General features: G+C 43.1%; 3 protein-coding genes across 4 annotated transcripts in view; 2 read left to right on the forward strand and 1 right to left on the reverse strand.

The window, feature by feature from the left end:
* Positions 1 to 12,382: 12,382 nt before the first annotated feature.
* LOC116221576 (disintegrin and metalloproteinase domain-containing protein 9-like) lies at positions 12,383 to 32,333 on the reverse strand. Its single transcript, XM_031572772.1, has 19 exons — positions 32,249 to 32,333; positions 30,897 to 31,006; positions 30,691 to 30,767; positions 30,523 to 30,601; positions 27,765 to 27,841; positions 27,268 to 27,454; positions 26,550 to 26,612; positions 26,167 to 26,238; positions 25,803 to 25,975; positions 20,994 to 21,084; positions 20,196 to 20,329; positions 17,008 to 17,179; positions 16,638 to 16,727; positions 16,294 to 16,489; positions 15,989 to 16,085; positions 15,480 to 15,532; positions 13,395 to 13,549; positions 13,157 to 13,243; positions 12,383 to 12,508 (listed from the first exon to the last, which is right to left on the reverse strand). Exons 1-19 carry the CDS (start codon positions 32,331 to 32,333, stop codon positions 12,383 to 12,385), a joined length of 2,124 nt encoding a protein of 707 aa, XP_031428632.1.
* Positions 32,334 to 37,134: 4,801 nt separating this feature from the next.
* On the forward strand, positions 37,135 to 39,019 carry LOC116221387. Its single transcript, XM_031571262.2, has 2 exons — positions 37,135 to 37,327; positions 37,442 to 39,019. The coding sequence occupies exon 2, from the start codon at positions 37,448 to 37,450 to the stop codon at positions 38,552 to 38,554; it is 1,107 nt and encodes a 368-aa protein (XP_031427122.1). The 5' UTR covers positions 37,135 to 37,327; positions 37,442 to 37,447; the 3' UTR covers positions 38,555 to 39,019.
* Positions 39,020 to 69,726: 30,707 nt separating this feature from the next.
* ets2 (v-ets avian erythroblastosis virus E26 oncogene homolog 2) overlaps positions 69,727 to 72,089 on the forward strand; it is a 5,890-nt gene continuing 3,527 nt past the window's right edge. The window contains exons 1-6 of one of the 2 annotated variants that reach the window (XM_031572674.2): positions 69,727 to 69,965; positions 70,489 to 70,548; positions 71,176 to 71,296; positions 71,425 to 71,547; positions 71,753 to 71,953; positions 72,047 to 72,089. The exon at positions 72,047 to 72,089 is cut by the window's right edge and continues 38 nt beyond it. In XM_031572674.2, coding sequence (XP_031428534.1) covers positions 70,501 to 70,548; positions 71,176 to 71,296; positions 71,425 to 71,547; positions 71,753 to 71,953; positions 72,047 to 72,089 — 536 coding nt within the window. In that variant the 5' untranslated portion in view covers positions 69,727 to 69,965; positions 70,489 to 70,500. The remainder of the gene's footprint in view (positions 69,966 to 70,488; positions 70,549 to 71,175; positions 71,297 to 71,424; positions 71,548 to 71,752; positions 71,954 to 72,046) is intronic. The other variant, XM_012823593.3, reaches the window with a different exon arrangement.

Raw genomic sequence — 72,089 nt, forward strand, 5'->3', positions numbered from 1 at the left:
GCACATACACAATCAGCTGCATACTTCTAGGTTGTGTTCAATTACACTTAGGTCAAATAATAATTTAGACCTACCTTTATTCTGTCATTGAATAGGTGAAGCTAACTGAACATATTGAGATGTTCTATGTAGAGATGTAGTCATTTGATTGTATATGAATGTAAATAAAGTGCTGTCAACTGGGCAAACTTTGGAGTGGAGAAGAGGTGGGGTGGACAAACCTAGTGATACACTGCTTTTGAACCTTCGATGCCTGATTTACAGACGAGAACTTCAATATCAGGAATCGTGGATTCAGAGCAGCAGCAATTAGAATGCTAGGCGACTGACTGAGGTTTCAGGTATGAGATCAGTGACGCCCTCCAATCTTCTAAATCTGCACTGCCATGTACGTGATACAGCCACCGGTGCCACTCATATATACCTTGGCTTCTCAGGATCGTCTGCTCCCTGTCCCTCATCCCCACCCACATGTGAAGGAGCTAACCAGAGCCATGTCATTCCCCTACACTGCTTCTGTGGTTCAGGGTACGTACAGTGACCTCAGTACCATATGATCTTCACATGAATTCAGTGGCAGACGCCAGGGTTAGAAATGCTTTATATAATGTAAGGTCACTCACACACACACACACAACTTTTATCTTGAATGATTTAAACTCGTTCCATGGTTTTGATTTTGTTTTATATTTTCGACTGAGACTGAATAAAGCTGATAGTGAATAACTATTTCCAGCTAAGAAATAGTCCAGTTATAACTCTCTGGCTACACGGAGACCAGTTGTGGTCAGCTTAGTGAGTTAGCTAACACTTATGTACCTAGTGATGAGTTCCGTCATCTTTTTCATCTGACATTTCTGATTTCTATGATTAAGACATGATAATAAGACTACTGTTTTTGCGATTTCAACTCTTCAGGACCTAAGGGCTTCTCAATTTCTGAATGTCAAAGAATCTCACAATCGAGGCCATACTAGACCTGGTTTTCTCCTATGGCCTTGACTTACATTATTTCTATAAGGTTGACCCCCTTATCTCTCACCACCAGTGTGATACATTTCAGTAAACTCTACCACCAGAACTTGCAGCCCCCTCTCCAGGTAAATGATTCTTGGTTTCCTGCCTTTAATGATGACTTTCCCTCTTGGTTCTCCTCGCTCATGATGCACTCAGCACATTCTTTGACCGTTTATTGCAGCCCACTTTGTGGCACAATTCTAGATAACATTGTTTAACTACAAAGACTACAATAACATTGTTGAACTACAAAGACTACAATAACATTGTTGAACTACAAAGTCCAAGCTTCAGGTCGACTACCTCGAATTGAAAGCCCTAATGGCATCAGAACCAAAGGATTCAAGCTGCTAGGGCACATTATTTTTCTCAACTTATTCCAGCGAATGAACATAATGCATGGTCTTATTCCAGCCAATTAACATAATGCATGGTCTTATTTCAGCCAATTAACATAATGCATGGTCTTATTTCAGCCAATTAACATAATGCATGGTCTTATTCCAGCCAATTAACATAATGCATGGTCTTATTCCAGCCAATTAACATAATGCATGGTCTTATTTCAGCCAATGAACATAACGCATGGTCTTATTTCAGCCAATGAACATAATGTATGGATCCTGTTTAATTTAGCAAACCCTTTATTCAGTCCTCGTATTACCAGTGCCCCAGCATACTCTGTTGCTGACTGTGAAAGGTTCAAAAACAAATGTAACAGGGTCAATATTCAAGCTATCATTACCCCTGTTTCAATACAAACACTTCCCCCACTATCCTCCTGAAATTTTAAGACAACTGTCACCAAATGATCAAGAAAACCGAATTTCTCAGCATATTAAACCCTGTGGTAGCCCCATAGACATTCTCCCTAGTGGTCATCTTTAAACCAATTTCCACATTGAGGCGTGGATATTACATTTGAGCAGTTTTATAGGCTTAAACTTAAAGCAGACTATGGCTTTATCTTCATTTACAACTTCGATTTGTTTTGGGAGTGCAGCTCCTTTTATAAGAAAGATGATTTACATCCAAGATGTGTGGGTTCTCAGATGTTGTCATCTAACTTTGAAAGCTATATCCTTCCAAACTTGCACGGAAGTTGCAAACAGGAAGAAGGCCTAATCCAACAAAGACAGGATGTACTGCAGCATAGTAATTCTCTGCCTCGTGATGTACACTGTGTGTTAGCTCTCTCTGCAGGCCACCCAAGCAACTGAATCGCAAAGATGCACATCGACCTCTGACTGTTCCATTATGCGGATGGTGTTCATTCAATAAGAAATCATTTATTTAAAATTGTTTTATGTTTTTGACTGAGACTTGGGTAAATCAGGTCATTCGTGTTCGCTGGCTGAAGCAGAGGTGCATTAGGTGACTGCTGTTTCATACACTACCTTTGTACTCCTACTTCTAAAAGTTGGACTCAAAACCACGTCTCTTTACTTTCTTGAATAGACCTCCCAAAGCAATCATCTGGAGTTCCACAAGGATTGATACTAGGCCCCTTGACCAGCTATTCAAAAAGCATGGAATCTCCTATCAGTGCTATGTTGATGATGTGATGATGAACGCAAGTGATATAGTATACCATGAAAAGGCTATGTGATCATAACCCAGTGTGAGCATAATCTGCCATCAATTAAGGAAAGCTGAAAGTAAGTGGAGAAAAACTGAACTGAATGTAAGTGAAGAAAAAAACTAAACTTCAAATCCACTTTGACCTCTATAAACAAAGCCTTTGTAGTTTTAAACTATGAGCTACACAGGGCTAGACAGCTACATTTCTCCAAGATGATTAACAGGAAGATCAACAAAAAACCCACACTCTATGTCATGGTTGACAAGCTTACAAACCCCCAAACAGGTCAAGCCTCTGGGGAACCTTCTGATAGCTAGCCAAGTTCCCCAGAATGGTGACTCTTGGGGATTCAGGGGACCAGGATCAGGATCAGGCGGCAGTGGTAGAGAAGTCGTTTAGTAATCAGAAGGTTGAGCAAGACACTGAACCCCTAATTGCTCCTGATGTGCAGTGTGCCATCAGTGTAAATGTAAAATGTGTATACATTGTAAGTCGCACATATGTAAGTCGCTTTGGATAAAAGCGTCTGCTAAATGACTAAATGTAAATATAGAAACAGGAAATGGAGACCCAGTGGCGGGCACAGCCTCTGCGTTGGTTGGATCCAGCCCCATGGTCCCTGTTTTGGGTCCAGAGTTGGCATCCCTGGTTCAGGAGCTGCTGCAGGGCTAGATAGAGACGTAACCTGGACTGCCGAGTTGGTAGAATCAGATTGACCTGATTGACCTATCTCCAACCTGCCATTTTATATCACAATTCCTAGTGGCATCTCAGCTCCAGGATCACACAAAAAAAAAAAAAAAAAAAAAAAAATCTCTCGAAAAAAACATCCTAATCTGGATTTCACCCGAAACACAGAAAAACTGCCTTGAGATAAACGATGACCTTACGCATCTGATGTTGGACCACTTTCCATACTCATCCTCCATACTCATCCTCCATACTCATCCTCCTGGACCAGCTCCTTTGACCTTTGACCCCTTTGACCTTTGACCCCTTTTCTCCTCGGCCTCTCCTGGAAACATCTAGCCAACATTGGAGTGAGTCCATGACAGTGTAACTTCAGCGGTTCATGTTCTTCGCCATAATTGTGTTCACTTTCACTGTTATGCTGACAACACTCAGCTTTCCATGTCTATCTATGAAACCCTCTGTCTCTCCGCATGATTATTCCCTGTCCGACATCAACTTGTGGACGACTGAAAATGATTTCAAACTAAACAGCAACAAGAGTGAGCTACACATTGTTGGCTCTAAATCAGCTCTTGTGGAGATGACTACTTTCACCCTCTCCATAGACGGCCGCACGCACCATAACCTGAGGAGGGCGGGGTGAGCGCCTTGGTGTCAGTACCCTTTCTTTCACACAGTCATATATCAAATATCTCCTGGATTGCCTTTTTCTGACCGCAAAACATCTCCAGACTGTGCCCTGCTCGAACACAACACTCCACACTAAGTCTTAGTCAATCCTCTGGTCACATCAGTCCTTGACTACTGCACTGTGATCCTGGCAGACGTCCCCAACACACGTATTCACCGTCTTCTTCAACTCATCCAGAAACTCTGCAGCAGATTATCAAACGTTCAAAGTTCACTGAACATGTCACACCCCTGCTGATTCAATCTATGTGACACTACGGATCAACTTTTAAAATATTACTCTTTACATTTAAAGCTCTCCATAATCTTTCCTGTTTATCGCAGACCACTTTCAGGCAGACACTCCCTCTCGCTCCTTGCGGTCTTCGTGAGCAGGTCTGCTGGCACTACCAGCCATCAACCATATCGGGTGCCAGCCAGGGCCTTCTCCTATGCACCCACACTTTGGAACTTACTTTCCCTTCACATCTCACTTCCATACTGGACACCAGCACAGAACTCAAAGCTGCTCTTAAAACCCATATCTTAAAACTAGCTAACTCACATGAACTGCATCAGTTGCATCTGGTTTCACACTGCCACATTGGTTTGTACTCATTGCTGATTGCATGTCTTTACTGTTGCTTGTACTGATGTTCTACTTGGAGCTTTGTTGCTTAATCTATATTTTATTACTGATCTTATGTGATGATCTTGAGTGCCATGAAAGGCGCCATTAAATATTTTTTATTATCATTATTGTTATTACTGATGTAGGGCAGGTTATTAGGTGATGGTCATTTACATTCATAGGCTAGTCTACCAGACCTGACTTAAAATGTAACCTACATTTGGAAGTATGTCTTTTATGTCTGCATTTGAAATTCAATAAGGATTATCTGACAATTACTGTGTAGGCTTATAGCACAGATTTAAACTTAATTTACGAATCATTCAACATGTTCCCTCCCCACCGTAATAATCAACAGAACGTCAGTCTTGTGGATAACTGCGTGACAACGGAAGTAGGCTACTCATCTCGCCAGGTGCATCTCAGTGCCTCGCCTTGGCTGTGAGTGGTAATAAGCGTGATTCAAAGTCAAAGTCAATTTTTTTTATAAAGCACGTTTTAAAAACAACTCAAGTTGACCAAAGTGCTGTAAACTTATTCAGACAATGAAGAACACACACGAATGACTAAAAATATCGCGAATCACGCTGAATTGCAGAGCTTGTTTAATCAGTGGTGATATAAACTATTATGTACTTACGTTTCGATGAAAGGCAGGATGTCTTCGCAGTAATTTCTTGTTTTTTAAGTGAAATAAACAGGCCTAATGTAGGCAATATACGTTAGGTCTGCCAAGTAAGCAGACCGCATTCAGCATAGCACGTAACCTATCGCAACGTGCCACTATGAGCGCTCCAGGGAGAGCTAGAGAGAGTGAGGGCGGGGAGGGGGCTCGTGCTTTATACAGGCAGCCCAAGCATGGGCGAGTGGCATAAAACATATGCCAATTTCTTGTACAACGAAGAGAAATGTAATGTGCTAGACATATTTAAGGGTTGCTCTCTGAAATATTGAGAAAGATAAAGCAAACGCATTAAGCTATTCTGCTGTTTGACGTTTTTAGTAGGCTCCGGCAATTTGTTTTAGCTCATCAGATAAGACATGGGAACAGACCTGGCTCAGGTGCATAGAGGTTCGAACTATTCAGATGTTTAAGAATCAGCTGCATCCAGTCAATATAACAAACTAGCATGGTCTTCCTTTTGGAGGTCTTTAACTCAAATGTATCACAGAATCAAAGTATCTCCGCAATTGAGGTTGAGTCAGCTCTGTGACTGCAAAGTGCATTAAACACATCTTTTACCATTAAATATACAATTTATTTTTCAAAATACAATTTTACAATCCAAGAAAATACAATCATGTTACTCATGTAGTTTACAGATTTTTCTCGGTTTGGAAAACAATGAAAACTGCTGCTGTCCCCAATGTGCAATGTGTGAAATCTTTGCTGAAAAAAGGCAATTGGATTGGATGTGTTCATTTTGTGCTCATTTTCTTTGTTATTGTGAATATTTTTATTTGCAGAACAATACCCATGTGTGTAGAGCAAGCTGACTTTTAATGACAGTTTGGGACTGGGTGTAGCACACAGTGTGCAGCTTGTGACAGAGGGGTGTTTTCAATGAAAGCTGAAGTTATTTTAGCTCCAGACATGTTTACATTTCTGTGGTCTAGTCTCTAACTTTCCCTGTTTTTTTTCCCTTTTCTCATTTGAGAGTGCTCCACGAGAGAGAGCTGGCCCCATCCCCTCCGCGGCCAGACATTCCTGGAGTCTGCCAGCACATGGGGAGAAAGGAAAAGAATAGAATAGAAAAGACACACAAATGCAGAGACCCCCAAGTCTGCCTCAGCATGGACACATTATAGGCAGAGAAACTCCCTCATGGGATTTCAAATGTTCCCATCATCACATTTTAAAACCTCCTTTTAAGACACAAACACAGGTCATGGAGTTTTAAACTAGTCCCAAAATATATTCGACCTGCTGTTGGGGTGCTGTAGCACAATTAAGGGCAACCAGTATCATGAATTTCCAAAGATTTCACATGTATGTCTGCATAAGAAAAATACATTTAGTCCAATTAGATATTAAATTGGATTTTCAAATTCGATTTGAATTAAATTACTACAAATACACATTTTTTTTTTTATGAATTGTCTATATATTGAGAGACATCAAATATTTAAGGAAAGGGCAATGTGGCCTTGATATATCTGCCCCACTCAAAGATAGTGAACATTTAGGAGAGAAACACAAGGCAATAAGGAACAGAGGCTGTGAAGGAACAGGACACAAGGGGGAGTGCTTTGTCACAAATCTGTGATCTGGTTGTAAGTGTGACCAGATCAGTTGAACTGATTCATACTTTGGCGTTTTCAGAGATCTGCCAAAGACCTCCCAGAGCCACGGATTGGGCAGTGTCAGAATGAAGCCTCTTCCAGGTGATAGAACGGGAAGGTGGCGCCGCGGCATGCGTCTCCAGCAGGTGGCACCGCGCTCATATCTCGTGGAGGTAGATGGCACCACATACCGCCGCAATCGAATAGACCTGAGGCCAGCAGAGCCCGTTCCACCTCAGGTCTATGTGCAGCCTGAAAGCATGGCCCCCAACATCACGTCCAGCAGGGACAGCGTACCCGTTCAAGATGACACACCAGTGCCCAATAGCACACCGCTGAGCCCACCAACTCTTCAACCCACTCAGGCCGCTGATCAGGCACATCTGAATCCCGCAGAGACTCCGGTGCGACCAGTGAGCTACACAAGGAGTGGCAGGCTCGCCAAAGCCCCAGAGAGACTCAACCTGTGAACTTTCACACACTACACTACATACTACACTACACACTACACTTACAAAAAAAGATGTTGTTGTGTTATGCTTATGCAAATGTGTTATAGGGCTAGTTAAAGCCCTGGTGAGGATTGAACATATAGCCTAAGTTTTATTTCCGTGCCTGGGTTCGTATAAAAGTTTATCGCTGGGCTTAACTAGTAAGGCCTTTAAGAAACTGTTAAAAGGGCAGATGTTATTGGGTTAACTGCGCCATCTAGCGGTGGCTTGTGTATTCCATGCTTTTGGGACCGGAACCACACTCGTGTAATGCAGTGACATGACTTTAGGCAGCAGTTCAGTAAACTCCATGCTGTAGTTCATACTACGACTCCGTGTGCTTTATTGTACTTGCAAACACTCAGGTCTTGTAATTCCAGTTTTAAACACTAGAGTGCAGTATAGCTTTGACTTGTGAACGGCGCACCAGCGCCAACGTGCTGCAGTCAATAAAAGGCCACAGAGCTCGTGTACAAAATAAAGATTCCCTTTTAATACATTGATATTTGTTCATCATTAAAATACAGAGATTACAAATTACCACAAAATGATTCCTTTTCAAAAGCATGTTTCCATCATCAAAGGAGAGCATACATACAGTACATTAATAGTAAGTAAGTAAGACTTTATTTATATAGCACATTTCGTACAAGAGTTGCAGTTCAAAGTGCTTTACATAAAATCAATAAAAGCAAGCAGCAAGAGCAATACATGGACTTAAATAATGATCAACATCGTATCAGAACCTGATGTTCCGATAGGCTTCTTGAATTACTAAAATCATGATAAAAGGTATAAAAGTAATAAAAGTAATAAAACCCTTCTGAAATAGTAAAAATAGTGAAAGTTACAGTTAGTATCAACCCCACAGAAAATTAATAAAATGCTTTGGTAAAAAGTTGGTCAAAAGTTTTAAGATGCCTTTTGAAAGTGTCTAGCAGTAAGGTACATAACATTGAGATTAAAATTATTTGAAAATAAACAGAAGCCATAATTTCCTTCATAACTCAGTATTCTGGTACAACTGGAAGCTTTTTGGAACACACACACATAACACCAATCTAAGATTTGAAGCACCCTACAATACAGACAATATCTTTCCTTCATAGACGGAGAAACTACTGAACATTTAGAGGTTTGATGGCTGCTGCACGCACGCACGCACACACACACACACACGTGCACGCGCACACTTCATCCCAGAGCAAACAGCTGTGTATTCATGTCAGGCATATTTACTTAGAAATTATCATTGTTTACATGATTTTGTTTTATTTATTAATTTATGCACATGCGTATATATGTTTGTGTGCACACCTTATTTCTTGTGTGTCTATTCACATAACAGAAAACATTTTTCATGTTATAAAATGAGGAAGCAAACCTGCCTAGCGGACATTGACAGTGAGTGACGGGTCGGTGCTGTGATGTCACTGGACTTGTTTTGGTGGGATGGGTCGGGGAACTCCTGGAGCAGGAGCAAAACCAACTTCTCCGTTCTTAACCTCACTATTCTGCCAAGGGTCATAGCTACACACACACACACACACACACACACACACACAAGCATGTGTTAGACATATTAACAGCTATCGTAATGCAGGAGTTATTACCAATCTAAGACAAACTTTTTGTTGATTGATGTTTGTAGGACACTAGAGAAAGAGAGAGATTGACATAGAAAGAGAGAGAGAGGGAGACAGAGAGGAGAGAGAGAGAGAGACATAGAAAGAGAGAGGGACACAGAGGGAGAGAGAGAGAGAGACATAGAAAGAGAGAGAGGGACACAGAGGGAGAGAGAGAGAGAGACATAGAAAGAGAGAGGGACACAGAGGGAGAGAGAGAGAGAGACATAGAAAGAGAGAGGGACACAGAGGGAGAGAGAGAGAGAGACATAGAAAGAGAGAGGGACACAGAGGGAGAGAGAGAGAGAGACATAGAAAGAGAGAGAGAGGGACACAGAGGGAGAGAGAGAGAGAGAGGGAGACAGAGGGAGAGAGAGAGAGAGACATAGAAAGAGAGAGAGAGGGACACAGAGGAGAGAGAGAGAGAGACATAGAAAGAGAGAGAGGGACACAGAGGGAGAGAGAGAGAGAGACATAGAAAGAGAGAGAGGGACATCAGAGGGAGAGAGAGAGAGAGAGGGAGACAGAGGGAGAAGAGAGAGAGAGAGAGAAGAGAGAGGGAGACAGAGGGAGAGAGAGAGAGAGAGAGAGAGAGAGGGAGACAGGGAAGAGAGAAGAGGACATAGAAAGAGAGAGAGAGGGAGACAGAGGAGAGAGAGAGAGAGAAGGGAGACAGAGGGAGAGAGAGAGAGAGAGAGAGAGAGAGAGAGGGAGACAGAGGGAGAGAGAGAGAGAGACATAGAAGAGAGAGAGAGGGAGACAAGAGGGAGAGAGAGAGAGAGACATAGACAAGAGAGAGAGAGAGGGACACAGAGGGAGAGAGAGAGAGAGACATAGAAAGAGAGAGAGGGACACAGAGGGAGAGAGAGAGAGAGAGAGAGAGAGGGAGACAGAGGGAGAGAGAGAGAGAGACATAGAAGAGAGAGAGAGGGAGACAGAGGGAGAGAGAGAGAGAGACATAGAAAGAGAGAGAGAGAGGGACACAGAGGGAGAGAGAGAGAGAGAGAGAGAGAGGGAGACAGAGGGAGAGAGAGAGAGACATAGAAAGAGAGAGAGAGGGAGACAGAGGGAGAGAGAGAGAGAGAGAGAGAGAGAGAGAGAGACATAGAAAGAGAGAGAGAGACATAGAAAGAGAGAGAGAGACATAGAGACATACCTGACTGTGTGTGTGAGAGAGTGTGTGCTAGATGTGTGTGTGTGTGAGTGAGTGAGTGAGTGAGTGTGTGTGTGTGTGTGTGTGTGTGTGTATGTGCTAGTGTGTGCGTGTGTGCTAGTGTGTGTGTGTGTGCGTTAGTGTGTGTGTGTGTGTGTGCGTGTGTGCACACCTGGAGGGTTTGGAGTGGACGACCCTCAGGCAGGGTTCTAGAGTGTCTCTTCTGAAGACGTAGAGCAGCGCCAGAACGATCACCACCACCAGAGGAACCACCAGCAGGAAGAAGATCAGCAGGCCGTTACGCAGTGAGTGGTCTGGGGACGACACACACACACAGACAGGTAAGATTGGTCAAAGGACACACACACAGACACAAACACCTATTTAGAGTGATATGGGGACGACACACACACACACACACACAGGTAAGAGTGGTCAGACACACACACACACAGGTAAGAGTGTACACACACACACACACACACACACACACACACACACACACACACACACACACACACACAGGTAAGAGTGTTCACACACACACACACACACACACACACACACACACAGGTAAGAGTGTTCACACACACACACACACACACACACACACACACTCACACAGGTAAGAGTGGTCAGACACACACACACAGACACACACACACACAGGTAAGAGTGTTCACACACACACACACACAGGTAAGAGTGGTCAGACACACACACACACACAGGTAAGAGTGGTCAGACACACACACACACACACACACACACACACACACACACACACAGGTAAGAGTGTTCACACACACACACACACACACTCACAAGAGTGGTATGGGGACACAGACATGGAGAACACACACACACACACACACACACACTGGGCTCTGAGGAGAAGCATGACACACACACACACACACACACACACACACACACATGGCTCTGAGGAGAAGCCTGATGGCTACACGTCCTGAATGCTCCGAAAAGGGAGGAGCAAGGAGTAGAAGTGGGTGTGTTCATACCAATCTGGGCGGGGCCACTGTCCATGCTGCCTCCTCTCCCGGCTCGGTCACAGCGAGGGGGGGCCCATCCGCCATTACAGTGGCAATGCTCCTCGTTATTACACACCTACACACACACGCACACACACACACACACAAGACAGAGGAGCGCGTGTTCACACACACATTTAGTTTGAGATTTTTGTAGGGCTGTGATTGATCGATCGATTTTTTCTTCTTTTCTCTTCTGCAGATTGTTTCTATGGCTTCCACTAACTCAGCAGATCCGCAGTGCCAGTCACCATACACTCACCTAGCTCTTTCAGTGTGTAGTGAGATGAATTAACCTATGCTCACGTCACTGCACTCGTTTAGCCCACCTGATTAATTAGTGGCCATTGCTTTGGTGTGGCTATAAAAGCCTGTAAGTGTGCAATATCCTGAATCGCTACCTCCTGTGCAGAGTGGCTTCCCGTTTCTCCCGCGGTAGGTTTTCTTCGCCTCTAAAAATTGCGTTGAATTTTTATCTCACTGTGGACTAACTTCGTTCTTTATTGTAGCCTGGTGTTGTGATCCTCTCCTCCTTCGCTGGCCTTGAGAACTGTGTTCACTCTAGTTCCAGGTATGCTCTGTTCTTGAATGGGTTAGCAGACCTGGTCGTGTCTCCGAGTACCGTGGGTATTTATTTAAATCTCCCTATTGGCATTATATTACCTCCGTTGGTTCTTAATTATGATTTGTGTTCTGCAGACGCAACCTGGTCTGGTGAAGGGCTGACGTCACCACACGAGCTGCTGTCTTGTCTTGTCGTCTTTTGCTTTGTGTCGGTGCTTTCCATACTTTGCCGTGTAGCCTAAATGGCTTGTCCTTGTCATTTGTTAAACGTGTTCCTCAGTTACGTATTCCTTGTGCTTGCTTGTGTCTGTCGTCTCACTTTAGTTTAATTGCTTTGGTTTGTCGTGTTTAACTTGTTGCTTTCTTTTCGTTATTGTGGTCCGTGTTTTATTCCTGTACCTGGGCATAGTTGTGGACGGCACGCGTTTGTTCCCGTGTTCTGTTTGTATTGTTTGCATGTGTATGGTTTATGTGTAGTTATTTTAGTACTACAGGTATCCTGTGAGAGGGGAAAATAACTTGCCTGTAGTTTCCCTGTATATGTGTGTTTGCCCTACAGCTGGGGTCGACTGGTGTTTCATATTTTCTTTATCCCCTTTTGTTTGTATGAGCAGGCATTGTGCTATCCTGGAGGGGGGCTAGTCACCTGGTGGTGGAGTCCCGTCAGTGCATATTCACGTGTGATCATTGGTTGCTGTGTGGTTGCTGTGTCACTCTGGTCACTTTTCGTGTGCTGTGCCGTGTTTGCCTTCACAAGGGTGGTGTGAGTCCTGAAGCACACTTCCCAGTTAGCCTGCCGCCCCTCTAAGGTAAGTCTCTGCCTGCTATAGTTTGTTTCCATTTAATTCCCTTCCCTAGCGTGTTTGTCAGCCCTGAACCTCACGGTGCTGACTGTTTAAGCCCTTTTATTGATTATTTAATCAAATACTTTGACTAACCTCTCAGTCTTTCTAGGTCCATCCCTTCATCTACAAGCATACACATCATAATTATATATCTTTACAATAAATAACATCTTGTGGAATTCACGACTCTTGTGTGGTGTGTTTCGAACCTGTTTTCAAGGGCTGATGTGCCTATTAGAACATTTAGTTTAAATATTCTCTGGGTGCAATTCCCAGGGTGGCGTAGTTGGCTACTTAGACAGGGCTGTGGGGTTCCCCCTTATAGCTCCTGTTACAAGAGTAAATACTCACCCAGCTCTTTCAGTGTAAATTCACTCACCCAGATCTTTCACAGTGCAAATACTCACCTAGATCTCTCGCAATGTAAACACTCAACCAGCTCTTTCACCGTTTAAACAGCTATTTATTTACCCATAAAAATCCTTGTTTAAGGTGACAGTAATTCCTTTTGTATGGCCTTAAACTCAGTGCTAGTGCTAGTGATGTCATACCCCGTTGCCATGGCATGTCTCCCCAGCATTGCAGCTAGTATCCTGAATCAGGGCCGAGTCATTCACACACTTCAAGGTCAGACAGGCCTGTAGAGACAAACACACACGTAATTGAATTCATATTTTAGTGCATTTCCAATTGCCTATCCCTTTCACATGGAATACATAGAACAAGAAAAGGACCAAATATCCTCTAAAATTTGCTGAGTGAGGTTAAATCTGAAGGACACACACTCACCTTTCCAGGAGCACACACACTGCCCTGGTTGACGTAAGCTGGGTCAAGCACGTCGGAGCCCAAATCATAATCTGCGTTATTACAGATGACCCCGTCCCCTATATTCCTTGATTGAATGATCACTCTGGGGCGCCGTTTGGAAAATGTTGCACGTTCTAAAATTAAAAGTTTAGCATTATCATATGGAAAAAAAAACACGACAATATTTATGTCACTTTTTCAAACATTTAGAGAAAAATTCATGTAAATTCATGCGATAACTTTTCCAAGGATAATTTTTGGCAGTAACACAAAGTTGTTAAATAATATAGATCTTTCATCTAAATGTTAAATGTAAATGTAAATGTTAAATATAAACGTAAATGTGCGATGTTATATATAAATGTTAGATATAAGTGTTAAATGTAAATGTTAAATGTAAATACAAATAGTAAATGTTAAGTGTTAAATGTAAATGTAAATGTTCAGTCTACATGTCAGACTTGACGACAGAACATTCAAATATTTACGGTAATTCATAGCTTTCAGTCACGTTACTGTGGGGTACAATGGGTACCTTGCGGGCAAAAAGAACAGCTGAACAGCGAAGATGTCGACCAACAGTGGACATCGTCGAGCAGTGCAGCCTACTCAATTACGATCGCCATCAAACACAGATCATACCACAATAGCCAGACAGAGATATCTAGAAAAAAATTACATTTCGGGAACTTGTGATCCCTTTACTGCACCCGCTGATATTTTTATTTCTATAACGTCATCAATGTCCCGGCCTGAGCTCCAGTTTGGAGATATTTACATCTATCTAATAGAAAAACCGTCCCCCTACACACCTCCAAAACTGAAAGCCTACAAAAGCACAGATAGTAATTTAATTTTCAGAAGGGGATAGGTTCATAACGATGTCGTCTGGAAGGTGAAAACTAATAAACATCTTCATTATCAGAGCAAAGATGATTGCCATTTAATAGCTAGCTCCCAGCTAGCGAGCTACATGCTGTTAGCTAGTAGCCTTTAGCCTACCCAACGCTGTTCTTTATCATTTGACACAATTTCCTGATTAACACAAGTGCAATCACCTGGTCTGGCGAATGACAACTGAAATTATCTTCCCATATATTTTCTACTGGCATTGTAGTATTACCAGTTGGATGACAAAATACAGTATTCTAGCCTACTTGCTTAGGTACTTGTCGCAATCTCAGAGCAGAAACCGGGTAATCCAATTTTAATCGTGTTGATGCTTTGTTTCTTGACTTTATTTCTTGATCTATTCCCGTTTTAGGTAGTTATTCTGATAAATAAGGCGACCAAAACAGGGTTACTGCTTTTATTGCAAGCTCCAAAAATAAGGCTCCTTTACTGCGAGTCTGAGAAAAGTTGACCCAGAAGACATCTACAATCAGCTGGCAACAACGTGGGCAGTTTTTAATGCGATAAAAACACAATCCAGGCTTGTCTCCTCACCGATTTGAGCCAACCGAGCAACAACTGTCTGGCATTTTACTACCTATGTCAGACAATTTTAAAGCGGATATATTAAATAATCTTGAATGAAAGATGGTCAGTTCCTGTATAAATTCCAGTGGTAGACAGCTGTGGAGTGAATTTCTTGCCCGCAAGCTGGTAATTCTGACGTGACGTGAAAACTATGAAAGCCAATTACCGTAAATATTGTAAGGTTCAGTCTTCAAGTCTGACATGTAGACTGAACATTTAACATTTACATTTAACATTTACATTTACATTTACATTTACATTTAACATTTAGCATTTATATTTAACATTTACTTTTAACACTTATATTTAACATTTATATATAAAATCGAACATTTAAGTTTATATTTAATATTTACATTTACATTTAGATGAAACATTTATATTATTCAACAACTTTGCGTTACTGCCAAACATTATCCTTGTAAAAGTTATTGCATGAATTTACATGAATATCTCTCTAAATGTTTGAAAAAGTGACATTTGAATATTGTCGTGCTTTTTGTCCCATATGATAATGCTAAATGTACCAAAACTGAGCAGGATTTTAGAACGTGCAACATTTTACAAACGGCGCCCCATACACACCTTTGTCGTTGGAGACAAAGTTGGTGCACTGGATCTTTCCACACATCACGTTTCTATGGGAGAGGAGCAGCCAAAGATGGCGGTCACACACAAACACAGAATCTAAAGAGTTTTTAACAGTGCAGTAGCCTACTATTGAGCAGGCTGACGTTAGCTAGCCTGCAGTAGCCTACTACTGAACACGCTAACGTTATCCAACAGACTGGCTAGCCTGCACTAGGCTACTACTGTACAGGTCAACCTTAGCTGGCTGGCTGGCCCCTGCAGTAGCCTACTGCTGTACAGGCTAATGTTAGCTGGCTGGCCACTGTAATTGTAATATTAAGAAGACATATATACCTGTGCTACAATAACTGACATGTATACATGTATACCTGTGCTACACTAATGGACATGTATACCTGTGCTACGCTAATGGACATGTATACCTATGCTAAATTGGAAGTCTTGATCAAATCAAAGGTGCAGATTATGGGCAAACCAGAAAGGTGAGCAGATTTGTGACTTACTCTAAGGCACATGGGATTGGCTTGGAAGCGTTGTGGCCAAACACGCAACCTTTGCTGTTCATTTGAGTGAAACATCGGTCGTCTGCTTTAGTCGCATCTGATGGAGGAGACACAGGAGAGAGAGTCTCAGCATAAGCTGTTTGTCTTGACCTCACAGATCAAAAGAGATACGCTACATAACAATTATGTGTCTTACAATGTAGGCTTGAAAAACTCATCTGTACATGTCTGTGTGTGTGAGGAAGAGAACCTGGGCCAAACAGTTGTGTGTGTGTGTGTGAGTATGTGTGTGTGAGGTAGAGTACTTGGGCCGAACAGTTGCTTGCACTGGTAGTCATATGTTTGGCAGCGTCCCTCGTAGCAGAAGGCTTCTCCATTAGCACAGGACAGACCGTCCATCAGGTAGTAATCCCCAGGGCAGAACGCATAGGAACCGCTACAGAACTCAGGCAGGTCACACTGGTTCTCTGACCTTCTGCACTCTGATCCTGCCACTCTAAACTGAAACACACACACACACACGCAGGCGCACACACACACAGAGAGCAGAAAGTTCTGTTAGCATAAGAGTGCTGAGTAGCATGAGGTCTAAGAAACACACATGGGGCCCAGCCAGAGAGGTGATTTTCCCAGCATGCAGTGCGGTCACCTGGCAGTCCTGACAGCAGGCTCCCTCAGCACACACCGAGCCAGACGTGAGACGGCAGGTGGCTGCGTCACAGCACCGACTCTTACACTCCTGTTAGAAAACACACACACACACACACACACACAATCATCATGCTGTTGATACATAAACACATATGTGGGGGGGGGGGGGGGGGGGTTGACTGTTATGGACTCTGTATGTACACATCCTTCAGCCAGACTGGAAAGATAATCAAACTCAGATGACACAATCAGGAGACACAGCCAGGAGCTACATGTGTGTACTGTAGGGACCTCAGCTGCGTGGCATTGGTCTGAGTGTTCTTTAACCGACAGAGAACTGACAAGTGATTGACAGCTGTGTGACACACCTCTGGAGTTCCACAGTCACACTCCTCTCCCTTCTCCAGGACTGCGTTGCCGCACACCGCCACGGTAAGCACGTCAGAGGGCGGGGGCTGGTTCAGTAGACAGCCCCCCCCTCCCCTCAGGATCAGCTGCTGGAAGTCGTCCCCACTGCAGTCACTGAACAAGGGCGCCCCCCTGTGGCTGGACAGGGAACAGACACAACCATGAGGAAACAGACTGCAGGTCTTTTGTCTCATAGGAGGTAACAGTTCTAGAATGTTCCACAGCAGGATTAGAAAAAGCAGAATGGTTCTAGAATGTTCCACAGCAGAATTAGAAAAAGCAGAATGGTTCTAGAATGTTCCATAGCAGAATTAGAAAAAGCAGAATGGTTCACAAAGCTCTGCTTAGTTGGGGTCCATGATGACACTTGCTATGGATTGCTATGGATACTTAGCCTGACGATGTCATACTCATAATTCTAGTCAGAATATGAGTCTGATATCGCTCCATTGGGCTGTGATTATGGGGCGTGTTTCAACCGAACCAGGAGAAAAAATGCCTCTTCGCTCAATTGGTTACCTACAACCAATCAGAACAACGTAGTATGTGACCAAGGGCAGCTGATACATTACACTTTTACCGGATCCCGTAGGAAGGAAGGCAAAAACATCTTTTCGATTGACAAATGCCTTAATCGCGTTTCTCTGTTCCTCTTTCAAAATGAATGCACTGTCAATGTCTAAATGGACTCGAATCTATACATTTCAGCTCTCCAGCGGCAGCCATGTTTGTTGAAAACGAATTCAACTCGTGTGTTGGTGACGTGGTTGGTTACGTTACTGTTGATCATCAGTCCATCATCGTATAAAGCCCGCCTTAACAATTTGATTGGTACGGCCGATATCGAGCCGCAGATAATTTCTCCTCAATGGAGTAATGCCAGACCGAACTTCCCAACCAAAAAATGTGTGGGCGGGGCTAAGTTCGGTCTGGTATCCAGGCTAATGGATACTAGCATTCATCAGAGCATGAATCAGAGCTCACATCATTGGTTGATTCAGCATTCACCAGAGCATGAATCAGAGCACACACATCATTGGTTGATTCACTTCCTCTTCCGTCTTTGCCACTGCCTGAAAGTAGATGTTATGGTGTTATGGGTCTAGCATAGGTTTCTCCTGTGGGGGCGCTGTTTCCCCTGTCTCTGCAAGGTGGAGAGTGGGCGTTGTCTCGGACCGTGCGTGATTGCTGGGCGGGACGTCTCCCTATTTAAGCCCCAAGATGGCGGCGCTCGCTATCTGGAACTTGTCCGTGTGATGGTTTCCCCAGGATCCCGACCTGTCTGAGCGTTCCCTGGCGCAACAGTTGGACTAAAAACACTACACTCTACCTTTTGAAGACCCTTACGCGTTCTAAACGCTTGTTCGTTTTGTCCTTCTCTTAGTTGTTCACGGGTGGTTGTTTGTTTATGCTTCCTGCACTTTTCTAGCCTAGTGGTATATAGTGCAGGCAAGGAAGTTGCCCGGAAGACTCACCTTCTTTTTTTCTTTTATCACGAGTGAGGTAAGCTGCAGCGACCCATTATTTATTGTGAGGCTTCTTGGAGGTTATTTTTGTTTTCTCTTCTCTTTTGACGATAACCACCATTGTTTTTGTAACTAAACAAGTTATATTTACCCGCAACTGAGAGTCTGGCATTTTATGTTACGGGACCTTCGGTTCTTCAGGTCTGTCGTAACAGTAGAATTCTGATCTTTCTGAATCCTCCAACTCAACCCTTCTACAACAACAACAACCATACACCTCACCAGCAGCCTCTGCACCGAAGTTCATGTTAGATCAATATGGATACCACTGGCATGCCTACTAAATATACATGTACAGAAGCACTACAAAAATTATATTTTCATAATATGTCCCCTTTAATAAATATTAGGGCTGTGAAATGATAAAAAAATCAGGTTTCTGTGGATTAATCATGATTAATCACATATTACCAATTTTCTCTGTATATTTTGTGAGAACAAAAAGATGTATGACAAAAGACGGATATATACATTTAACATGTTTTCTTTTTTTTCATTTAAAAAAAAAAAAACAATGGTGCTGCATCTCAGCAGTTCTTTAGCAGTCATCTTTGCTATTCCATATGGAACAATATAATCTTCATCCTAAACAGAATTTGGCTTCTTAGCCATTGTATGGTTGAATAAAACATTTTTCTTTTCTTTTTAAATCAAACAGAAATTATTTGGGCTTCTTAGCCATTGTTTTTATAGGATGGTTAAAAATGTTTCTCTTTTTTGTCAAACAACCATTAACCATACCATGACACAATCTAATGCCTCTAAATGCCCTAGTGGTCGTTTATTGGTCGAACTATTCTGCACAGTATGCCTCTGCAAAGTGGCGTTCTTCTGTTTTCATGCACGTTAGTGTAATCGTTACTCACAGAGGTCCAGTGATCCCCTGTCAGCGCCGCATGTTTCGTAGCAGCCAAGTCATTTTCCTTTTTTTTCTTTTCAGCTTCTTACAGCTCGTGAATTTTTGTCATTATTTTGCGTCTTTGCGGTGCTTTGATGCTTGCAAAACTTCGGTGAACCCCTCGTCCTCAACAATATTAATCTGTCTACAGCTTTTTGCAATCCATTTGGCAACAGTGCTAGTCAACTTGTCACAGGCAGATTTACTCAGGGGCCTACGTTGTTAAGTGAGGGTGGTTTGGCACATTCCACTTGAACTCCCCTCGCCGACCAACGCATTTGCTACGGTGAAACGATAACGTCTTCCCGCAGAGTGTACATATCACTTTGGTTTTATTGAATGTTCCATCTTTGTTTTTTTGGAACACGAACTTCCCATCCAGAAAGTCCTCAGGTTCATCATAATTATCCATGTTGTTTGTTTGTTTGGATAACAGCTGCCGTCTGACTGCATTAGAAACGGCGACTAGTGCACATTGAGTGCAATTGTGGGTATATTGGAAGCTCATTCTGCGCATGAGTTAAATGCGTTAAAAAAAATTAACGCATTAATCCTGAAATGTAATCACAACGCGTTAACGCGTTATTTTTCACAGCTCTAATAAATATGTCTCGAACTTTAGTCTCACTGTATATTCCTGCCTGTGGTTTGTGTCGCACACATCAGAGGACTGTACAGACTGTGAGTGTGTGTATGTGTGTGTGTGTGAACAGGGTTCACGTACCCAGCGGACTCTGTCATGATGCAGCCCTGCTGTCCGCGGCAGGGGCAGTCCCCGGCATCGTGACTCATGCCCAGATTGTGTCCCATCTCGTGGGCCAACACCATAGAGAACCCAGCCACATCATCGCCGCTGAACTGGGAGAGGAATCGGAATTTGAATACAGTTACCCCACTGTGTGTGTGTGGTGTGTGTGTTATCGTTATTTTAGTTCCACAGATTCAGTAAAAGAAGCTGTATCAGATACAACTAAACTTTGCTTCCGCGTCTGGGTCTTCATTCAGCTTCCACTACTGACTGTTTAGCTATCTGCCAATGTGTGCATGTTAAGCATGCTGGAGGACAGAATCTGCATGTTATTCACGTCTGCATCCATCTTGTCATTGGCAGGAGTGCACACTCTAACCCTCCGTTAACACACTCAAACACCCTATCCCTGATTAAACACACTCTAACCCGCTATCGAACTGCTAACCGCTATCTAACTGCTAACTGCTATCTAACTGCTAACCGCTATCTAACTGCTAACTGCTATCTAACTGCTAACCGCTATCTAACAGCTAACTGCTATCTAACTGCTAACCGCTATATAACTGCTTGTTTCCACATAAATGAGTGTGTTTACAGACACATGGGAAATCTGATGTTTTGTAGTCGATGTTTAACATTGATTTCATCTGCATGTTATTCACGTCTGTATCCATCTTGTCATTGGCAGGAGTGCAGATAGATGTTCTAATGCTGCATTCATTCATATGCAGATTTATAGACAAGTACAACTGCTCATTAACATCCACTCACCACGTTGATTCCTCCAGAGTTGTGCACAGAACACACGGTGCCAACGAAGGCCATTCCCAGCACGCCATTGGGGTACGCACCGGACCGCCCCCTACACCACACACATCAAAGAATGCTCAGGTTGGTGTGTGTGTGTGTGTGTGTGAGAGAGCGAAAGAGTGTCTGTCAGTTGGTTCTGAGGTTAACTAACACACTAATCTATGATTCAGACAGACAATGCTTTCCAAGTCAAATCAGAGCCAAACAGATTATGAAACAAAGAAAGAAAACATATTTGGAACATTGGGACAATCCGAATCACAACCCAAACTAGAAAATGCATTTCCTGAAGGAAATACCAGTGCATGAAATGCAAAAGTTAAGAAAGGAAGAAGAAAAGAAAGAAGAGTGAAAGAAGGAAATAAGAAAGGAAAGAAGAGTGAAAGAAGGAAATAAGAAAGGAAAGAAGAGTGGAAGAAGGAAAGAAGAAGGAAAGAAGAAAAGAAAAGAGTGAAGAAAGAAGAGTGGAAGAAGGAAAGAAGAAAAAAAAAGAAAAGTGAAAGAAGGAAAGAAGAGTGAAAGAAGGAAAAAAGAGTGGAAGAAGGAAAGAAGAAAAGAAAGAAGAGTGAAAGAAGGAAAGAAGAGTGGAAGAAGAGTGGAAGAAGGAAAGAAGAAAAGAAAGAAGGAAAGAAGAGTGGAAGAAGGAAAGAAGAAAGGAAAGAAGAGTGGAAGAAGAGTGAAGAAAGAAAAGAAGAGTAGAAGAAGGAAAGAAGAGTGGAAGAAGGAAAGAAGAGTGAAGAAAGAAAAGAAGAGTAGAAGAAGGAAAGAAGAGTGGAAGAAGGAAAGAAGAAAGGAAAGAAGAGTGAAGAAAGGAAAGAAGAAAAGAAAGAAGAAGGAAAGAAGAGTGAAGAAAGAAAAGAAGAGTAGAAGAAGGAAAGAAGAGTGGAAGAAGGAAAGAAGAAAGGAAAGAAGAGTGAAGAAAGGAAAGAAGAAAAGAAAGAAGGAAAGAAGAGTGAAGAAAGAAAGAAGAGTAGAAGAATGAAAGAAGAGTGGAAGAAGGAAAGAAGAGTGAAGAAAGAAAAGAAGAGTAGAAGAAGGAAAGAAGAGTGGAAGAAGGAAAGAAGAAAGGAAAGGAGAGTGGAAGAAGGAAAGAAGAGTGGAAGAACGAAAGAAGAAGAGTGGAAGAAGGAAAGAATAATATTCCTAGTTATACAGTTGAATGGAGAGGGACAGAGAGAAGAGGAGCCTTGGAACCTTGGCGCAGGTGTCAGTGAAGCACAGGTGCAAGCCAGTTTAATGACCCTATTATGATGTCATAATGGCCCAATGTAAGTCAATGGGAGAAATTGTATTAGTTTTTATTTAATATTTAAAAAAGTATAAAGTTTAGAAAAATGAAAAATACATAGCATAAGTGTCCTTTACAAGACCTACGCGGCAAAGTTCGAACGAAGTTTCTACGTTAAGTGGTTCAAGCTGAATTAAGCGCAGAAAATCGGTAAAGAGAACTAGAAAATGCATTTCCTGAAGGAAATACCAGTGCATGAAATGCAAAAGTTAAGAAAGGAAGAAGAAAAGAAAGAAGAGTGAAAGAAGGAAAGAAGAGAGGAAGAAGGAAAGAAGAGTGGAAGAAGGAAAGAAGAAAGGAAAGAAGAGTGAAGAAAGGAAAGAAGAGTGGAAGAAGGAAAGAAGAGTGAAGAAAGGAAAGAAGAAAAGAAAGAAGAGTGAAAGAAGAGTGAAGAAAGGAAAGAAAGAAGGAAAGAAGAAAGGAAAGTAGAGTAAAAGAAGGAAAGAAGAGTGAAGAAAGAAAAGAAGAGTAGAAGAAGGAAAGAAGAGTGGAAGAAGGAAAGAAGAAAGGAAAGGAGAGTGGAAGAAGGAAAGAAGAGTGGAAGAAGGAAAGAAGAAGAGTGGAAGAAGGAAAGAATAATATTCCTAGTTATACAGTTGAATGGAGAGGGACAGAGAGAAGAGGAGCCTTGGAACCTTGGCGCAGGTGTCAGTGAAGCACAGGTGCAAGCCAGTTTAAAGACCCTATTATGATGTCATAATGGCCCAATGTAAGTCAATGGGATAAATTGTATTAGTTTTTATTTAATATTTTAAAAAGTATAAAGTTTAGAAAAATGAAAAATACATAGCATAAGTGTCCTTTACAAGACCTACGCGGCAAAGTTTGAACGAAGTTTTTAAGTTAAGCGGTTCGAGCTGAATTAAGCGCAGAAGTTCGGTAAAGAGAATAACTAGAAAATGCATTTCCTGAAGGAAATACCAGTGCATGAAATGCAAAAGTTAAGAAAGGAAGAAGAAAAGAAAGAAGAGTGAAATTAGGAAAGAAGAAAGGAAAGAAGAGTAAAAGAAGGAAAGAAGAGAGGAAGAAGGAAAGAAGAGTGGAAGAAGGAAAGAAGAAAGGAAAGAAGAGTGAAGAAAGGAAAGAAGAGTGGAAGAAGGAAAGAAGAGTGAAGAAAGGAAAGAAGAGTGAAAGAAGGAAAGAAGAAAGGAAAGAAGAGTGAAGAAAGGAAAGAAGAGTGGAAGAAGAAAAGAAAGAAGGAAAGAAGAAAGGAAAGTAGAGTAAAAGAAGGAAAGAAGAGTAGAAGAAGGAAAGAAGAGTGGAAGAAGGAAAGAAGAAAGGAAAGGAGAGTGGAAGAAGGAAAGAAGAGTGGAAGAACGAAAGAAGAAGAGTGGAAAAAGGAAAGAATAATATTCCTAGTTATACAGTTGAATGGAGAGGGACAGAGAGAAGAGGAGCCTTGGAACCTTGGCGCAGGTGTCAGTGAAGCACAGGTGCAAGCCAGTTTAAAGACCCTATTATGATGTCATAATGGCCCAATGTAAGTCAATGGGAGAAATTGTATTAGTTTTTATTTAATATTTTAAAAAGTATAAAGTTTAGAAAAATGAAAAATACATAGCATAAGTGTCCTTTACAAGACCTACGCGCCAAAGTTTGAACAAAGTTTCTAAGTTAAGCGGTTCAAGCTGAATAAAGCGCAGAAGTTTGGTACAAAGAATAATAATAAGAAGAATAAGAAACGAAGGAATAACAATACAGGGCATTTCATGCACTGTAATAATAAGAAGAAGAATAAGAAGCCTAGGAATAACAATACAGGGCATTTCATGCACTGTAATTAGAATGCTATCTAACACTAAAAAGGCTCTATGAATTAGCAGAGTAACTTTAAACCGTCAAACACCAAGCTCAGGCTCAGCGACCACAGCCTAGTGATTGAGAGAGGCAGATACAAGAAATCATAGCCATCAAAAGGGGCAAACAGCGCATCAGGCTGCTCAGTTTGTCACAGCCTGCCATGACCTGAGAGACAGTGAGTAGTTTCACCATTTACGGTTGTGTTGTGTTCGGTGTGTTCATGTTTGTGTGTTCCTTCCCTCTTAGCTTCATTGTTTATACTTTGTGAGTGTGTGAGTGTTTGAGTCAGAGAGGGGAGGGGGGGGGGGGGGGGGGGGGGGAGTGAGTGTGTGTGCGTGAAAGAGAGAGTGTTTGAGGCCTCATGCAGACGAAGCCTAGTTTGCCTGAACCCGGGTTCATTTTTCACACATATCAACTTTTTAAATCGCGTGCACATGAACCCAGCGAATCCGATTGACTCAGCTGTAGTACATCCCCCACGCCTGTTGGTGGCGCTTTAAGGTGCTACAGACAACTGAAGAAAACGGAGAAGAAGACAGGAGCATGCTAATAAAGTAACATATGACAGTAGTTGAGCTCCAACTAGCAACGTTTAGCTTAGCCGCATAGCCTACATTTAATCTGCACAGTAACACCTTATGGTGTTTTATAAAATCAGTGGTAAGAGCAGACTGTAGGTTAAGCGAAAAATAATTATATTTGTTATTGATAATAAAGAGTTTAGAACAGTGCAACAAAGCAATGTGCAACATGACATGTCTGAGTTGTTTAAATGCCTGTGCTTTATGGAGATGCTGAGCTTGAGCACAAGAGACCACAATGCAAGTGCTGTGGATCCTGAATGTTTCATGGTTTACAATTGCTTCCAATTTCATGGTTTTATTACTAACAACAAATGTAGGCTATTGTTGAGGGCTTTGTCCTTCACGTACTGTAGGCTACCTCTGAAGTAACGTTAACGCTAGCTAGTAGCTATCGCTATCGTTGTCTGACAGGACTAAAGCTAACGTAACATTCATCTTTATTACAGACCGTTTTGAAACTTCCGTCTATAATAAAAAATCTTTTCACGTCAGATTTGCTCATACAGGCTATTGCTGACACTTTTAAAAACAGTTTTTTGAAAAATGGTCTGATGCAAATAGATTAAACAGTGATAGATTAAAGTGTGGCTTGTTAATGTCATCCCTTTCCTAACAACAGATAGATAGATACATTTGTATTAATCCCGTTAGGGAAATTCACGTGGAAAAGCAGCAAGGTAATAGGAAGAATTATTTTTTTTTAAACTGGAGAGCTGTCTTAACTGGCTGCCACACTCACTGCGCCATGGCAACCCATTCAGTTAATAAATAATGCCGGTTGTGTCCGTTGTTCTGGCTGGTCTAATGATGCGATCACGTGGGGCAATCCGATTAGGTTTGCGGATAGCGTGCATACGAACACCAACCCGCGACCGGATTTCGAGTTTACTCACTTTGGACCCCCGATTCGAGGGAGTGCGGATACAGTGTGCGGATACAGTGCGTTCGTCTGCACGATAGGGCTATCCAGAGACGGTTCTCTCCGGGTTCAGGCAAACTAGACTTCGTCTGCATGACCCCTGAGTGAGTGTGTGTGTGTGTGTGTGTGTGTGTGTGTGTGTGTGTGTGTGTGTGAGAGAGAGTACTGCTGTCACTCACACTATGAGTTGTCCCACGTCGTGTCTCCTCTTGGGGAGCAGTTTTGTGCGTCTCCAGTTGACAAAGCGCCCCAACACGTCCCCTGCCGAGCCCTCGTCCACACTGAAGGGGTTCTCCTCCTCAAACACCGTCAGGCCCACCAGAACCACACGCACATTCAGACGCTTATAGTACTGAAACACACACACACACACACACACACACACACACACACACGTTAGTTAGCCGAGCCCTCGTCCACACTGAAGGGGTTCCTCTCCACACACACACACACACACACACACACACACACACACACACACACACACACACACACTGAGCCAGATAAAGTCCAGGTGTGTTTTTGCAGAGAGCAGACACTCACCCCATCCAGGAGGTTGGCCAGCTGTACTGCCTCCTCTCTCACTGCTGTCATGTTCTGCTTCTTGAAGTCGTACTGGTGACATCAAACACAGAACACAAGCTGACACTGAGGACACTCATGAACACACTTTTAGTACTGAAACCCCCACACACACACACACACACACACACACACACACACACATCAATGCACTTAAAGTACTGAAATACACAGCACACTCACTATCAACATACTTACAGTACTGACTGACACACACACACTGCTCAACACACACACACACACACACACACACACACACACTGCTCAACACACATACACTCACAAGTAGCCTCATTACATACACAATACAATACAAACTGCGTATCCATGGCAACAGAACTCACCCTCAGCTTGTCCACCACCAGCATCAGCTCCACGTAGCGCGTCTGAGGGAGGTTCCGCTTGCGCTGTTTCAACAGGAAACACACTGTGAGGAACCCTGACAGGAAGACACACGAGGGCCCTAAAGTTCTCCAGGTTCCATATCTGAGGGACCCCTAATAGTCCAGGCAAAGTAGCGTTTTACGACAGACTAATTGTAAAATCATTTTTTTCAGCATAGATCATTTCTATGAGGTGTCCAGAACAACATACTAAAAGTCCTAAGAAATCCTAGTTGAGGAAATATGTTTAATTCTCATCAATCTGAGATGTGTGCTAATAATGCCAGGCAACAATACACCCCAAAAAATTATTGTACATCTCTCAAATCATCCTTAACCTTTTCATGTTGTTACCAAGACAGACTAAATAGGCTATTTATATTATTTATTTATTATATACGTGTGTTTAGTCATGGTGCCAATATACACACACTCACTGCCAGATTATTGCAGATTATGTTTCCAACTAACTGAATATTATATACACTCGAGGCACACGAGAGGAGAGGCTAGAGAAACAAGCTGAAGTGTTCAGTGTTGCATAGATCCTCAGGAGCACGGCCACACACACACACACACACACACGTAGTGTTTAGTGTTGCACTGAACCTCAGGAGCACGGCCACAAACACACACACACACACACACACACACACGTAGTGTTTAGTGTTTCACTGACCCTCAGGAGCACGGCCAGGGAGAGGGGGTGAGGGGGGTGGGGGTCTGTGTGGGCCGTGGTGTTGGAGAGGCCACACACAAATGGTTCCGACCCAGACTGGTCCAGAGTGTAGAGGAGGTGTTCACTGGATCTGGACTGAGGAACCGGCTTCAGTCCGTAACTCTTTTCATCCACATGAATCACACCGCTGAGAAAGAGAACACACACACACACACACACACACACATTAACTAATTTCATCCACATGAATCACACCCCTGAGAAAGAGAACACACACACACACACACACTCACACCGCTGAGAAAGAGAACACACACACACACCGCTGAGAAAGAGAACACACACACCCCATGGATACATATTTCCTCAAAACACTTGCTTATGAAACAGCTGCCAAAGAAAGCATTTCAGAGATGAATGAAAGGGGAAGGAGAGAGAGAGAGAGAGAATGATGACAAGTATGACGCATGTATATATTAAACAAACAACACACACACCTGAGCCCTGCACAGGTACTGAGGGCAACCAGTGAGTCCTCATCATCCTCCACGTAACCATAGTAATGACAGTGCACCTGAAAATGATAAGGTGATAAACAGTGAATGCTACAGTGATAGAGCCCAGCTACACACACACACACACACACACACACACACACACACACACACACACACACACACACACACACACACACACACACACACACACACACACACACACACAGAGGCATGCGTGGTGGAACTGGGTGAGCCTCTGCAGCATCTCTTCAACCTGAGCCTCCAACTGGGGAAGGTGCCTGCTCTGTGGAAAACTTCCTGCCTCATCCCCATCCCGAAGAAGCTGCACCCCAGTGAGCTGAATGACTTCAGGCCAGTCGCTCTTACATCACACATATCTAAGACCATGGAACGACTGCTGCTTCACAACCTCAGATCTCAGGTACGCCACGCACTCGACCCGCTGCAGTTTGCCTACCAGGAGAAGGTGGGCGTGGAAGATGCCATCGTCTACCTAATGCACAGGGCTCACTCTTATCTGGACTTATAAGGGGAAAGGTGCTGTGAGAATCATGTTCTTTGATTTCTCCAGTGCCTTTAACACCATCCAGCCCCTCCGACTGAGTGACAAGCTCGTGCAGATGGGTGTGAACGCCCACCTGGTATCCTGGATCACCGACTACCTGACGGAGAGGCCACAGTTTGTCAGACTGAAGGACTGTGTATCTGAGACTGTGTTGTGCAGCACCGGCGCTCCACAGGGGACTGTGCTCTCACCTGTCCTGTTCACCCTGTACACATCAGACTTCACCTACAACACAGAGTCATGCCACATCCAGAAGTTCTCTGATGACTCTGCTGTTGTGGGATGTATCAGGGATGGACAGGAGGGTGAGTACAGGAGCCTGGTGGACAACTTTGTTCAGTGGTGCAGACACAACCACCTGCAGCTGAACACCTCTAAGACCAAGGAGATGGTGGTGGACTTTAGGAGGTCTCGGCCTCTGCTACCAGTCTCCATCGAGGGGGTCAGTGTGGAGGTGGTCAACACCTACAAATACCTAGGAGTGCATCTGGACAATAAACTGGACTGGTCAGCCAACATTGATGCAATCTACAAGAAGGGTCAGAGCCGGCTATACTTCCTGAGGAGGTTGAGGTCCTTCAATGTCTGCAACAAACTCCTGCGCATGTTTTACCAGTCTGTGGTTGCCAGCGTCCTCTTTTATGCTGTGGTGTGCTGGGGAGGCAGCATTAAGAAGAGGGATGCGGGGCGACTGGACAGACTGGTGAGGAAGGCGGGAGCTGTTGTGGGCACCGAACTGGACTGCCTCACAACGGTGGCGGAGAGAAGGACCCTGAGTAGGTTGCTGACTATCTTGGACAATGTCAACCACCCACTGCACAGTACTGTCAACAGACAGAAGAGCATATTCAGTGGCAAACTCCTGTCACTGTCATGCTCATCGGACAGGCTGAGAAAGTCCTTTGTCCCCAGGGCCATTCAGCTTTTTAACGCCACGCCACGCAGAAGGGGAGGGGGAGGGAGATGGACTTCTCTGCATGAGTCCACCTCAGTCTGCCCTCCCCTGCTCATCCCATCTCATCTCATCCCAGCCCCATGCACAGACTTTACCACCTACATATTCTGCACTATCACTTTGCTCTTTGCACTTTCCAAACACACACACACACACACAAGCACAAGATCAATATCTTGCACTACCCATCCTCACATGCACAAGAACATTATATATTTTTTTGCACTCTCCACACCAGCAGCACAAAATCACTTTTCACTTTCCTCCTGGCACCGATACTGTCAAAACCATTGCACTCTGTACAGTAGGGTCAGACCCTTTCCTGTATCTGGAAACACTCTTTGTGAATATGTTCTCCCTAGGTGTATGTATATGTGATTTATGTATGTATGTCGGTGAGGTGTATAAGTGTATTTGTGTATAAGCTACTGGATGACCTAAATTTCCCTCGGGATTAATAAAGTATCCATCTATCTATCTATCTATCTACAGAGTGATGGAGCTAAGTCTCCAGCTATACACACACACACACACACACACACACACACACACACACACACACACACAGTGATGGAGCTAAGTCTCCAGCTACACACACACAAAAGCTTAACTGGATCCAGTCCTGAATCATTCACTCCACTGTATAAATCACATCAGCAGAACACCATTAACAGACAGACCAGTCTCCTTAAAACACTAAGGACAGACTTAACACTTCAGAATGTGAAACATGGTGTTTGATTTGTCATACAGGACTTAATGTGATGTAGGCTAAGACAATGCGGTTACAGTCAGAGAACTTGTTTTCCCACAAGCAAAAGAGCAACAACCACCTGCAAGGAAACAACACCCAACACACTGCCTACACACACACACACACACACACCCAACACACTGCCTGGAAGCTTCATTGTTTAAACCGGTTTTCCATTGGCCATCAGCCATCATCACACACACACACACACACGCCAGTGACTAACCATGAGGTACATTTATGTAGCCATTTTATGAGGTCTTTCTATGTAGCCTATGTAATGTTTGTGTGTGTAATTTTGATTAAATCTAAACCCCTAGCCCTCTCGCGCACACACACACACACACACAGATACGGCAGGCTTGCTTTCTCTTTCCTGGTGTGAGGTCCTTGACTTAACATGGTGTCCTACCTGCACTGTTGTCTACAGGATGCTCTAACATGTTTATGTTCAATCACTCACATGGTTCGCTGGCGTCCTTTCAACCAGTTTCCCTCGCAAACCGTGGGAATACTCCACAAAATCAGCTGACAGAAAGTCCCTAAGAATGGAGAGGAGGACATACATCAAAACTCTGTGGGTGCCTGAGCTGACAAAGAAACACCCCATATCCCAGGGTAAAGGTCTCACCTGTTTTTCTCCAGGTGAAGAGTACGGTCCCTTTCGCCAATCCTTATGGAGTACGTCAAGCGCTCAGAGTGTGTTTCCTAATCGTGAACAAAACTGCGTCATTTAGACTACGGTATATACACGGGAACACTGACATGATATGACATGATATGCCCAGGCTATCTGTGACACTTCACAACGGTAGCATTCAAATAAAGCAGGTGTACCTCGAGGTAGAGTTTTTCGCTGTGTTCATGTCTCTTGGCTCGTTCGCGGATGAGTTTAGGAATGACAAGGATAGATTCCCTGAATGTTGAAGATTGTGCTTCCAGCAAGCCTGTTAAAAGGCAAGTGAAATGATTAATAATTCTCACATGTCATTTTTCAATTAAAAACTATAAATGGGTTTTATATTTCTTAAAAGCTCAAGATTTTAATGAGCAAACGTTGTTTCTGTCGTCCTGGACAGCGCAGAGTGTAACAAGTTTACAGTTGTAGGTGAGCCAATATCATTTGGGTTAAAAGATATCTTTGGAAACAGGTTTGAGGTTTACGTGAAACTATGCCTGTTAAAACAAAATGAAAAAGTAAGAAGACATTATGGGCAAGGTTTCTATGTTTCACTCAGCCCAACGGAGCATCCGGGTTCCTCAGGTGAACGTTGTTTTTTCATAGAGCCCGAGTAACATGCTATCGACTCTATCGGAGTCTTAATTTACAGCTCAGGCCTAATATCAAAAGTAAAAGCTCCCTTTACTTACCGCTAATTCCAGTTCCAAGTACACATATTGATATCAATACATATATATGTGCGTATCCAGCCATGTCTTGGCATCTGTCGATTGACATGGCTTTGTCTAGCCAAGGTGCGTAGTGCATGTCAGGTGTGAAGGGGCGTGCTTACGTGACCAAAGTTGTAGAACAGCTTAGTGAGTGTGCTCGTATAAGGTTACTATTACAACGGTGAGTAGAGCAATGAAACAGAAACAGCTCGGGCAGGTTGTCTAAACTCCGGCATAAACAAACTTCTCCACAAAGGCATGCCGAATTATTCTTCTCTGACAGGTAACAATAGAATGTGACAATCACAAACCATCACTGCCCAAGTGTGATTTATTTATCTGGCCAAAAACTATCACTTTCCCTTTGTTATGAGCTAAGGCAATTATCCTATCTCAGATATCCTCAAAGTACATATATTCTGGCTTTTAAATAATCATAAAACTTTTTTTTAAGGTAAAACCCCTTGAAAGCCTACGCAAATGGGGAATGGAGATATAGGGTGTGAGCTAGGTGCGATCAAAAAGTGCCGTGACTGCGCCTACCACTGCACTTAATTCTACTCTTAATCTTGTTGAGTTCATTGTATTTTTATGCTGTTTCGTGTCCCTCAAGGCACCAACAGGAGTCGCGCTCCAAGTTTCATTGTATGCAAATCTACACAAAGACAATAAAGGCTTTATTTTCTATTCTCATGCTATGGGTGCCTGATATATTGATTACTCCTAAGGACTTTGTTTGGACTTATAATAAATAACTTATAAACACTTATAAATATTATGTAGAGTAATGAGCTCGCCCAGAAGATTGCCAACTGACGCAGATATCTCAGGTTTTAATGCCCCTGTGTCCTCATACACAATGTGTAAGTCTGACTCCATCATGTCGCTCATGTAAAGTGTGACTCCATCATGTCGCTCATGTAAAGTGTGACTCCATCATGTCGCTCATGTAAAGTGTGACTCCATCATGTCGCTCATGTAAAGTGTGACTCCATCATGTTGGTCATGTAAAGTGTGACTCCATCATGTCGCTCATGTAAAGTGTGACTCATGTAAAGTGTGACTCCATGTCGCTCATGTAAAGTGTGACTCCATCATGTCGCTCATGTAAAGTGTGACTCCATCATGTTGGTCATGTAAAGTGTGACTCATGTAAAGTGTGACTCCATCATGTAAAGTGTGACTCCATCATGTAAAGTGTGACTCCATCATGTAAAGTGTGACTCATGTAAAGTGTGACTCCATCATGTAAAGTGTGACTCATGTAAAGTGTGACTCCATGTCGCTCATGTAAAGTGTGACTCCATCATGTCGCTCATGTAAAGTGTGACTCCATCATGTTGGTCATGTAAAGTGTGACTCATGTAAAGTGTGACTCCATCATGTAAAGTGTGACTCCATCATGTAAAGTGTGACTCCATGTCGCTCATGTAAAGTGTGACTCCATCATGTTGGTCATGTAAAGTGTGACTCATGTAAAGTGTGACTCCATGTCGCTCATGTAAAGTGTGACTCCATCATGTCGCTCATGTAAAGTGTGACTCCATCATGTTGGTCATGTAAAGTGTGACTCATGTAAAGTGTGACTCCATCATGTAAAGTGTGACTCCATCATGTAAAGTGTGACTCCATCATGTCGCTCATGTAAAGTGTGACTCCATCATGTCGCTCATGTAAAGTGTGACTCCATCATGTTGGTCATGTAAAGTGTGACTCATGTAAAGTGTGACTCCATCATGTAAAGTGTGACTCCATCATGTCGGTCATGTAAAGTGAGACTCCATCATGTCGATCATGTAAAGTGTGACTCCATCATGTAAAGTGTGACTCCATCATGTTGGTCATGTAAAGTGTGACTCCATCATGTAAAGTGTGACTCCATCATGTCGGTCATGTAAAGTGTGACTCCATCATGTTGGTCATGTAAAGTGTGACTCCATCATGTCGCTCATGTAAAGTGTGACTCCATCATGTAAAGTGTGACTCCATCATGTAAAGTGTGAGTCCATCATGTCGCTCATGTAAAGTGTGACTCCATCATGTAAAGTGTGACTCCATCATGTCGCTCATGTAAAGTGTGACTCATGTAAAGTGTGACTCCATCATGTTGGTCATGTAAAGTGTGACTCCATCATGTTGGTCATGTAAAGTGTGACTCCATCATGTAAAGTGTGACTGCATCATGTAAAGTGTGACTGCATCATGTAAAGTGTGACTCCATCATGTCGGTCATGTAAAGTGTGACTCCATCATGTTGGTCATGTAAAGTGTGACTCCATCATGTAAAGTGTGACTGCATCATGTAAAGTGTGACTCCATCATGTCGGTCATGTAAAGTGTGACTCCATCATGTTGGTCATGTAAAGTGTGACTCCATCATGTAAAGTGTGACTCCATCATGTCGCTCATGTAAAGTGTGACTCATGTAAAGTGTGACTCCATCATGTTGGTCATGTAAAGTGTGACTGCATCATGTAAAGTGTGACTCCATCATGTCGGTCATGTAAAGTGTGACTCCATCATGTTGGTCATGTAAAGTGTGACTCCATCATGTCGATCATGTAAAGGGTGACTCCATCATGTTGGTCATGTAAAGTGTGACTCCATCATGTCGATCATGTAAAGTGTGACTCATGTAAAGTGTGACTGCATCATGTAAAGTGTGACTCCATCATGTCGGTCATGTAAAGTGTGACTCCATCATGTTGGTCATGTAAAGTGTGACTCCATCATGTCGATCATGTAAAGGGTGACTCCATCATGTTGGTCATGTAAAGTGTGACTCCATCATGTCGATCATGTAAAGTGTGACTCATGTAAAGTGTGACTGCATCATGTAAAGTGTGACTCCATCATGTCGATCATGTAAAGTGTGACTCCATCATGTCGATCATGTAAAGTGTGACTCATGTAAAGTGTGACTGCATCATGTAAAGGGTGTCTCCATCATGTCGATCATGTAAAGGGTGTCTCCATCATCATGTTGGTCATGTAAAGGGTGTCTCCATCATCATGTTGGTCATGTAAAGGGTGTCTCCATCATCATGTTGGTCATGCTGCCAGCACTGATGCGTGAGGTAACCATTGGGGAGATATTCTCTCTGTGAACCACTGCACAGCAACACAGACCTGTCTGTCATTCCATCAATCTATCTCTTTTTCTCTATCCATCTATCTGTCTATCTATCTACCGGTCTGTCTGTCTGTCTCTCTTTCTATCAATCTATCTTTTTTCTCTCTCTCTCTCTCTCCCTCTCTCTCTCACACACACACACACACACACACACACACACAGAAACACACAGACACCATAGCATGTGTGCTCGCTGATATTTGAAGAGGTGAGTTTTCTGTACAGATAGCCCTTTTGCTCATTCTGTCATGAAAAGCCAATTAAGTCAGAGCTCATTGATATTCTGTTTCACTGTTTCCCTGTCGGTTATTTGATGCCCCAGTGTCCTCATCTGCCAGTGATGGCATTAGATCATGTTTGGATCCCGGCAGTTTTCAGTTTGCATAATCAACACACACCAGATTGAGACCATCTCTGAAACGCATACATGGAGCAATCCATACATGTCCTGGCTGTGTGTGTGTGTGTGTGTGTGTGTGTGTGTGGACAGGTGTGTGTGTGGGCAGGTGTGTGTGGGCGTGTGTGTGTGTTAATCCCAAAGTGTGATTAACAATCTGTGATTAATGATCACCAACGGATATGTAGCATGTAGCATGTACCTGGTATTGCTCCACCTGATAAGTTTCAGAGCCATACTGGATTCAGTCATTCACACAAGAACATGGTTAGACCCAGGCTCAGATTAAGGCCACAACTATTCCAGTTCCTTAAAGCCTGTCCACACTGCCAACGCTAGCTATAGCAATAACTGTGAATGCTATAGTTTTAAATATCTCTCTTGCTCATAACAATGGAAAAGTCCACACCTCACACTATAACTATAACAGCATGGAAAACAATATCATTGGGCATCACCTTCAGAGCGATTGTGTGAACAATAAAAATCACAGCTAGTCAGAATCCACCGAATTTTAAGGGCATCACATTAACACATGAATTGTACTTCTGAGAGGCTTTATTCATCGTTGGTCAGTGTGGACGCTCACATCACTATAGTTACAGTCGTCGTCATAGTTATAGTGTGGATAGCCCTTTACTGTTTATAGAAACGTCTCTTTCTGTGTGATGCAGGATTGCAGGCAACATCTTTGGCTAATATTATGTGTAAATGTCATCAACCGGATGTCATTTCAAAGGCCTGTGTCACAGCTGGAGCGGCAGCGAGTCTCTTACCGATGGCAAACACTGGTTTATCAGTTTTTATTTTTAAGATACTATCAGTGGATTCTGAGGGATGTGTGATAGGGTCAGCCCACGTAGACATTCACTGGCTTACACCCACCTGTCAGTTAATTGAGCGATAATGAGCTTGTAACTTCCGCCTAGATAAACTAGGATATGCTCTCGCCGATTGTTTAAAACGCACGTTGCCGTCACTGGTTGGAGTAAGACGCTAGCTGCACCTTGTCAGGAGTTTCATGCCGGAACTTCACGTTAGGCATTGGTATGTTACTTTCATCACTTTCTACCGGTTAGCCTCGTTTACTACGTGGCCTGATTTAGAATGCTTTGGGGGTAAAACAAACCGAAACAGTTCGCTGTTGTGATCTTGCATAAGGCTGACTGCAGTGTTTGCTTAACTCCTCGTAGCCCTGTTGGACTATAGTATTGTAAGAGGTCTCCCCTGGCTACTGGGGTTAACAAGGGACGCCAAGCTGACGTGGGTCCCTCCTCCCCATGTCCACCTGGGTCCTTCCTTTGGTATGACCGTCAAGGCCAAGGTAGGCAGAGCACTGCTGTAGTGCTTCATATTGTAACTCTTTTAATGTGTCTGAAATGTTTTTATATTTCAAATGTCTATTTTGTAATTATTAAACGGATGAGAGAGTTATACTGTTTCAGGGAAAATGTGCAATATCTGTCAATGTTTAAAACAATCTCTCTTTTGTAGATCACAGCAGCAATTGACACACAGTTGATAGTCTGGCCACTGTTTTCCTCCTGTTTATTTCTTTGATGTAGTTCTGTGTGTATTGACTTACCTAGTTGAAGCCACGTGTCTCGTTGTTACGTGTAGTTGTATCATTGTCACCCATTTCTGTGGCCTGGGTGCCTAACTCAGGGCGAGTGGCAAGGTAACACTATTGGTACATGTATGGTACTATTCTGCCCCTTAAGTTGCTGTGTGAACACCCCCCTAGTGGTTGAGTGGAGTTTGACATGACCTGTATAAGGTTGTTCTCTGTGTGATTTATCTGGACCTCACCGTTTTGCACTTTGCAGTATTACCCTAGTGTGTGCATGAGTGTGCTATTCATCACGTATGGCTGAATAGTGGTCAGAGGTACTCTAGTCGTGTTACCCTAGTTACTCTGGGTTGGCCCCCTGGGCCTATGTTATGTGTTTGTTTGTTTTCTTTTAAGTCTGATGTATGTATCGTCATCGTGTTTTGTTACTCCTGCCACGTAAAGAACACAAGATCTGTATTGAAATAAATTATTTATTGCTTATAACAGCCTCGGTTTAAATCCATTTAATTGGGTAACATACCAAGTATTGGGGAACTTACCATATGGTCACATTTGGCGCTGTGAGCAGGGAAATAAACTAGAGGCTGTTGGTTAGTTTGTTTCTCTTGGTATTGCCTTGTCTCACTGTGGACATTTGTTACCGTGGCTGATGCTAGTTAGCAATTCTTTTGTGTTTTGGTTTATTTTTTTATTTTGAGGAAAACAGTGGTTGAAGACCAAGTTCATCGGGCATCGGATCGCAAGGGAGAGCAGGAGACCAGGCTCTCCTCAAGGTTCCAGCAACTTCATACTCCACCCCCCCCCCTGAGCACGTTGTAAAGTGTTGTTTAACTAACGGTGTTATTTCCTTGCTGTAACCTCCCCTCCCCATCCCACGTCACTCACAGACCACCATGGAGGGTGAGGAAATGGCCGCCCAGCTTAAAGCGCTGACTGAGTTGGTGCAGCAACTGCAGGCGGATAATAGGAAGCTTAGGGAAGAGGTCACACAGCGACAAGCCCCCCCAACTGACAGCGGTGCGTCATCAGGTCAGTCCTCTAGCTCTAGTACTGTACATAATGATGACCGTAGGCCAGGCCCACCTGTATTAGAACGGTATGTGTACATCCCTCGTGATCGTAAATGCCCAAGGTTTTCAGGGAAGCTATCCCATGATTCTTTGACTGTGGAGGAATGGGTTGAGGAAGCCCGTCGCCATTTGTCTCTACGTCCTATGCCCCTTTCTGAACAGACCCTAAATATCTTTGACTTGCTTGATGGCGAGGCCAAAGCAGAAGTTAAGTTCCGCCCTACCTCGGCTTGTGATAGCCCAGAGAAAATCTTCGAAATACTTAAAAGTATGTATGGGTGCACTCAGTCTTATATTAGTCTTCAGAAAGCATTCTTCCAGCGACGACAACTTGAGAGCGAGTCCTTAAGAGAATATTCTCATGCGCTCATGCACATGCTAGAAGCCGTGAATCTAAGAGATCCTGCATGTTTTGCTAATCCGGACATAGTATTACGTGATCAATTCATCGAGAATGTGAGGGATGTCATGTTGAAGCGTGAGCTGCGACGTCAAGTCCGGTCTCAGCCCTCCATTGTGTTCTATGACATTCGCAGCGAAGCTTTTCGCTGGGTACAGGAAGGCGAACACACTAGTCAAAGACCCCGTGCCCACTCTTTTAGCACACATGCTGCTCCCGCGTATGACGTTGATTCTAATGCTGTATCTGCTAAGCCCACAAACGAGTTGACAGAGCTGAAAGAATCCCTTCGTAAACAACAGGCTCAGCTAGACACAATCTTGAAACGACTTGACTCTTCCCAGCTTGCCGCTCCCTCCAGCCTTGGGCCACAGTCACGTCCACGCTTGCGCTTCCAAGCCGATGGCACACCCATATGCGCACACTGCAGCCAGCCCGGTCACATAGCGCGATTCTGTCGATCTAGGTCTAGTACTGGTCCTAGAATAGAGGTAGCATCCCATGCCCAAACTCAGCAGCAGGAAAACTAGCACCCCCTTACGTTATGACCCAAACGTCGGGTGGGGAGCTTTCGGGTTGTTGTCCTGTGGATACGTCACTGCTCATTGGGAAATGCCCTGTAATAGAGGTCCAAATTGGGGGTGTTGGTGTGGCCTGCTTACTGGATACTGGGTCGATGGTTACGACCATTACTCAGAAGTTCTTTGAGCAGCGGTTACAGTCACGTCTCCAACTTCAGCTGCAGCCTTGCACTTGGCTTAAGCTTAAGGCAGCGAATGGCCTAGAGATACCCTACTTGGGGTACCTGGAAATGGATGTCCATCTCTTCGGCCGAATTTTTCCAAAGATGGGTATTCTCGTCGTTAAAACCCCAACTGACCCCAACGCCCAGCCTCATAAGAAGTCGGTCCCTGGCCTTTTAGGAATGAATATAATCCGTCATTGTTACCAAGAATTATTCACCGACCATGGCAGTGCACTTTTCCGTTCACCTGATGTCCAGCAGGCGGGCAGAGCGTGGCGCCAAGCTCTGTCCGAGTGCCAGCAGCTGGAGCGGGCGTTGGAGAGTGGTCGGATAGGATCGGTGCGTGTGCAGTCCGGCCCAGCGATACGAGTACCCGCCGGGTCGATGAAGTTAGTCCCCGCGTCTTGTCATCAGGGGTTAGGGCCCACCCTGGCGTCTGCTCTGTTGGAGCCAGTATCGTTCACTGATGGTCACCTTCCTGGTAACCTGCTTATACCAACAGCCTACCTTTCAGTTACATGTGGCAGCGTCCAGGTGCCAGTCGTCAATATTGGAAGTCAGGATCAGTGGCTGTGGCCCAGACTCGTGCTGGGTGAATTGTATGTGGCTACACCATCTGCCCCCACTCCCTCTGTCCATTTCGAAATTCAAGCCGATTGCCATGAGCAAGTAGTCCTTATCCAGACCACTAGGGCTGAGAGTTACCCCGCTCCTAACTTCTCTCAGCTTACCTGGCCCTCCCTATCAGTTCAAGAGCAGCAGGAAGCCCGTTCACTGTTAGAGAAATACAGCAGTGCATTTAGTCTCAGTGACGGGGACTTGGGGTGTGCCACCCTACTCCAACACACCATCCCCTTGCTTGACCAGGCCCCAGTACGGCAGCGGTATCGCCGACTCCCGCCCTCCCAATACGACACAGTGAAAAAACATGTACAAGACTTGCTGGATCACAGTGTCATCAGGCCCAGTTGTAGCCCCTATGCGTCACCCATAGTGGTAGTTCAAAAGAAAGACGGCTCCATTCGCCTCTGCGTTGATTACCGTCAACTTAACACGAAGACACGGAAGGATGCATTCCCTTTACCAAGGATTGAGGAGACTCTTGATGCCTTAAGTGGGGCCAAATGTTTCAGCACTTTAGACCTAGCAAGTGGTTACAATCAGGTCTTAGTCCGCGAACAAGATCGAGAGAAGACAGCGTTTTGCACACCCTTTGGCTTGTTTGAATTTAACAGGATGCCATTCGGTTTGTGTAACGCTCCAGGGACATTCCAACGTTTAATGGAACGTATTTTTGGCGATCAGAGCTTTCATGCATTACTGCTGTACCTGGATGACATTGTGATCTTTTCTACCACCTTTCAGCAACATCTTCAGCGCTTAGAAATGGTCTTTACCCGACTACAACAACACAACCTGAAATTGAAGCTGAAAAAATGCAAATTCTTTCAAACTGAAGTCACCTATCTGGGACATGTAATATCAGCGTCAGGAGTGGCCACAGATCCTGAAAAGATCCGAGCGGTGGCCGAGTGGAAGAGGCCCTCTACAGTCAAGGAACTCCGCTCTTTTCTGGGCTTCGCTTCTTATTACAGACGGTTTGTGGCGGGTTTCGCTACATTTGCTGCTCCATTACACAAGCTGGTTGGGGCACTTGAGGGGACTCGAAAGAAGCCTGGGCCTCGGGTGCGGGGGTCTATCGAACAACATTGGAGTAGGGACTGTGAGGAAGCCTTTGTGACCTTGAAAAACGGATTGATCCATGCCCCCGTGTTGGGGTATGCAGACTTCTCCCACCCATTTGTGGTAGAAATCGACGCAAGTCACTCAGGACTGGGAGCGGTGTTATCACAAGAACAGGATGAGCAGAGACGCCCAATCGCATATGCTAGCCGAGGCTTGCGCCCTAGTGAACGAAACATGTCCAATTACAGCTCCATGAAACTGGAACTTTTAGGCCTGAAATGGGCTGTAACAGAAAAATTTCGAGAATACCTCCTAGGCAGCAAGTTCACAGTGTATACCGATAATAACCCTCTCAGCTACCTGCAGTCCGCGAAGCTGGGAGCTGTTGAGCAACGGTGGGCATCTCAACTTGCTTTGTTTAATTTTGAAATAAAGTACAGGCCTGGCACGGCAAACCGCAATGCAGACGCACTCTCCCGGCTGCCAGCATCCCCCAACCCAGACTCTGCAACAAATCGGCCAAGTACCTCCGCACTACCCAGTTTGATACCAAGGGAGACCTCGGGGCTGGGCCCCCAGATGGTAAATGTTCAGGAGGTGAAGGCTAGCACCTTCAGCGGGCTAGGCCCCTGGGGAATCATACCCCTCTCAGGCAGGACTATTAGGCCAGGCATTCAAGTTCCACTTGAAGTACAAGGCAAAGTGGCTCCCGGGCCACCCCCCCGGGTGGCGCAAGTGAGTGAGGTTGGAGCTTCAATATCCCGAAGCAAAGAAGATCTGCAGGTACTACAGGCAGCTGACTCTTGTATTGCAGCCTTCATGCACTTTTGGAAGAGGGGCCGACCACCAAGAGCTGCTGAATTGAGGGCATCACAAGATGGGGTGCGACGGCTTGTTAAACAATGGCAGCGTATAAGGGAAAAGAACGGGTTGCTCTACAGAGAGGTGCAGCTTCCCCCAGCCAGGACGACAGCACTCCAACTCCTTCTACCAGCGACCCTACGGGGAGAGGTGCTGACCAATTTGCACAATAACCATGGTCATCAGGGTGTAGACCGAACCACAAGTCTCATCCGTCAGCGGTGTTATTGGCCAAGGATGTGCCATGATATCAAGAAGTGGTGTGAAGAATGCGAACGTTGTGTGGTGGCAAAGGCTGCTCTACCCAAAATCCGAACCTTCCGGGGAAGCCTACTCGCCACCAGGCCCTTGGAGATTGTAGCCATTGACTTCACCATCCTGGAACGTGCAAGCAGCGGCCATGAGAATGTATTGATAGTAACTGATGTATTCTCTAAGTTCACGCAAGCATACCCCACTCTGGATCAGAAAGCCAAGTCTGTGGTGAAGGTGTTAACAGAAAAATGGTTCTACACCTACGGAGTGCCCCAACGACTCCATTCAGACCAAGGTCGGTGTTTTGAAGGAGAACTTTTGCACCAGCTATGCACACTCTATGGGGTCCAAAAAAGTCGAACTACCCCTTATCACCCTGAAGGAAATGGGCAGTGCGAGCGTTTTAACCGCACATTACATGACCTCTTAAGAACACTGCCATCGGACCAGAAAAGGAAATGGCCACAATTGCTCCCCCAGCTCCTGTTCGCATACAACACCACCGTACATCAGTCCACCAAGTATTCACCTTACGAACTCATGTTCGGTCACAAGCCCCAACTCCCTGTGGATCAGTTGCTGGGCATGGCGGAAATAAACCCCTCCGACATGGATCTAGGTGACTGGATGGCGCAGCATAAAGAACGCCTGTCTACCGCATACAACCATGCACGACATCAGTTGGAAGCCGCTGCAGCCCAGCGTAATAAAGACCATGCAGAGCCAGTTCCCGTTCTTCCCAAAGGCACACTGGTGTACTGCCGAAACCATTTCCATGGCCGGCACAAAATCCAGGACGTCTGGAACTCCACGGTCTATGAGGTGATTGAATGTCTTGATGAGGTGGGCACCCTCTACAAGATCAAGCCGCAAAAGGACGATGGGCCGTGCAAAGTTATTCATCGCACTGAGATCAAACCAGTTCCCAGGAGAACTGAGGCACCGCAAGATGGTGATACTCCTCGCCCATCCCTAGTAACTGGACTTGCTTGTAGCTCTCCCCCGGCTGTTCACGCAGTTCGACACCCAGTCCCGCCGATCACAGAAACAACTTGTCCACATGAATCTGAGGAAGCGGACCTTTGGAGGATGCCCACCCAAGCCACCAGTTGGCTACCAGCCCCCCAAGGCAACCAGCAGCCTGGCCCATCCCTTTCCAGCAATGCAATCCCACCTTCACCCCAAATAGAGCCACCAACCACGCCTCCTACAGAGGGAAGAGTGGATAGACCCCCTGACCCTTCGGAGTCATTGAACCCTGTGGAATCGCCCCCCTTACCGGCACCCACCGGTATGGCATCAGACCTTGCGCCCACACCCCCCTTTAGGCGTTCAAGTCGTAGTACAGCCGGCCAACACCACAACCCATTTAATCTACCGCAGTCTGCTATTCATGATCCGGGTACACCCACAGCATCCGTGAATGACACTCTGACCTCGTCTATTTTAGCTACTAATACATTAGAGATGGTTCACCGGGACGGTGAACATTAATGGCCGGGGTGAGTGTGATAGGGTCAGCCCACGTAGACATTCACTGGCTTACACCCACCTGTCAGTTAATTGAGCGATAATGAGCTTGTAACTTCCGCCTAGATAAACTAGGATATGCTCTCGCCGATTGTTTAAAACGCACGTTGCCGTCACTGGTTGGAGTAAGACGCTAGCTGCACCTTGTCAGGAGTTTCATGCCGGAACTTCACGTTAGGCATTGGTATGTTACTTTCATCACTTTCTACCGGTTAGCCTCGTTTACTACGTGGCCTGATTTAGAATGCTTTGGGGGTAAAACAAACCGAAACAGTTCGCTGTTGTGATCTTGCATAAGGCTGACTGCAGTGTTTGCTTAACTCCTCGTAGCCCTGTTGGACTATAGTATTGTAAGAGGTCTCCCCTGGCTACTGGGGTTAACAAGGGACGCCAAGCTGACGTGGGTCCCTCCTCCCCATGTCCACCTGGGTCCTTCCTTTGGTATGACCGTCAAGGCCAAGGTAGGCAGAGCACTGCTGTAGTGCTTCATATTGTAACTCTTTTAATGTGTCTGAAATGTTTTTATATTTCAAATGTCTATTTTGTAATTATTAAACGGATGAGAGAGTTATACTGTTTCAGGGAAAATGTGCAATATCTGTCAATGTTTAAAACAATCTCTCTTTTGTAGATCACAGCAGCAATTGACACACAGTTGATAGTCTGGCCACTGTTTTCCTCCTGTTTATTTCTTTGATGTAGTTCTGTGTGTATTGACTTACCTAGTTGAAGCCACGTGTCTCGTTGTTACGTGTAGTTGTATCATTGTCACCCATTTCTGTGGCCTGGGTGCCTAACTCAGGGCGAGTGGCAAGGTAACACTATTGGTACATGTATGGTACTATTCTGCCCCTTAAGTTGCTGTGTGAACACCCCCCTAGTGGTTGAGTGGAGTTTGACATGACCTGTATAAGGTTGTTCTCTGTGTGATTTATCTGGACCTCACCGTTTTGCACTTTGCAGTATTACCCTAGTGTGTGCATGAGTGTGCTATTCATCACGTATGGCTGAATAGTGGTCAGAGGTACTCTAGTCGTGTTACCCTAGTTACTCTGGGTTGGCCCCCTGGGCCTATGTTATGTGTTTGTTTGTTTTCTTTTAAGTCTGATGTATGTATCGTCATCGTGTTTTGTTACTCCTGCCACGTAAAGAACACAAGATCTGTATTGAAATAAATTATTTATTGCTTATAACAGCCTCGGTTTAAATCCATTTAATTGGGTAACATAGCAAGTATTGGGGAACTTACCATATGGTCACAGATGTTTCTTCACATTTGGAGGGTGTGTGTGTGTGTGTGTGTGTGTGTGTGCTGTTGTGGCTAATTGCTCTGTTTCTTTCTTATCAAAAGACTGGAGACTGGTTGTAGAAATCCGGAGGTTTATTATTGTAATCATTAATGTTACAATAAGGAGACGTCCATGGTCAAGCTCGATCTCAGGGCATGTACTGGTCTCTTGGTACTATTTAAGCCTCGTTCTTGTGGGGCGTTGTCCCATATTAATTACCCTAATCATCTGTACTTGGTCTTGTATCGACTACCCCCAGGTGGTCTATTTTCTGAGGCCACCTTTGACCTGACAACTGTCTCTTCAGAGAGCCAGACTTCTTGTCTACTGTCCACTTGGCACTTTTTGCTATTCTAAGGGTCCCTTACTGTAAGCATGTCCTTATCTGGCGCAAGTGTCCTTATCTATTCCTGTACTGTACCTTGCTCTGAGAACCAGCCCATTCCATATTCACATTAACATAAAAAATATCCCACAGTGCCTTAAATGGAGAGTTTAGCAGTCAGTGGTGGTGTCTGTTGCCGTGTGAACCGCAGAATTTGAGAAGTGGAGGCACAGGGATCAGGAACCGGCTCGGTGTGGTTTACAGGAACCGGCTCGGTGTGGTTTACAGGAACCGGCTCGGTGTGGTTTACAGGAACCGGCTCGGTGTGGCCGAGGATTAGGTGCCCCTGTTTCACCAGATGCAATATGCAGCATATGTGCAAGTGTGTGTGTGTGTGTGTGCAGTGGGTGTTTGTTTCGCATCATATACAGTCTAAACAACATATCCATGCATGTTGTACATTGAACAAGAACATTTATTGCAAGAATTACCAGAGAGATAACGAGTAAAGGCCGAAATATACTTCTACAACTCTGTTAATGCGTGGTTTACATTTATGGTTCTCCGACGGTTTTGGGTGTCGCAAACCAAACTCAGTAGATGGTCGTATTTGTACATAAAAGTTGTTTGTTTGACTTTTTTTTAGGTTACCGAGAGATAGACACTTAGGGGCAAAAACCCCGTTATTGTAACTGAAAAATACATCTGAGGGGATTTGCGAGGTGTCTGAGCCAGCTATCTAATGTTGGCATACTACTACCCACAAGGTAAACAGCAACGTATTGATGGATTGACGGAGGCAGATAGTTACAAAATTTGGGAGGTGCACGTCAGGCCACGGAGAGGTGCTCGGAGAGGGTTTGCAACAACTGAGATGGTTCTCTGTGTCTGCAAAAAAGGACAACCATAAATTGGGCTTAAGACTGAGGTGTTGGGCTTGAAATAACAGGTTAGCCTGACAAGGTTCTGTTGAAAAATAAAACCACATGAACTGAAGATAAGCTGTTCTTAAAGCATTATACTCAGGTTTCCAAAAGAGTGGTAAGTGTTGGGGGGTAGGGGGTGAACCTGGTGAGAACCACTACTTTAGTCTGAATAGTAACCTTGGGTTGAACTCATTCTGTTTTGCAGATGCGCCTGCTCCAATGGCCATCAATGAAATGGCTATGCTGAAATTGAAACTGGAGGCTGACATGGACAAGGGGAACTTTCCAAGTCAATGTTCTGGTGTTTTGAGTCAATGTTCTGCCATTGTTGAAATGACATTGTATCCTGCTGTATTTACAGTCAGAGCACTCATTTGTTTTTTCACAAGTTCATAATTCCTTATCCTATCTTACAATAATCTTATATCTGTTCATAACAGCACTATCCTTTTGACACTTTACTTAAAAAAAAAATGACAAAGTCCACTTATGAAATCAGTTTTATAAGTTTATGATATTCTATGCCTGTATAATCATGGAATCATATGAGCAAAGTTAATTTAAATCTGATAAAAGACCCTGTACGGATATGGCCATTGTCACACATCCTTCCCCTCCACACAGCTTAAGCAAATGGTAGCTATGATATATTATGACCATTGACATAGAGATGGGTTGTATGATCATCGACTGTAATGTTAGTACATATATAATGCCTATAATGTAATTTATAATGAATCATGCTGCCACACTAATAACCATGAATTAATGTATCATAAAGGTGGTTATGGGGTGCTGTAAAGACCTCCGTACATGGTTATAAAGTGTATTACAATGACTTATGGCTATGGCTTAACACTATGAAATAGCAGTCAAGTCTCAATATACTTCTCTACATAACTCTAGTTACATAAGTTAGCTAGGATGCATTATGACACAGATACACAGACTACTGATCACAGAATGCATTATTCTGTCTTAAATTATAACCATTTATAATGAACTGACATAACGTATCATAAAGGTGGTTATGAGTCATTGTGAAGACATATACATAGTTATAATGAGTGCTACAATGACTATTTTTAATTAATTAATTCCCTTATAATGCCCTTAGGCAGGCTTCATAGAAAGTGTCAGTGCTCTTTTTTGATTGATTAGTGGCCATGAATATATTCCATGCTGAAAGTAATCAAGTTTTTCTGTCTCCTAACTACACTATAATCAGTGGATCTGGCAGAGTTGATGTTTTGAAACCCAGCATCCCCTCTCTCCAAGGCCCACCCCACTCCATGCCGCCTGCCTACGTTTGGACAGGCTATAAGGCACTGGCAGGCAGACACACCTCCTGGTACTGTTGAAGCTAATGTTGTTCAAATGTATACAATATACTCTCTTTACACTCTTCTGGATGAAACATTAATTCACCTGCTGATGATGGCAGAAACAACAGAGGGAGAGGGCTGGAGTTAGTAAAAGATAATAGATAAAAAACACATTTAGTCTAATCTAAATCAAACTATATCTATATTGACTAAATGTAGTCCATTTATCTGGACCTCCAGAATATAACTCCATATATTCCAAGTCACCCAAAGATCTTCATGGTCAGAGATCAAACTGTCTTGACAAACCACCTCATTTTTTATTATTCCTCAAAACGAATGGTTATACAATAGCAGAGTGGGGTTGCAAGAGGATATTAGCCCGAGTTTTTCCCCCCTGTGTGATCTGTAACAGGTGTACACAGTCCAGTAAGAATATCGTATTTGTCCACTTTCTAATTTTGAATGGCCAAGTGATCAAATGTTTTGTCTGATAACGTCTGATACACTGTAATCTGTGGATTTGGCCGTCGGCTTGCTGTTTTGAAGCTCAGCGTCCCTCCCCCTCTGCTGTTCCTACTAAACACATGTCTGCATGCCGTCTTAGCTAGGATACATGATTGACAGGCAGGAAGAAACGCCCTAAACAAACAACCATATTCAAAAAAGTATTTTTTTACATCCAGTTCTAAACATTTCCTTTTTAAGTCTATATGTTTCTAGAAACTTCCCTCCTCTCTGGTATGACAATGCAGCCTCAGATGAACAGAATATGAAGCCCCACCTGTCCTACATTATGGGTGACAGGTTTGTATTTCCCACAACACTGATAACCAGATATGTCCTGGAAAATCTACAATTTCTAATTCTGATCTGTGTCCCTGGACTTTATTTAACCTCAACCGTCATGAAATGTCTTACATAATGAGTAACCGAGGCATATAAAAGAGGGTGTCTCAGGAGAGAGACTAACAATCTTCTACAACTGCTACTACTGCAAATACTACTAGTGATGTTAAAGATGAGGGCTGTCATCGCACTGCTGGTGCTGCTGCTCTTCATGCGTGGAGCTCAGACTGAAGTTCACACAGAGAGCCAGAGCATTGGGGCTTCTGCTGCTGCTGATACAGCCACTTCCCAGCTGGACGTCTCTGCGGAGCTCAGGGAACTCAGAGACATGGTAGTGGAGATGAGGGTGACTCTGATCTTAACTGAGTATGAGCTACAAAACACCAAAGATCTGCTGCACAAAATAGAGGCTGACAATGAGGCAGAGCTGACAGCAGTGAAGAACAGACTGGCAGCCGCTGAGACTGAAGTAGTGAATCTGGAGAAAGAGATTACACCCAAGGTGGCGTTCTCAGCAAGTCTGGGTGAGTCAATAGTGGCTATTTACGAGGAGCTGAACGTGGTCTTCACTAACATCATCACCAATGTTGGACAGGCCTACAACGGCGAGAACGGCTTCTTCACAGCTCCAGTCAGGGGAGTCTACTACTTTAGATTCACAGTCATGGATACCTCAAATAACTATGTGACAATCATAATGTATAATAATGGAAAAAAGGTCATGTATTTGAGTGAGAGAAATACCGAAGGATATATGTCCTATCTCTCCAGTGGTGTGACTCTGCAGTTGGAGGCGGGAGATAGCGTTGTCCTGCGACTCCCGAAGTTCTACAAGCTCACTGATAATCCTCATAATCACTGCATTTTCAGTGGCTTCCTGCTCTTTCCTCTTGAAGGGAACTCACTGCTCATGTGCTCATGTTGTCAAATGATAAATGATATGCTTCATGATCATGCTCAAATAAAGCACTTTTAAACTTGAATCCTTCTGTGTCATCATTGGAAATATTGAGCAATGCTTCATCAACAGATTCATATTTATGGAGTTTTTTTCCTGTCTTTAATCAAGAGTTTGGTCTTTCAATTTGAGAGCATTATTTGTTAATTTTCTTTGTCTTCCCACTCAGGCTGCTTGTGTAACTTCTGCTCACAAATCTCTGCTCTCTCTCTCTCTCTCTCTCTCTACATTTACATTTAGTCATTTAGCAGACGCCTTTATCCAAAGCGACTTACATATGTGCGACTTACAATGTATACACATTTTACATTTACACTGATGGCACACTGCACATCAGGAGCAATTAGGGGGTTCAGTGCCTTGCTCAAGGACACTTCGACAGGGAATCGAACTAGCAACCTTCTGATTACTAAACGACTTCTCTACCTCCTGTACCACTGCCGCCCCATTATATATCTCTCTCTCTCTCTCCTTTCCAAAATTATTGTAAGTAATGGTGAATAATGTGCTGAACAAACATAAGGAAATCAACCATTTTCAAACTGAAATCTTTCGGAGTAAATCCTTGAAATACATGATTGAATCAATAATATAGTGAGGTCACATGTGTAACTAGGGTTAGACAGCTGGAGGACTGGAAGGAGCAATTCTCTGAATTTGACAAAAAGTGTATTGGATTAGAGTCACGGACTGCACCTTTAAATCCATGTCCTCCTCCATATCCACTGTTGGTGGTCATCACTGTTCTCTCTGCAGTTCACTCTTCATTTGTTGTCAGACTTGAGTAATTTCCACTTTGTGTAATGCACTTTTATGCAGCAGTATAAGTACAATTGTTGTATAGTATTATGCTGCACTAATATAGTACTGTGCTATCAATCTACTACTTCAATATGAGCAGGGCACTATGTGAGGATTCAATTAAATTAAATTCAAACAGTTCAGTTACAAACAGCTCAATGGCACCCCTATATGGCAACTGACATTAATGTGAATTTTCCTCCAAGAAAACTCTATCAACACAGACAATCAAACCAATGCCCAATGCCAACATCAGCACATTTTACACTATGATACTTGGCTATAAGAATCACATGTCACAAAGTTACAAGTGACTCAAAGCTATCCGGCATGGCTCCATATCACTGACATCATGTGGAAAAGTTCCAACATTATAACAATGATGTATAAAACTTAATTTTCTTATTACTGGAAATATTGTTGAATATTGTTAAATTTTCTTGTTACTGCGAAAATATGTTTTCATTAAAGAGTTTAATTGCGTGTTTAATGCCATTTCCATCATAGCATTAATGTCAGTGACTTCACAGCAAAGCTTTTAGTAAAGTTGATATCTAATGTAGGAAATTACCGACCCACTTCAAGCAGACTTCATCAGCCAAGCTGTAAAGGACCTTAAATGATGACTTCACCCTAGCTACCGATTACCCAGAGCTGATAATAGTCACACATACAACAAAGCCCAGAATTCATATTCAGAGTCGTACTGAAATGTACTCATTACAGCAGGTCAAACGCCTCCACGAGTGTTATGAAGTGTTCATGGGTGTTACTGTACTCTTGACAGACGAATGATATATTGGTAGCCAAGAAGCCACATGTAGTCTGTAAGTCTCAACGCATCTATTCAATTTCAGTAACACTTTCTATGAAACCCGCCTCTATAAAGTCCTATAAGGGCATTATAAGGGAATTCAAAATGTCTTAGCTATAATAGCTATAAGTAGCTATAAGTCATTGTAGCACTCATTATAACTATGTGTCTTCACAATGACTCATAACCACCTTTATGATACATTATGTCAGTTAATGGTAATAATTTAAGACAGAATAATGCATTATAAATATGTGATCATTAGTCTGATCACATACGGACAGGTAAATGATATCTGAAAGAGTGGTGGAGACTGGTGGTCTGGGAAGAAGGCGCAGTAGTACAGGGGCCAAACAAGGGACACTGCTCCCCTCGAGGGAAAAGAGCCCGTAACAGATTCCCCACGGGGAGAAGCAAACAAGATTTAGACATCACAGGAATTAAAAAAAACTGGACTTGGTGATGTGGGGAAAAACACGGAAGGAGATGGTGGACATTCCATATAAAAATATATATATTTATTTACAGGGGGACTATATCAACCCCAAACCAGTGCACACAGCCCTGGGGGGTGCCTGTGTTGGTGATCACTGTGGCTGAGGTACGGTCACCGATTCTCACCACCTGTGGCCTCCCCGTCAGGAAGTCAAAGATCCACCTGCATAGGGAGGCGGTTAGTCCCAGGTCTATGAGCTTGGAGACAAGTCTGGAGGGGACGATGGTATTAAATGCAGAACTATAGTCAATGAACAACATTCTCACATATGTATTCCCTTTGTCCAGGTGGGAGAGGGCGGTGTGCATAGTCAGGGCGATGGCATCGTCAGTAGACCTATTGGACCGGTATGCAAACTGCATAGGGTCCAGGGTGGGAGACAGCGAGGAGCAGATGAAGGATTTAACTAGCCTCTCGAAGCACTTCATTATGACAGAGGTCAGTGCTACCGGGCGATAGTCATTCATGCAGATGGCCTTGGTGTTCTTGGGCACAGGGACGATGGTGGTCCTTTTAAAGCAGGTGGGGAGTACAGACATGCTGAGGGAGAGGTTAAAGATGTTGCTGAAAGACCCCTGCTAGCTGGTCAGCGCAACCCCTGAGGGCCTTACCTGATATGCCATCTGGGCCAAGTGCCTTGCGAGGGTTGATCTTTTTGAAGCAGTGCCTCACCTCAGCTACAGTTAATGTAGGCACACCACTGGCTAAGCCTTCAGGTAACTCCACTGCAGGGGGGTCACTTTTCCTCTCAAAGCGAGCGTAAAAGGCATTCAGCTCGTCTGGATGTAGGACAGAGGACTGGGTCTCACTGTGACTCCTCTGTGACTCCTCCTCACTGTGACTAAATGGCTTTTAGTCCAGTCCACATGCATCTGGGGTCAGAGCCATGGTAACTGGAATCCTGGACACTGGACTGTGTGTGTGTGTGTGTGTGTGTGGGGGGGCGTGTGTGTGGGCGTGTGTGTGTGTTAATCCCAAAGTGTGATTAACAATCTGTGATTAATGATCACCAACGGATATGTAGCATGTAGCATGTACCTGGTATTGCTCCACCTGATAAGTTTCAGAGCCATACTGGATGTCATTCACACAAGAACATGGTTAGACCCAGGCTCAGATTAAGGCCACAACTATTCCAGTTCCTTAAAGCCTGTCCACACTGCCAACGCTAGCTATAGCAATAACTGTGAATGCTATAGTTTTAAATATCACTCTTGCTCATAACAATGGAAAAGTCCACACCTCACACTATAACTATAACAGCATGGAAAACAATATCATTGGGCATCACCTTCAGAGCGATTGTGTGAACAATAAAAATCACAGCTAGTCAGAATCCACCGAATTTTAAGGGCATCACATTAACACATGAATTGTACTTCTGAGAGGCTTTATTCATCGTTGGTCAGTGTGGACGCTCACATCACTATAGTTACAGTCGTCGTCATAGTTATAGTGTGGATAGCCCTTTACTGTTTATAGAAACGTCTCTTTCTGTGTGATGCAGGATTGCAGGCAACATCTTTGGCTAATATTATGTGTAAATGTCATCAACCGGATGTCATTTCAAAGGCCTGTGTCACAGCTGGAGCGGCAGCCAGTCTTTTACCGATGGCAAACACTGGTTTTATCAGTTTTTATTTTTAAGATACTATCAGTGGATTCTGAGGGATGTTTCTTCACATTTGGAGGATGTGTGTGTGTGTGTGTGTGTGTGTGTGTGTGTGTGCTGTTGTGGCTAATTGCTCTGTTTCTTTCTTATCAAAAGACTGGAGACTGGTTGTAGAAATCCGGAGGTTTATTATTGTAATCATTAATGTTACAATAAGGAGACGTCCATGGTCAAGCTCGATCTCAGGGCATGTACTGGTCTCTTGGTACTATTTAAGCCTCGTTCTTGTGGGGCGTTGTCCCATATTAATTACCCTAATCATCTGTACTTGGTCTTGTATCGACTACCCCCAGGGGGTCTATTTTCTGAGGCCACCTTTGACCTGACAACTGTCTCTTCAGAGAGCCAGACTTCTTGTCTACTGTCCACTTGGCACTTTTTGCTATTCTAAGGGTCCCTTACTGTAAGCATGTCCTTATCTGGCGCAAGTGTCCTTATCTATTCCTGTACTGTACCTTGCTCTGAGAACCAGCCCATTCCATATTCACATTAACATAAAAAATATCCCACAGTGCCTTAAATGGAGAGTTTAGCAGTCAGTGGTGGTGTCTGTTGCCGTGTGAACCGTAGAATTTGAGAAGTGGAGGCACAGGGATCAGAAAAGCCCGGACTGGTTGACAGGAACCGGCTCGGTGTGGTTTACAGGAACCGGCTCGGTGTGGTTTACAGGAACCGGCTCGGTGTGGCCGAGGATTAGGTGCCCCTGTTTCACCAGATGCAATATGCAGCATATGTGCAAGTGTGTGTGTGTGTGCAGTGGGTGTTTGTTTCGCATCATATACAGTCTAAACAACATATCCATGCATGTTGCACATTGAACAAGAACATTTATTGCAAGAATTACCAGAGAGATAACGAGTAAAGGCCGAAATATACTTCTACAACTCTGTTAATGCGTGGTCACGCAATTGCCTAGTCGGACTCGTTTACATTTATGGTTCTCCGACGGTTTTGGGTGTCGCAAACCAAACTCAGTAGATGGTCGTATTTGTACATAAAAGTTGTTTGTTTGACTTTTTTTTAGGTTACCGAGAGATAGACACATAGGGGCAAAAACCCCGTTATTGTAACTGAAAAATACATCTGAGGGGATTTGCGAGGTGTCTGAGCCAGCTATCTAATGTTGGCATACTACTACCCACAAGGTAAACAGCAACGTATTGATGGATTGACGGAGGCAGATAGTTACAAAATTTGGGAGGTGCACGTCAGGCCACGGAGAGGTGCTCGGAGAGGGTTTGCAACAACTGAGATGGTTCTCTGTGTCTGCAAAAAAGGACGACCATAAATTGGGCTTAAGACTGAGGTGTTGAGCTTGATCTGATTCGCTAGCTAATAATAACATTACCTATGCTGCCCCAACAGCAATGAGCAGAAGACAACAAGTCTGTCGACCAGCGGCAGCGGGAAACATCAATCAGATGACAACTCAGTTGACCCCTTCACCCAACCGAGAGGGTAAGTTGAACTAAAATAAGTAACTTGCTGTGATTTTCTCATGAAATAACAGGTTAGCCTGACAAGGTTCTGTTGAAAAATAAAACCACATGAACTGAAGATAAGCTGTTCTTAAAGCATTATACTCAGGTTTCCAAAAGAGTGGTAAGTGTTGGGGGGGTAGGGGGTGAACCTGGTGAGAACCACTACTTTAGTCTGAATAGTAACCTTGGGTTGAACTCATTCTGTTTTGCAGATGCGCCTGCTCCAATGGCCATCAATGAAATTGCCATGCTGAAATTGAAACTGGAGGCTGAAATGGAGGGAACTTTCCAAGTCAATGTTCTGGTGTTTTGGGTCAATGTTCTGCCATTGTTGAAATGACATTGTATCCTGCTGTATTTACAGTCAGAGCACTCATTTGTTTTTTCACAAGTTCATAATGCCTTATCCTATCTTATAATAATCTTATATCTGTTCATAACAGCACTATCCTTTTGACACTTTACTTAAAAAAAAAATGACAAAGTCCACTTATGAAATCAGTTTTATAAGTTTATGATATTCTATGCCTGTATAATCATGGAATCATATGAGCAAAGTTAATTTAAATCTGATAAAAGACCCTGTACGGACATGGCCATTGTCACACATCCTTCCCCTCCACACAGCTTAAGCAAATGGTAGCTATGATATATTATGACCATTGACATAGAGATGAGTTGTATGATCATCGACTGTAATGTAAGTACATATACTTGTAGGTGAAATTGGTACCAGCCTCACATGGGAGTACCAGACTATGTAGGTAACTTACCCTGTGAGCAGGAGCCGGGTGAATGTGGGTGCAATCGTGTGTAAATTGTGATACCGTCTTTGCGAGGGCCACCAAGACACACTGGTGCTGTCCTTGCAACAGCAACAATATGTTGGTAATCTCACCCGATTGGACAGGCATCAACCATTCAACACAAAGGCAGATCAATTAAGTTGAACACCTAGGGGGCGCCACACAAAGTGTAGTGTCCTCCACGTGGTCAAAATAATGAAAATCCACAAATCAGTCTCGTTAAATATATCAGTCTCATAAAATATATTATACTATCAATTTGGAACTCTGATTAATAATTAAATTAATAACTACAACCAAAGTTACCTTACTAATAGTATAGTTGAAGGTCATTAGAATTCTGAATAGAAGAGGTTGGCAACGTCCATTCTTGTGCAACATTAAATAAACCAGCGTATATAAATCAAAAGAAAGAACACACAATATGTAATCTAGCTAAATGCAACTAACTAATGAATTGAAGGAATAGGTGTATGTGTAATCGAGAGGGAGTGTGTGTGTGAGCTTGTGAGCTCGGGGTTGCGCTGTTAGGAGCGCGCCAGAAAGAATGTGTGTGTGTGTTCCTTTGTCTGATCACCGTAGTTCCGCGTGCATGTGTGTGCACGTACGCGAACATACATGTGATGTGAACAAGGACGAGCCTATATGCAGCGCGAAGTTCGAGTATTCTCTTCGCGTGTGTGGCTATGTGAAGGCCAATGTATATGTAATCGTGCGCGATTAAGATGCCATGTTAGAAAAGAGGGAAATGGTTAGTGATGCATGCAAGACCCGATGTGTCTGAGAAGCAATCCTAACGATAACCCAGATGGTGTGGCGAAGCCAACTACCAACTAACAATGAAAATATATAAACAGTTACGTTCAGTAAACAAAACATATGAAACACATGAACAATGGCATGTAAACAGTCTTATGCTTAGCCAGGTTGTGAATAGCTAGGATAGCTAAATGCCCAGTTAATGTCAGAGTTACCAGTCCTTTATGAAAAGAGTCGTGCTGGCGAGTCCGATGTTGAAACGGCAGAAGAGATGATGCCGTCCGTAGCTGGAGAAAGTTGTCCTTGCTGTGATGTCTCTGTTTTACTGCAGTTTAAGTCGGAGGATTTGATCGCTCAGAACGTTGCAGTTTGCCTTCTGTAGAGTTAGCTAGCAGGTCTAATGTTAGCTGCTTTCGCTAAATTTACTTCGTCTCACTGAGCAGTTCGTTGACTGAGATCTTAGGCGTGTGTCGGCCGTAAGACGTGAGAACAAAGAGAGCGGTTCCTCACCGGTTGACGGTGTGCTCCAAGCGTTGCTGGAGGTGAGGAGAGGCTGGAGGTGGCTGGAGGTCTGCGCCTGGCTGGAAGGCCGGCGGAAAAGAAGAGGGCGAACATCTGGAAAAGACGTTCCTTTTGTTCAAGCTAAAAGGGGCGTGGTTAACATTGCGTCAGGTTACACTTTATGATAGGTAAAGCTTGACGTAGTTTCCGGGGGAACCCATAGGCAAGTTACGGATTGAAGTCAACCACAATGGACGAATTCCAGTGTACCTACATACTACATATGCAGTATAATGCCTATAATGTAATTTATAATGAATCATGCTGCCACACTAATAAGCATGAATGAATGTATCATAAAGGTGGTTATGAGGTGCTGTAAAGACCTCCGTACATGGTTATAAAGTGTATTACAATGACTTATGGCTATGGCTTAACACTGTGAAATGGCAGTCAAGTCTCAATATACTTCTCTACATAACTCTAGTTACATAAGTTAGCTAGGATGCATTATGACACAGATACACAGACTACTGATCACAGAATGCATTATTCTGTCTTAAATTATAACCATTTATAATGAACTGACATAACGTATCATTAAGGTGGTTATGAGTCATTGTGAAGACATATACATAGTTATAATGAGTGCTACAATGACTATTTTTAATTAATTAATTCCCTTATAATGCCCTTAGGCAGGCTTCATAGAAAGTGTCAGTGCTCTTTTTTGATTGATTAGTGGCCATGAATATATTCCATGCTGAAAGTAATCAAGTTTTTCTGTCTCCTAACTACACTATAATCAGTGGATCTGGCAGAGTTGATGTTTTGAAACCCAGCATCCCCTCTCTCCAAGGCCCACCCCACTCCATGCCGCCTGCCTACGTTTGGACAGGCTATAAGGGACTGGCAGGCAGACACACCTCCTGGTACTGTTGAAGCTAATGTTGTTTAAATGTGTACAATATACTCTCTTTACACTCTTCTGGATGAAACATTAATTCACCTGCTGAAGATGGCAGAAACAACAGAGGGAGAGGGCTGGAGTTAGTAAAAGATAATAGATAAAAAAACACATTTAGTCTAATCTAAATCAAACTATATCTATATTGACTAAATGTAGTCCATTTATCTGGACCTCCAGAATATAACTCCATATATTCCAAGTCACCCAAAGATCTTCATGGTCAGAGATCAAACTGTCTTGACAAACCACCTCATTTTTTATTATTCCTCAAAACGAATAGTTATACAATAGCAGAGTGGGGTTGCATGAGGATATTAGCCCGAGTTTTTCCCCCCTGTGTGATCTGTAAGAATATATATTTGTCCACTTTCTAATTTTGCTCAGTGCCCAAGGACGAATGGCCAAGTTATCAAATGTTTTGTCTGATAACGCTCTGACACATACCAATAGTACACTGTAATCTGTGGATTCGGCCGTCGGCTTGCTGTTTTGAAGCTCATCGTCCCTCCCCTCTGCTGTTCCTACTAAACACATGTCTGCATGCCGTCTTAGCTAGGATACATGATTGACAGGCAGGAAGAAACGCCCTAAACAAACAACCATATTCAAAAAAGTATTTTTTTACATCCAGTTCTAAACATTTCCTTTTTAAGTCTATAAGTTTCTAGAAACTTCCCTCCTCTCTGGTATGACAATGCAGCCTCAGATGAACAGAATATGAAGCTCCACCTGTCCTACATTACGGGTGACAGGTTTGTATTTCCCACAACACTGATAACCAGATATGTCCTGGAAAATCTACAATTTCGAATTCTGATCTGTGTCCCTGGACTTTATTTAACCTCAACCGTCATGAAATGTCTTACATAATGAGTAACCGAGGCATATAAAAGAGGGTGTCTCAGGAGAGAGACTAACAATCTTCTACAACTGCTACTACTGCAAATACTACTAGAGATGTTAAAGATGAGGGCTGTCATTACACTGCTGGTGCTGCTGCTCTCCATGTGTGGAGCTCAGACTGAAGTTCACACAGAGAGCCAGAGCATTGGGGCTGCTGCTGCTGATACAGCCACTACCCAGCTGGACGTCTCTGCGGAGCTCAGGGAACTCAGAGACATGGTAGTGGAGATGAGGGTGACTCTGATCTTAACTGAGTATGAGCTACAAAACACCAAAGATCTGCTGCACAAAATAGAGGCTGAAAATGATGCAGAGCTGACAGCAGTGAAGAACAGACTGGCAGCCACTGAGACTGAAGTAGTGAATCTGGAGAAGGAGATTACAGAGAAACCCAAGGTGGCATTCTCAGGAGGTCTGAGGCTTCTCCAAGGCTACATACAGGCTGGGGGCACTGATCTGGACCTGGTTTTCAATAAAATCTACACCAATGTTGGCGAGGCCTACAGCACCAGGACCGGCTACTTCACAGCTCCAGTCAGGGGAGTCTACTACTTTAGATTCACAGTCATGGATACCCCAGTAAACGGATGGCTGAAAGTCACTTTGAATAAGAATGGATATCGCCTCCTGAGTTTGAGTGAGGAACATACCAACGGAAATATGTCCTATCTCTCCAGTGGTATGGCTCTGGAGTTGGAGGCGGGAGAACAAGTTGTCCTGCGACTCCCTGCAGGTCACAAGCTCATTGAAAGTCCTGGTAATCACAACAATTTCAGTGGCTTCCTGCTCTTTCCTCTTTGAAGGGAACTCACTGCTCATGTGCTCATGTTGTCAAATGATAAATGATATGCTTCATGATCATGCTCAAATAAAGCACTTTTAAACTTGAATCCTTCTGTGTCATCATTGGAAATATTGAGCAATGCTTCATCAACAGATTAATATGGAGTTTTTTTCTGTCTTTAATCAAGAGTGTGGTCTTTCAATTTGAGAGCAATATTTGTTCATTTTCTTTCCTTTAAATCCATGTCCTCGGTAGCCACTGTTGGTGGTCATCACTGTTCTCTCTGCAGTTCACTCTTCATTTGTTGTCAGACTTGAGTAATTTCCACTTTGTGTAATGCACTTTTGTGCAGCAGTATAAGTACACATGTTGTATAGTATTATGCTGCACTAACACAGTACTGTGCTATCAATCTACTACTTCAATATGAGCAGGGCACTATGTGAGGATTCAATTAAATTAAATTCAAACAGTTCAGTTACAAACAGCTCAATGGCACCCCTATATGGCAACTGACATTAATGTGAATTTTCCTCCAGTAACACTTTATCAACACAGACAAACAAACCAATGCCCAATGCCAACATCAGCACATTTTACACTATGATACTTGGCTATATGTACATGTTACAAAATTACAAGTGACTCAAAGCTATCCAGCATGGCTCCATATCACTGACATCATGTGGAAAAGTTCCAACATTATAATTATGAAGTATAAAACTTAATTTTCTTCTTACTGGAAATATTGTTGAATATTGTTATATTTTCTTGCTACTGGAAAAATATGTTTTCATGTCTAGTAAGAGTTTATTTGCGTGTTTAATGCCATTTCCATCATAGCATTAATGTCAGTGACTTCACAGCAAAGCTTTTAGTAAAGTTGATATCTAATGTATGAAATTACCGACCCACTTCAAGCAGACTTCATCAGCCAAGCTGTAAAGGACCTTAAATGATGACTTCACCCTAGCTACCGATTACCCAGAGCTGATAATAGTCACACATACAACAAAGCCCAGAATTCATATTCAGAGTCGTACTGAAATGTACTCATTACAGCAGGTCAAACGCCTCCACGAGTGTTATGAAGTGTTCATGGGTGTTACTGTACTCTTGACAGACGAATGATATATTGGTAGCCAAGAAGCCACATGTAGTCTGTAAGTCTCAACGCATCTATTCAATTTCAGTAACACTTTCTATGAAACCCGCCTCTATAAAGTCCTATAAGGGCATTATAAGGGCATTCAAAATGTCTTATAAAGTAGCTATAAGTCATTGTAGCACTCATTATAACTATGTGTCTTCACAATGACTCATAACCACCTTTATGATACATTATGTCAGTTAATGGTTATAATTTAAGACAGAATAATGCATTATAAATATGTGATCATTAGTCTGATCACATACGGACAGGTAAATGATATCTGAAAGAGTGGTGGAGACTGGTGGTCTGGGAAGAAGGCGCAGTAGTACAGGGGCCAAACAAGGGACACTGCTCCCCTCGAGGGAAAAGAGCCCGTAACAGATTCCCCACGGGGAGAAGCAAACAAGATTTAGACATCACAGGAATTTAAAAAAAACTGGACTTGGTGATGTGGGGAAAAACACGGAAGGAGATGGTGGACATTCCATATAAAAATATATATATTTATTTACAGGGGGACTATATCAACCCCAAACCAGTGCACACAAAATAAACAAACATGAATCACAATACAGACAGTAACCACAGTAACTCAAGTCACCTGCACCCTGGGCACCTGCTTGGCCGATTTAGGCCCAAATACTGGCACCTTCTAGGCCCAAGCTAGGCCCCAAACTATGCACAGCAACTAAGCACGATACTAGGCACACCAACTTAACACATAAACTTGACACAATAAACAATGCACAAAACAAAGCTCGTAAACTAGGCACAAAGACAAGGCACAAAGAAACAGTGTCCATACAGCTAGACACCACAACTTCACCTCACAGCAGGGAAGTGTTTTAGCTTCATGCCTCTCCAAAGTTCTCTTTCCAAGTGCTCTCCCATCTCAGAATGAGGCACCCTTTATATAGTGTGGCCACTCGGCTAAATTGGTCCAATAAGGCGTCCTAGGTCCAACCATTGTCGTGGGGGAGCCCGGAGCCAACCATTGCGTCAGGGGTGTCCACCCCACACCAGGGCAAAACTTCTCGTGAGAGTCAGTGAGAAGAGGGTGGGGGGGGGGGATGTCACCTCCCCAACAAGATCAAAGCCATCCAGTATTTTCATGATTTCTATAATAATAACATTGTTTCACTTCAATGACACCAGCGGTTGGGATTTAGTGTGAGGAAAGATCACACGAGTGACGTGGTGATGCAAAGCCAGACTGGATCTGTGCCTTTTCTGCTCCAATGGGGATTAACTGTGCTGCACTGTCTTGGTCTGTCATAGGTGACAGACAGTGGTCAAGCAGGGGACTGATGAACACTGCGATGGTTCTGTTCTTTTATTCCTGAACTGGATTATACACAATACAGAATAGTTGGCGTACGTAGTATTGCAGACAGGCCTACCGCTTCGATCTCCCATTCTATACAACAACACGTTAATCACATTAAAGTAAACCAGTGCACGAATCATTTAAATAGCAATGCACATTTAACACACATATTTCGGTGTTGGAGCAACATACCTGGATTATACACAATACAGAATAGTTGGCGTACGTAGTATCTGCACAGGTAAAATAAAATGACATAAAATACATGACAGCATTGTTAGCTAGCTAGCGGAACGTGGGGAATGTAATAGAATTCTAGAACGTGTTCATAGAATGAATGAATATTTACATTTACAAATTTCCTAGCAGCATATTAGGCTACACATTAGCATTCGATGCAGAGATATTCATAATAGAGGTCCACGCCGAATCACCGAACGTGCTAATTTACAGAGCAAATACTTTCACCTTCATTTTCCACCACTTGTTAGTCATGTCATCCATTCATATAGATGTGAATTACCTACCCTACTCGCACGAGTACTATATTGCTTTTATAAAACTATTTTATAGTCAACCAATTAACATTTAAACACGAAGTTATTGATTACATTTTTTTTATTTCGCCATTGTTTCTCCGCAAGAAAAAAATTGTTCCATTGTCAACGTCTTTTGGAATTAAAAGAACTTTGAATTAACGGTTATCGCTTAATTGTATCAACACGCTATAGAATGTTTCATCGCGGAGTGATTTATTATTAGCTGTGAAAAGTCCGAGTTGGGATGTCCTGGGGTATTCCAACTCACGGAACGTCTCTCGTCCAATCAGAAACAGCTAAATAATTCGATAGAACCCAATTGTTTTATAATATAATATATTTTTCATCAAAACAACTACATGGTATATGGAGCCAAAACTTCACAACTTTCACATGGGGCTTCAGAATCATTTTTGAAATGAAGATGAATAATGCTGCTCGTAATGTGGCCTGTAGACCGTCACTAATCCCTCGCACTTAGTTCTGTTCAAGTTCAAGTTCAAGTATTTATTTGTCAGATGCACAGAAAAACAGAGTCAGACTGGGCACTGAAATTCTTAGGACAAGACACCGTACAACAAACTACCATAGCATAACATAAATAACATAACATTACATATAAGTACTATAGAACATAGATTACACATATAATAAACATATAATAAATCTACAAAATAAATCTACAATACAATCTGCTAAACATATAATACACATATAGTAACCTATACTAACCTAATATACCTATACTAACCTAAAGACAAATCAAATGTGCCTGGTTTCAGGTAGTGCAATATTACTGATTGTGCAAACAGTACAAGAATGTAACATGTAAAGTGTAAAGTGGCGAGACTGTATCACTGTCCATTTAAAAGCCTGATGGCCCTTGGAAAGAAACTGCTCTCCAATCTACGGGTGCGAGATCGAATACTTCGGTAACGCCTACCAGAAGGCAAAGGGGAAAAAAGTCTGAAGGATGGATGGTAGCAGTCTTTAAGGATCCTGCCAGCTTTTCTGATGCATCGTGTGTGGAAGATGTCCTGCAGGGCTGGGAGCTCCCTGCCTATGATGAATTCCGCAGACCTGACCACACTACGTAAGACCTTACGGTCCTTGGCTGTGCAGCTCCCGTACCATACTGTGATGCAACCAGTCAGGATGCTCTCTATAGTACACCTGTAAAAGTTAGTGAGGATGACTGATTCCATACCAAACTTCTTCAGTCTCCTCAGGAAGAAGAGGCGTTTCCGGGCCGCTTTCACCACCTTGTCCGTGTGAACAGACCAGGTGAGATCACTGCTGATGTTCACCCCGAGGAACCTGAAGCAACTGACCTTTTCCACTACGGATCTGTTGATGTATAGGGGTGCATGCTCTTCCTCCTGCCGTCTCCTATAGTCCACAATCATCTCTTTTGTTTTGCTGATGTTAAGAGAGAGGTTATTAATCTGACACCATGTTGTCAGGGTATCAACCTCCTCTCTAGGAGTAGGCTGACTCGTCGTTGTCAGTGATGAGGCCCACAATGGTTGTGTCGTCAGCAAACTTCACGATGAGATTTGAACTGTGCGTAGCCGCACAGTCATGCGTGAACAAGGAGAACAGGAGGGGGCTGAGCACACAGCCCTGGGGGGTGCCTGTGTTGGTGATGACTGTGGATGAGGTGCGGTCACCGATTCTCACCACTTGTGGCCTCCCCGTCAGGAAGTCGAAGATCCACCTGCATAGGGAGGCGCTTAGTCCCAGGTCTATGAGCTTGGAGACGAGTCTGGAGGGGATGATGGTATTAAATGCAGAACTATAGTCAATGAACAGCATTCTCACATATGTATTCCCTTTGTCCAGGTGGGAGAGGGCGGTGTGCATAGTCAGGGCGATGGCATCGTCAGTAGACCTATTGGACCGGTATGCAAACTGCATAAGGTCCAGGGTGGGAGACAGCGAGGAGCAGATGAAGGATTTAACTAGCCTCTCGAAGCACTTCATTATGACAGAGGTCAGTGCTACCGGGCGATAGTCATTCATACAGATGGCCTTGGTGTTCTTGGGCACAGGGATGATGGTGGTCCTTTTAAAGCAGGTGGGGAGTACAGACATGCTGAGGGAGGAGGTTAAAGATGTCGCTGAAGACCCCTGCTAGCTGGTCAGCGCAACCCCTGAGGGCCTTACCTGATATGCCATCTGGGCCAGGTGCCTTGCGAGGGTTGATCTTTTTGAAGCAGTGCCTCACCTCGGCTACAGTTAATGTAGGCACACCACTGGCTAAGCCTTCAGGTAACTCCACTGCAGGGGGGTCACTTTTCCTCTCAAAGCGAGCGTAAAAGGCATTCAGCTCGTCTGGATGTAGGACAGAGGACTGGGTCTCACTGTGACCCCTCCCTTTATAGCTAGTGATGGCTTTTAGTCCACTCCACATGCGCCTGGGGTCAGTGGCCATGGTAGCTGGACTCCACCTTAGTTCTGCATGTTCATATTCTCTGGAATACATTCATTAGGTATGCTAAACTCAGGTACACTGATAGATACCGTAAAAAAAAGACCACAGTAATCCTTTAAAACTATTTCATATGACTAAATAGTATACCTGTTTCTGTTACTCTAATGATTCTGAACACTATATTAAAAATTATATCATACCTCAACATCAAAATATTTCATCAAACAGAAATCGGACTGGCCTCATCAACATGCCATTTTATGATGCAACTAATAATTCATTAAAATTGAATCACTAATCAATACATCAGTACATAAAGTAAATGAATGGGTAGCTAGGGCCAAGTTAGCTACAACACACTTGTGTCAATAATCTTAAAAATATCCTAAATTGAGTGGTTTCTGTGACCATAATATAAATCCATTTGGCTTTGCATTCACACACTGTTACACGAGAAGAGAAAAGGAAGGCAGTTGCTAAGCAACAGCCACTGAAAACCAAAACAGAAGGCAGTATACAGTCGTATCAAAAAGTTTAGGCACCCCTCTGAGGCTGCATGATAATTTACTCTGTCTTCACCCAAAAAGATCACAGTGGTGTATTATTCATTTTCTAGTTAACACTGAGTACTGGGGTGCTTTCCAGACAAAGATATTTTGTGTAGCAGTATTTAGTTGTGTGAAATGAAATCAAATATGAAAAATAGGCTATGCAAATATTTGGGCCTCATAAATTTGAATACCTGTAACTACTCAATACTGATTCATTGAAAAAAAAAGCATACTTTGTGCCTCATTTACTAACAGGATTGCGCCCGTTTCAGGCGTAAAATAGCAGGTAAAAACCTAAAACCGTATTTACAAAGGTGGCGCACTTTAGATTACCGCTGCTGGGAGGGGTATAAGGGAAAGTGGGTGTTCGTCGCAAAGAGATGGGAGGAGATGCGTAAAGTGCACCTAATTATATATTAGTAACGAGAGGTGTTTCAGCATGACATATCAGCTGCTAAATGAAAACGCCAAAGCTTTATGGAAGAGAGCCACTGTTGAAAAAAACTCATATATCAAATATCGACTAGAGTTCGCCAAAAGGCATGTGGGAGACTCCATGGTCAAGTGGAAGAAGGTTCTGTGGTCTAATGAGACCAAAGTGGAGCTTTTTCTCAACAGTGGCTCTCTTCCATAAAGCTTTGATTGGTGAAGAACCCGGGCAACAGTTGTTGTATGCAGAGTCTCTCCCATCTCAGCTGCTGAAGCTTGAAACTCCTTCAGAGTAGTCATAGGTGTCTTGGTGGCCTCTCTTACTAGTCTCCTTCTTGCACGATCACTCAGTTTGTGAGGACGGCCTGCCCTAGGCAGATTTACACATGTGCCATATCCCTTCCATTTCTTGATGATGGATTTATCAGAATTCCAGGGGATGTTTAGTGCCTTGGACATTTTTTTGTATCCTTCCCCTGACCTATACTTTTCATAACCTTTTCTCTGAGTTGCTTGGAGTGATCTTTGGTCTTCATGGTGTAACAGTAGCCAAGAATACTGATTACTGAATACTAGTGCTGTCAAACGATTAAAATATTTAATCGCGATTAATCGCATTTATGTCATAGTTAACTTAAAATTAATCGCGATTAATCGCAAATTTGTATCTATTCTAAATGTCCCTTCGTTTATAATTTTTTTCCATAATTTTATTTTTATTTTAATGCCCTTATCAACATGGAAAAATGGATTGGCTTGCTTTATGCAAATGTTTTATTTTATTGAAAACCAACATTGCCAAACAGGGCGGTACAAAATAAAATTATAAAGTGCACATTTCAGGTAAACAAGGACTCAGCCTATAGTGCAGTTAAACCATGGCTTAATGTTTTCTTTTTTTCAAGTTGGCTGGGAACATAGCAGTCAGGCCTCTTATTTCAGAAACAATGAACCGTAACAGTTAGGTTATAAATAAAAGGTAAGCCTACTACTTCTTTGCTTTCAGCCAGCTGCCTGTTGACATTTTCAGACAACAGTGAAGCTCGCTTCTTTTGCACAACTTTTAAAAGTAAACTTTCCATTCAGAAGCTTTTTATCATCCATTTCGCCGTATCGCGCTCACCATTCACTCAAACCGTAACGTTAGCCTACTACACAGTTTGCGAGGCCAAAAAGAATGGTAATCTAAAAAAAATAAAAAAAATAATGATAATAAAAAAAAAAAAATTATATAAAAAAAAATCGCGTTAATCTCGCGATAAAAAAATGAACGCCGTTAAAATGGGTTTGCGTTAACGCCGTTAATAACGCGTTAAACTGACAGCACTACTGAATACTGACCAGTGAATGGACCTTCCCAGACACAGGTGTCGCTATACTACAATCACTTGAGACACATTCACTGCACACTGATCCCCATTTCACTAATTGTGAGACTTCTAGCACCAATTGGCTGGACCTCTGTTGAATTAGGTCAGTCTATTTAAAGGGGGTGAATACTTATGCAATCACTTATTTTCATTAGATATTTTTATTTAATTGACATAACTGTGTAGAAATCTGTTTTCACTTTGACATTAAAGAGGGCTTTTTGTGCATTTTGTTTGTCCAAAAAGCCAACTTATATTGACCAAGATTGATTTATAAAAGCAATAAAAGGGTAAAACATCCAAGGGGGTGAATACTTATGCAAGGCACTGTATGTTTGCAGTATTTCTATTGTTTGCAAATATAAACCAGCTCATATGGACTTGTTATATGAATGACCCGCTATGTATGTTAGCCAAAGCTAAGCTTGTTATCCTGAAAACATGCCCACCGCTCCGAAAATAGGCAACACACTAGAGTTGGAGTTACTTCCATCTCCACCGCCCACACACACACACACACACACACAAAAACACACACACACACAAAAGATAACACGTCCACGCATACTGTTACATTTGCAAAGCATTTTGTAAACAGGTCTGGTTCGCCTCAAGATAAGAAGTTCATTGACTATAGTAGCCTAAAACTGCTACACACACATAGTGAGATTAGCTATTTTCGCACAGTTTGAACATGGCAGTCTCTCCCTCGCCTCAGTCTCTCCTAATGGACTTGATATTATTGGGGCGATAGTAGTTCAGGAGGTAGAGGAGTCGTTCAGCAGTCGGAAGATTGCTAACTCGATCCCAACTCCTCCCCACCAGGTGTCGAAGTGTCCTTGAGCAAGACACTGAACTGTTACTGAACTCCCAACCTCCCTCAACCAAGCTCCTGATGTGCAGGTTGGGACCTCAGATAGTAGCCTCTGGTGTGTGAAAGGGTAGATGTCTGAGGCATTCATCTGTAAAGCGCTTCGAGTGCCCCATGAGTAGACAAGTGCTATATTAATGCAGTCCATTTACCACTATCCTATGCTTTTGCCGTGAGATTCTGTGTCACGTACGTGAGACATGAGAAATGTTGAAAATCCATGAGTCTCATGGCTAAACCGAGACTTGACAGGTATGGTATGGTCCAAGACGCAGAGTACATAGAGTAGAGGAGGAGGAGCCAGAGGAAGAACGACAGAGAGAGGAGTGTCTACCCGTGGCAACATTTGACCACATCCATTGGTTGTCACGAAATTGAATAAACTCCTCTAAAACAGGTATGATTTGATAACTAAAATAGATAAATAGCTAGCAGTTCCACCAAATAATGATTTTTTCCCCCATATATTTCTAACATGGTTTCATTTCAATAAATGTTCGAATGATTCAATATTTCACCAAAAATCAAAGATTAGAGAAAAAAAATCAAAAATCTGAAAACAAATTTATGTATCAGAACTTAGTATTTTTCTCCTTTCCTCTCTCATTAATTATCTCTCGACCCCTCAGATTTATTTGGACATATCCTTTACCAACCTCTCATTCGTGTCGTATTGCTTAATTCAAAACTCTCCAAAAGTGATCTATACAGACCAGAATGTTGGCCTATGACGTGCTGATCAAGGCATCTATACCCAGGTGGCCTTTTAGACAACTAGAGCTTTTTCCCTCTGAATATTTCTCCTTAATATCTCTGGTTGAGTTTATTAGACAATTCATATTTGGATGTGAGTGAGAGTATAGTTCAATGATATGTGTGTATTGGTGATGATGATGATGGTGTTGATGATGATGCTGGTGGGGGTGGTGAGGATGGTGGTGGAGTAACTGGGCTGGATGGTGCTGGTGGGATAACTTGATCTGTGACAAAAAAAAAAAGACAAATGAACGCTCAGTGACGCTTGGGGGAAACAGGGATTGAGTTTACGACAGCGTGATCAAGGGACTACCGACTTTAACAATTCAGCTATTACATTTAAGAAACCCACAACTTTTTAGAAAGTTTGCAGTCATGACGTTTCTCTATTTTTGTAGTCCTCAAAAGAAGATGGGGCTGTACGTAGGTGGGAAGCCTTTTTGTATGACATGATATGAACACATACAGCTACACAACTTTTCTAAACCAAGGTGAAGGGAATCTAAATGACTGAAAGCTATTCTACAGAGATGACGCAAAGCTATTCTACAGAGAGAGACAACGAGAGAATGAGACATCGTAGGTGATGATGATGATGATGATGATGTGATGATGATGATGATGATGAGGTGATGAGGATGATGATGAGACATCGTAGGTTATGCAGGTAAGCCTATGTGCACAAAAGAAAGAGCAAATCAGTTGGTGTGAAAAATATCTCAAGCCTATTCACTGACTTGGTACTCCACAAGAAATAGTTTTGATAGAGCTTTCGTTAAACCCCTCTTCTTGTTGTTTTTCTTGTTTTGCAATTAACATATTCCTCCTTTGAAAACAAGAAAAAAAAAGGTCACTGGGCATTCAACAAATGCACTGTTTCTAAATCAATCAGTTTGTTTTTGCTGACCTCATCCTTCACATCACTAGAGGCAGGTGAGAATTGAGCAGGGGGGCATTTCTGTCTGTGACCACGGCCACACTCCCCTGGATTTGTCGTTGTTTTACTTCTCCTTTTCAACAAATCCAATACCATCAGAAGTTTGGTTCTGTTCCCTTAAAAACAACAAAAAGTTATCACTCTCTCACATGATCAGTGTTAAGTCAGATTGCTTTGAATTGTAGTCAGTAGGCTACCTGAATCCAAATTGCACTGCAATTTTTGAAACTATCAACATAATCCACTGGATTATTAAAAAATGTAATCTAACCTGAATATTTAAGGATTACTTCTGGACTACTAAAATCAAACTTTGAAAATATTGCACCTTATTTCAACAAAATGAAAGCAGTCACAACATTTTGAGTTCCACAGTCCTTACAGGTGTTCGTTTGACACTTCTCTGTATTTGTTTTAATTGTTGTGCTGGCTTCAGTAGGTAGGCCTACGTCACAACTTGTAGACACTAACACATTTGCCCAAATTTACCACTGGTGTTGTGAGACGTTCGAGTTTAACTTCCTGGTGGAAATCCTGGAAAAGTGCAGTCGAAGGACTCACTATTAGCCTACACGATTATTGTTTGCTCCTCCCACTTAGGACTCTGTTCGCTTTCTGAAAAAAGCAAGACGACACACACTTCCTCATTGATAAGACGGTCTCTCCTACGTGGACTACATCATAACCTAAGGATTACTTTAACCCTCCGTTTGTTCATCAGGAATAACCGCCTTTCAGTAGGCTACTTTCGCTAGCTACTAGAAAAGACAAAGGGTGTTTCCGGAAGATTCATTATCAGATTTATTTGTCGTGAATAAGAAGCCAAACAGTTCAACAGGTAGGTTGGCTTTTTGATTTAATACATGGCCAAGGCAATAACGTTACCTAATTTTTTTTGTCAGGCTCAAGCCGCCGAGAAGTGGAACGTGTTTGGGTTGTGTTTAAAAAACATATGGCATTCGAATTTGTCTCAACTAAAGGTGATTTTGGTGTCACAACGAAATATCTGCGACATTGCTTGGTAGCTAAGAAGACAACATTTTGACTATAATTATTCCATAGCCTACCAGTATGTTCTGGCCCACACTTTTAGATAAGGGACTATCCTCAACTCGACGATAGTATGAGTAATTTCTGTCATCATTCTCAGCTCTGAGGAGTGGGTGAATTGGGCGATCTCTTATCCCTGTTAAATGCGTTTCTGTTTGTTGGCGGGGTGTTCATCGCCATACCCTTAAGTGATTACATACCTTAATCGTAAAGGGATGTGAATCTCGTTTTTAATTGCGAAGCCAATTTACGTCTACTATACGTTTGATAGACAAGGAAATAACATATTTGTCTTTCTTAAATCATTTCAGTTTGACCTCAACATGGAACAGGTGATGCCCCTGTCAGCTGGCTTTCGCTCTTCATTAAAAGTAAGCTGCGACCTTCAACCAAATCAATGAAAAACATATTGCCTATTTTGTATATCGAGATTTTTTTTTTTAAATGTCTGATTAAGCTATTAGTGGAATTTGTAGGCTTTTAGCAGCCTATTCGAAGCCTAGGCATACTCTGCAGTATGGAGGCTTCTGTAATGTATTACAGATTTTAGTTAGAGCTAATTTGACAGGTTCTTTATCATATTTAATCCAATTTGAAGAGACTTTGTTGGTTTAAACTGATTTGCAGAGAGGTTGGTTTGTCTCTTTGTGGCACCCACCCACGCAGGGTTGCTGGGTGACTGCCAGTCCTCCGAGAGAGTTTTGAAACCATCGGAAGAGGAAAGCCATATATGGACACATTCTCTCGACCAGTCACGACAAGCCGAAACCCTGATAAGAGGCTGATGATTTTGAGTTGCAATGGCAAATGCATTCAAGGAAGTGCCCTCAGGGCAGATGCATTGTCAACGTGATTTGAAATGTTGAGTTTGCTTTCCAGATGACTGATATTCAGTGACGTGACGGTTCCATGGATTTCAATTTGTTATTCTTACCAGGAGGGGCCTGAGTGGTCTTGTTGTTGACCTGGTATTTACATCTGTTTACATTTGTTTTCAGCGTCAGACTGCCTTTGACATGTTTGAACATCCCATGTCATTGTTCTCCGGATACCACCTGGCGGGTGCTGAAGAGCAGTCGCTCCAAGAGGTGCCCTCCGGGCTGGACTGTGTCACACACGGTAAGCAAACTAGACAAACACCGACCTTTTACCCCCACTGTGAATTCATTTAGTGTTTGAAGGTAATGTTTCCATACATTATTAAAAGGGATTGTAAACTTTTGTTCTTGTTTTCTTCCTGCCTCTAGCAGACATGGAGCCAGGTACTGTACCGCTGCTCACTCCGTGTAGTAAAGCAGTCATGAGCCAGGCACTGAAGGACAGTTTTAATGGCTTTGCAAAGGTGAAGCACATCTGTGGAATCGCAAATGGTGAGTCTCATTAACCACTGGTCTCAGATAGGACATGTTGATTGATTGATTGATTGATTGATTGATTGATTGATTGATTGATTGATTGATTTAAGCCTCGGAAAACATCACATGTTCATTTGTGTCCCTCTCTAAAGTGTTCAGTTTCTTTTCTATATACTTGTGACTCTAGAAGTGACTATCTTTTTGTTCTGTGCATTAATAGACCCGCACAAGTGGAGCAGGCAGCACGTCATGAAGTGGTTGCACTGGGCCTCTACTGAGTTCAGCCTCACGAATGTGAACTTCTTCAAGTTTGACATGAATGGCCAAGAGCTTTGTGACCTTGGAAAAGACAACTTCCTGGAGCTAGCCCCTGACTTTGTCGGCGAAATACTCTGGGAGCACTTGGATCAGATGATGAAAGGTATGTGGTTTAATAATACAAACCTTACCGCTTGTAATGTATGCTGCCATATACACTGCATTAACAGATGATGGATGTCTCTCTTAAATCTAGGGTGTCATGAAAAGGTCAACTCAGCTGTCCGTGCTCAGGCAGT

This window comes from Clupea harengus, chromosome 8 (genome assembly GCF_900700415.2).
Source record: "Clupea harengus chromosome 8, Ch_v2.0.2, whole genome shotgun sequence".
Taxonomy (NCBI): Eukaryota; Metazoa; Chordata; class Actinopteri; order Clupeiformes; family Clupeidae; genus Clupea; species Clupea harengus.

Excerpts from the sequence above, each read along its gene's own strand:
- LOC116221576 (XM_031572772.1), bottom strand. The coding sequence starts at position 32,333 with ATGATGGAGTCAGACTTACACATTGTGTATGAGGACACAGGGGCATTA. Across the intron at positions 25,976-26,166 it reads TGGCCAACCTCCTGGATGGG|TACTATAAGCGTCTGAATGT; the intron begins GTGAGTGTCTGC and ends TGTGTGTTTCAG. Across the intron at positions 16,490-16,637 it reads CCTGCTGTCAGGACTGCCAG|TTTAGAGTGGCAGGATCAGA; the intron begins GTGACCGCACTG and ends TGTGTGTTTCAG.
- LOC116221387 (XM_031571262.2), top strand. The coding sequence starts at position 37,448 with ATGGAGGGTGAGGAAATGGCCGCCCAGCTTAAAGCGCTGACTGAGTTG.